The sequence below is a fragment of the Azolla caroliniana genome, unplaced genomic scaffold (assembly GCF_043228905.1).
Source record: "Azolla caroliniana isolate FFs.n. ecotype wild unplaced genomic scaffold, voAzoCaro1.0.p SCAF_7, whole genome shotgun sequence".
Taxonomy (NCBI): Eukaryota; Viridiplantae; Streptophyta; class Polypodiopsida; order Salviniales; family Salviniaceae; genus Azolla; species Azolla caroliniana.
Window position 1 is genome coordinate 2,250,697 of NW_028230442.1, and position 60,948 is coordinate 2,311,644.

The 60,948-nt window shown below is 40.3% G+C and overlaps 4 protein-coding genes across 5 annotated transcripts; 1 reads left to right on the plus strand and 3 right to left on the minus strand.

The window, feature by feature from the left end:
• Positions 1-33,640: 33,640 nt before the first annotated feature.
• On the minus strand, positions 33,641-37,606 carry LOC147861498 (putative WRKY transcription factor 26). Of its 2 annotated transcripts, XM_087322415.1 has the most exons (7): positions 37,483-37,562; positions 37,182-37,333; positions 35,976-36,440; positions 35,695-35,868; positions 34,972-35,600; positions 34,582-34,749; positions 33,641-34,110 (listed from the first exon to the last, which is right to left on the minus strand). In XM_087322415.1, exons 3-7 carry the CDS (start codon positions 36,417-36,419, stop codon positions 33,966-33,968), a joined length of 1,560 nt encoding a protein of 519 aa, XP_087178541.1. In that variant the 5' UTR covers positions 36,420-36,440; positions 37,182-37,333; positions 37,483-37,562; the 3' UTR covers positions 33,641-33,965. The 2 variants fall into 2 exon arrangements, with proteins under 2 accessions (XP_087178541.1, XP_087178540.1); XM_087322414.1 differs by lacking the exon at positions 37,182-37,333 and having other exon boundaries at positions 37,483-37,606.
• A 3,700-nt stretch (positions 37,607-41,306) lies between these two features.
• LOC147861499 (uncharacterized) lies at positions 41,307-43,489 on the minus strand. Its single transcript, XM_087322023.1, has one exon. The coding sequence runs from the start codon at positions 43,285-43,287 to the stop codon at positions 41,758-41,760; it is 1,530 nt and encodes a 509-aa protein (XP_087178149.1). The 5' UTR covers positions 43,288-43,489; the 3' UTR covers positions 41,307-41,757.
• Positions 43,490-45,821: 2,332 nt separating this feature from the next.
• Positions 45,822-50,403, plus strand: LOC147861500 (asparagine--tRNA ligase, cytoplasmic 1-like). Its single transcript, XM_087322297.1, has 9 exons — positions 45,822-46,032; positions 46,401-46,644; positions 47,520-47,756; positions 47,844-48,434; positions 48,548-48,733; positions 48,817-48,881; positions 49,153-49,282; positions 49,721-49,779; positions 49,873-50,403. The coding sequence occupies exons 2-9, from the start codon at positions 46,414-46,416 to the stop codon at positions 50,054-50,056; spliced, it is 1,683 nt and encodes a 560-aa protein (XP_087178423.1). The 5' UTR covers positions 45,822-46,032; positions 46,401-46,413; the 3' UTR covers positions 50,057-50,403.
• Positions 50,404-55,126: 4,723 nt separating this feature from the next.
• Positions 55,127-57,535, minus strand: LOC147861501 (uncharacterized). The gene is made up of 2 exons (XM_087322533.1): positions 56,845-57,535; positions 55,127-56,695 (listed from the first exon to the last, which is right to left on the minus strand). The coding sequence occupies exons 1-2, from the start codon at positions 57,472-57,474 to the stop codon at positions 55,592-55,594; spliced, it is 1,734 nt and encodes a 577-aa protein (XP_087178659.1). The 5' UTR covers positions 57,475-57,535; the 3' UTR covers positions 55,127-55,591.
• Positions 57,536-60,948: the final 3,413 nt, after the last annotated feature.

Here is a 60,948-nt window from a genome sequence, read left to right on the forward strand (position 1 = left end):
AACATTCTAGAACATTCTAGAAATCTCTAAGCTATTCTATAGGAACCTATAAATAAGGGCATACATGTATTCTCAAATCAATTCGAATCAACACCAGTCTTTAGCTCTCATTACATATCTTGTATCCATTCTCTTTCTTTCTGTATCTTATACATCCATTCTTCTCTTAGTATTTCATTCCTTTCTTCTCGTGTTCTCTAATATCCTTCTTCCATCACTCTATCTTTTATCCTTGGTTCTGACAGTTTGATTCGAATTCTCTCTCTCTCTTATCCTCCTTTGTAACCATCTTGAAACCATGGCTGCCATTAACTCAGAAGAATATCTCACCCTTGTTGCAGAAATGGAGAACCTTAAATCCAAGTTCGCATCTCTTGAAGTAGAGAATCAACGTCTACTTGGGGATCTACAAAAGGTTACTATAGAGAAGCAACAACAACAAGAGGAGTTCACGCGACGAGTGCAACAGTTAGAGTCGACAATCGTAGTGTTACAAAACCAAAGGGTTGAACGTCAGGGACTTATCAAGGAGCCCAAAATTAGCCTCCCAGCTAAATTTGATGGGTCGAGGGCGCATTTTCGAGGTTTCTTGAATCAAGTACGGTTGGTGATTCAAATGCATCCCGCGCGTTATCCAACAGATGCATCACGAGTCGGGCTAGTGGGCACCTTATTGACTGGCATAGCGTTGTCATGGTTTGCTCCATTGCTAGAGACCAATTCTCCTCTACTGAATAATTTTGAGGAATTTATCAAGGAATTTAAGGCTTGTTTCAGAGATACTGATGGGGCGAGAACAACTATCAACAAGATTCGTACACTTCGTCAAGGTGATCAACCAGCTTCGACATATGCTGCCAATTTCCGTCTCATCGCAAGCGATATTCCTTGGGATGAACAATCCCTAATGGAGCAATTCCGTTCAGGCCTTCGTAGTGATGTCAAAGACTTACTTCTTACCTTCCCCGAGGATCCAAGGTCACTTACAGAAGCTATTAGTCGAGCAATACGGTGTGATAATCGCCTTTTTGAGCGTCGATGTGAGCGACAACAACAAATAACAAGATCAAGATTCACACCAACTTATGCATCAGTAACGGCGCAATCATCCCCAAGGCAAATGTATAGCCCTGCTCCATCTCCAAGGCAAACACGTAGTCCAGTCCCAATGGATAGTCTTGCACCCATGGAGATCGATATGACTCAACGACGAGGACTGTTGTCAGACGAAGAGAAGCAACGTCGTCGAGCAAACCATCTATGCTTATATTGCGGAGGTCCAGGACATATAGCCCTTCATTGCTCCCGTAGGCCGAGACGTCAGGTAAATCAAATTCACTATGACAATAAAAATGAGTCCAACATTTTAGAAGTAGTTAGTGAATCTAATATTATGAATAATCCACCCTTGTCCAATAAATTTGAAGTCCTAAGCCAATTAGAAGAGGAGTCAAACGAATAAGTTCAGCCAAAATAGGAGCCATTTGGTTGGACAACCCTAGATATGTATAACCTAGTGTGGGTTCCATTTCTTCCAAGCATGTCAGTAGAGTCTTCTCAGCCCTAGTACAAGTTAGGACACCCAGTTGTCAACTTCAAGTCCAAGCCCTCTTAGATACTGGAGCCAATTCTTGTTTCATGGATAGAGATTTTGCCCAAAAACACCAAATATCCTTGCATACACTTCCTTGTCCAGTTTCCGTAGTAGTGATTGATGGACGCCCCATAGCTTCCGGGAAGATATTTGAAGAGTCTGAGCCAATACACATACTCTTGGGTGATTTAGGATGTGTAGTTTCCTTTAACATAATCCATAGTCCTGAGCATCCAATTGTCCTCGGTTTGCCATGGTTTGAGCTACATAACCCTAGAATCGATTGGAGGAAGCGAGAAATTAGGTGCCCTTTAGTGGAAAATATCGTTGTCAAGGATCGAACTCGGGATTATCCTCCTAAAGTATATAGTTCTACCGATGCACCATATCCTTCTCATCACATTTCAGCCATCACATTGTAACAATTGTGCCAAGTGGGAGGCAAGGAGGAGCTTTTCTTATTTGCAGTATCAGTGACACCTTCTAGTGTCACTCAAGGGAATTCAGACATCCAAATTCCCAAAAAATATCAAGACTATGCTGATGTTTTCGACAAAGTCAAAGCAAGTGTTCTTCCAAAGCATCGACCGTACGACTGTCCTATTGATCTCCAACCAGGAAAAGAGCCACCGTGGGGTCCGATTTACAATTTATCATCCACTGAGCTTGAGGTTCTTCGAGAATACATCGAGGAAAATCTTGCACATGGGTTTATTCGACATTCAAAGTCTCCAGCTGGTGCTCCTATCTTTTTTGTGATGAAAAAGGGCGGCTCCCTTCGTTTGGTCGTGGACTATCGAGGCTTAAATAAAGTCACCATAAGGAATAGGTATGCTTTACCTTTAATCTCCAATCTTTTAGAACGCATTGGTGGGGCAAAGCATTTTACCAAAATTGATCTAAGGGGTGCATATAATCTTGTTCGAATTCGGCCGGGAGATGAGTGGAAAACAACATTTCGTACTCGGTATGGTCATTTCGAGTATACAATCATGCCTTTCGGGCTCACAAATGCACCTGCAGTATTCCAACATATGGCAAATGAAATCTTCCGGGATTTCTTGGATATTTTTCTAATCATCTACCTAGATGATCTATTGATTTACTCTAAAACATAGGGGGAGCATGATATACATGTGCGGCAAGTACTTGAACGCCTAAGGAAGTATGGTCTTTATGCCAAACTTGAGAAATGCAGTTTTGATTGCAAACAAGTCGAATTTTTGGGATACACTATTTCATCGCAGGTTGTTTTCATGGACCCAGCAAAAGTCCAAACAATATTGGAATGGAAACCCCCATGCTCAGTTCGGGATGTCCGGTGTTTCCTCGGATTTGCGAACTTCTATCGCAAATTCATACATAATTATTCAAGCATTGTGTTGCCCCTTACTCAACTCACCAAGAAAAATCAAGCATTTTTTTTGGAGTATCGAAGCGAACAAGGCTTTTACGCAGCTGAAAGAGGCATTCACATCAGCACCCATCCTAGCACATATTGATCCTGAAAAGCCATTTACTATTGAGGCAGATGCATCGGACTTTGCATTGGGGAGTATCCTATCGCAACCAGGCGATGACGGGCAGACACATCCAGTCACGTTTCACTCGAGAAAATTTACTGTTTCGGAGATAAACTATGAGGTGCATGACAAGGAGTTACTAGCTATGGTCAACTCATTCGAGCAATGGCGTCATTTTCTAGAAGGATCACCTCATCAGATTATCATTTATAGTGATCACAAAAATCTCACATATTTTCAAACAGCTCGAGTATTAAATAGATGCCAAGCTCGGTGGGCCCAATTTCTAACACGTTTCGATTTCAAGATCATTTTTCGCCCCGGAAAACAACAAGGGAAAGCAGATGCTTTGTCTCGGCGTTCGTATCTAGCACTTTGACCTGGAGATCCGGCCTTTGACAATCAAAAGCAAATTCTCCTTGAGCCATCAAAGCTACAGGTAATAACAATTTATGCCACGCCACTTGATTCTACCCTTCTTGACACTATTCGGCAACAACCTCATTCAGATGATTTTGCTAAGGATGTCTTAGCCCACTGTGGTTCAAGTCATCCATCTTGCTCCACATTGCCAGGGTCATCTCAACATTATCAAGACTTCAAGTGGCAAGATGGCTTACTCTTCTACAAGAATCTCCTTTACGTCCCCGACGGATCACCCCGACTTCAAGTGTTGGAACATTGTCATGATGCCCCCATGGCTGGACATTTTGGTATTTCCAAGACCATTGAGTTGGTGAAACATTCGTTTTGGTGGCCTCACTTGCAAAAATTTGTCGAAGATTATGTTCGCACTTGTGACACTTGCTGTCGCGCCAAAATACCTCGGCATCACCCTTATGGCTTACTACAACCATTACCCCCTCCCAACAAGCCATGGCAGTCTATTTCTATGGATTTCATTACGGATCTGCCACCTTCCAAAGTCTTTGATACTATTTTAACAGTAGTGGATCGGTTCACCAAGATGGCACATTTTGTACCATGTGTAAAGACCATCAATAGTGAAGAAACTGCAGATCTCATTATGCGTGAAGTGTTTCGCCATCATGGTCTCCCGAATGATATTATTATCGATCGAGGTCCTCAATTTATCTCACAATTTTGGAAGCACCTATGGGCAGGCCTCAAAATCTCTTGCAAACTCTCTTCGGCTTATCATCCCCAAACTGACAGACAAACAGAGCGCACAAATCAAACGCTCGAGCAATATCTTCGATGTTACATTAGTTATCAACAAGATGATTGGAGTAATATTTTACATCTTGCCGAGTTTGCATACAACAACACGGTCCACTCTTCTACCAAAGTTACACCTTTCGTTGCCTACATTGGCAACCACCCTCGATGGTGTATACTGGATCTTCCCGAGGTGTCACGAAACCCTAGTGCGGTGCATCACCTCCACCGACTACAACAAATCCAGTTCAAGTTATCGTCACATCTTCAGAAAGCGCAAGCACACCATAAGACCAATGCCGCTCGACATCGTCTTAAGTCTCCGTTTAAGGTTGGTGACCGTGTATGGTTGCTTCGTCGTCACATCAAGACTACCCGACCGTGTGCTAAGCTTGACTATCAACGCTTAGGTCCTTTTGTCATCACGACGCAAATTAATGATGCAACATTTCGTCTTAACCTTCCTACACATATGCAGCTTCACCTTGTCTTTCATAGCTCTCTTTTGGAACCTTGCCGCACCTCTTTAATTCCTAATCGTGTCGTGCCACCACCGCCTTCTGTACAACTTGTGGACGGCCCCGAATACGAGGTAGTTGCTATTCTTGATTCTAAAATTGTGCGCAATAAGCTTTATTATCTAGTTGATTGGCTTGGCTATCCTCCGAGTGATCGCACTTGGGAACCCATTGATAACGTGATAACGTTTGTAATGTTGAAGCTCTGGTCAACGACTTCCATTGTCACTATCCAAACAAGCCCGGCCCAACAATGTTAACGCCGACTTCCACTCGGCGTTCTCGAAGGAGGGATAGTGTCATGAACACATGACCATTATGGCGTCACCCGGACTTGAACCTCGAACCTTGTAATCCATACTTGAAAACCTCAACCATTAAGATAGCTTATTGTTATATAAAACAATAAAAGCTACTTCTTGTATTACATTGATTATTGTAAAACCTCTAGATTATTCTAGAATGTTCTAGAATGTGCTAGAGCATTCTAGGTCTATAACATTCTAGAACATTCTAGAAATCTCTAAGCTATTCTATAGGAACCTATAAATAAGGGCATACATGTATTCTCAAATCAATTCGAATCAACACCAGTCTTTAGCTCTCATTACATATCTTGTATCCATTCTCTTTCTTTCTGTATCTTATACATCCATTCTTCTCTTAGTATTTCATTCCTTTCTTCTCGTGTTCTCTAATATCCTTCTTCCATCACTCTATCTTTTATCCTTGGTTCTGACAACTCGAAGATTATTTTACCTCTCACACAACTTACGAAGAAGGGACAAACATTTCTTTGGTCCAATGAAGCGGACATGGCTTTTCGGCATCTTAAGAAAGCCTTTACATCAGCACCTATTCTAGCTCATGTGGATACAAGCAAACCATTCATCATGGAGGCCGACGCATTAGATTTCGCCCTCGGTAGCATCCTTTCTCAACAAGGAGATAAAGAAGAGTTACATCATGTGGCTTTCCATTCGCGCAAATTTGATGCTGCGGAAATCAACTACGAAATACATGACAAGGAGTTATTAGCCATCATGGATTCATTTGTGCAATGGCAGCATTTTTTGGAGGGCTCTCCACATCAGGTCATCGTCTTCAGTGATCACAAGAATCTTTCTTATTTCCAGAACGCTCGTGTGCTAAATCGACGGCAAGCTAGGTGGGCTCAATTCCTCACACGTTTTGATTTCAAAATCGCATATCGACCGAGGAAGCAGCAAGGAAAGGAAGATGCACTATCATGACGTTCTTATCTTGCACCTCGTCCTGGTGATCCAGCATTCGACAATCAAAAGCTAGTAATCTTGAAACCAACACGATTACACACAACGCGGATTTTTCACACCCCAATGGATTCCCAAATTACCGACACCATACGTGCAAACTTGAAGACGGACAATTTTGCTCAATACATTCTAGCGCACATTGATACCTCTCGGACATCCTGTTCCCAGTCTCAACAACCAGGTATGGACTATCGACAGTTCGAATATCGTGATTGTTTGTTGTTCTTTAAAAAGCTTGTATATGTCCTCGATTGCTCCTGTCACCTTCAAATCGTCCAAACTTGTCACAACACCCATATGGCGGGACATTTCGGTAGCACTAAGACGTTGGATTTAGTTCAACGATCCTTTTGGTAGCCCCATATGCGACGTTTTGTCAACAACTACGTTCGGACCTGTGATGCTTGCTGCCGAGCAAAGATGCCACGACACCATCCATATGGCTTGTGGAACCCTTACCGATTCCAAGTAAGCCGTGGCAGTCTATTTGTCTTGACTTTATCATAGATGTGCCGGTCTCGAAGGGGTTCGATGCTATCTTATCCGTCATCAATCGATATACGAAGATGGCACATTTTGTGCCGTGTACTAAGGCCATCACTAGCGAGGAAACCGCCGCCCTTGTCATGTGTGAGGTGTTTCGGCATCATGACCTCCCAAACAGTATCATTAGTGACCAAGGACCGCAATTCGTCTCCAAATTTTGGCAGCATCTCTTCAAGATGCTCAAGGTCTCTTGCAACCTCTTCTCCGGCTACCATCCTCAAACCGATGGGCAGGCGGAACAAACAAACCAAACGCTGGAGCAATATCTCCGGTGTTTCCTGAGTTATCAATAGGACGATTGGGCCGAGATTCTCCACTTTGTGGAGTTTGCGTATAATAATGTTGTTCACTCCTCGACTCGAGTCTCCCCATTCTACGTTTATACCGGTTCTCATCCTCGCTGGTCGGTGATCAACACCCCGGAGCTACCTACCAATCCTCGTGCCGAGGATAATTTGGAGAGACTACACAAGATCCAGATGGATCTCTCTACTCATCTTCGTCATGGTCAACAGACATAGAAGACTTACGCGGATCTTCATAGGCTTCCCTCCTCTTTGGCCATCAGAGATCGAGTATGGCTTTTACGTTGTCACATCAAGACTACTCGATCGTGCGACAAGTTGGATTATCGACGATGTCACGTTCCGCCTTGATCTTCCTCCGCATCTTCAGGTACATCCGGTCTTCCATAGTTCTCTTCTTGAACCTTATAAAGCAAACACTATTCCCAATTGTGTTACACCACCACCGCCCCTGCTTGAGTTAGACGCCGACCCGGAGTATGAAGTTGCTGCCATCCTCAACTCCAAATTTGTTTGCAACAAACTTTATTATTTGGTCGATTGGCTCGACTATAGTCTGAGCGAACGTACTTGGGAGCCCGTCGAGCATGTCGGCAATTCTAAAGATCTTCTTGCTGATTTTCACTCACAGTATCCCAACAAACCAGGTCCTCAATCAGCATCGACTCGTTCCACTCGTTGTCTTAAAGGGGGGATAGTGTCATGATATGGCAAAACTCGACCCCATGACCTTATGGTATATGGGTCGAGCTCTTAACCATCACACCATCTATTGTAATTTGTAGGATATTATTTTCATTTATGCTTTATTATAAGAAATTAATGTATATTCCAAATTTCTCTGGAACATTCTAGAAGCTTCAGGACTACTCCTGAGAGCACTATAAAAGGAGGCACAAGGCATTGTTTTGAACCAAATTGGTTCAACGCCAATCTTAAGCCTCTTAGCCACTTTGTACTTACCCTTCACATAATATATTAGATGTTATCATCATTCCTCTCTCTCATCCTCGCTATATCTCTTTCCTCTTCTCTCTTTCTCTCTCGGGAATCTTATGCAGTCCCGTCCTCTTAGTACTAATAGTACTTCTCTTCTTTAGTACTAATTCTCTCTCTGCTTAGTACTATTCCTGACAGCTGATATTTCTTGATACATTCTAGAGTCTTCTTCGTCTTTGTCTTTGGACATTGTCTCCGTCACGGACACACCAACCACAGACTCAGATGGAGTACGAATGAAGGGGCTAAGAGCATGGAACTTAAGAAGCTGGGAATGACACAAGAGCATGAAGACAGAGATAAACATCAAGGAGACAAGATGGGGCGAAATGAGAATACTAGATTGATATGTCAATGACTGGTGTTGAATCCCTTAAAAGGGACCAAGGAGGTTACAAGTATTTATACAAGTTCCGAGATTAAATATCTCTAGAATATAAGTCTCGAGAAATATCTCAAGAATATACTCATCTAGAATATACTGTACAATATCTCTAGAATATACTAACGACTAGAATATTTTGATTCTGAAATGTACTATATGCTAGACTATAGAATACTACATTGTTATATATAAATGTATGGTCATGTCAAAATGGTTGAGCATGACATTTTGTTGATGTGAGGTTGAAGGTTCAATCCTTACCAAATATGTATTTGATGTCACTGTGTCATGACAATATCCTTCATTGAGAAAGATCTGTTCAAGGACTTTTTCAACATTCCGATTTTCATTTAGTCCCATCCGACAATCGACATGTTGTCCATGTCCAACAAGAGGACGAGAAAGTTTCCTTTGTTGAACTTCTTCACAAACAAGCAATGATCGTCCTGCGTTTTGTGATACCCTTGGTCAGTCATGAAGGATTTGAACTTCCGGTACCATTGTCGAGGAGCTTGATTGAGTCCGTAAAGGCTCTTCCTCAACCGGCATACCAAGTTCTCCTTCCCCTTCTCGACGAATCCTTGTGGTTGCTGCATATATATCTCCTCTTCAAGATCACCATGCAGAAAAGCCGTATTGACTTCCAACTACTCGACTTCAAGGTCCATATTGGTTGCTATGCTCAACACCGTCCGAATGGATGTCATCTTCATCACTGCGGAAAAGATCTCGTTGAAATCCACACCTTTCTTTGGTTAGCAGGCCTTCACCACAATGTGGGCCTTATCCCTTGGTGGATTTCCGCCATCTCCCGGTTTTAGTTTATACACCCACTTATTCCAGAGTGCCCTCTTTCCTTTCAACAACTCTGTTAGCTCGTATGTGTGGTTCTCATGTAGGGAACCAATCCATTTCGTCTTTCATGACACTTAGCCATTCTCTGCTACGGGTTTCCCTCCTTGCTTCCTTGAAGCTTTTTGGCTCCCCCTCGTCAGTTAGTAGCATGTACTCTTTATCTGGATATCTTTTGGGGGCCCTTCTTTTCGTCAGAGGGTATCTCCTTCCTCTATTCTCATAAGTCGTCTCACTAGGTCCTTCCTCTTCTCTTTTGGCTGGAACGTTGTCCGATTTAGAGTCGACTACTTCTTCCTCTTCGGATCCGACAAGATACCTTCCGATCAATTCGGCTCCATATTCGGATGCCGACTGGTTTTTGTCTGATCCGACTCCCTATCCGGATTTGGTCGGCTCACCTTGTTCTTCAATCGACATTCGACTTCTGACTGGTTGGGAGGATGTATTCGACTTCTCCATCTCCTAGTCAACAATAGTCTTCTCATGCATGAAGACTATGTCTTGGTTCAAGATCACTTTCTTCTTGGCTAAGTTCCATAGCCTATCGTATCCCAGGAATATGCACGACCAATTCTTTGGGTCCAAATTTCCCCTCTGGTACTTTGCTACATGAACATAGGCAAGAAAACCAAACACCCTCAGATGTCGGTACAACATTGTTGGGAAATTGGTCCCTCCGGATGGGATCCGGTGATGAATAAAGAGGACCCGGTGAGAACCGGAAGAGATCCGGAAACCGGAGGAGACCTAGTGAGAATCGGAAGAGAGCCGATGAGAACTGGAAGAGAGAACATATCTGTAAATATGATTTGAGTAAGCCTATTGAGGCTATATTTGTAAATAGCCCTAAACCCTAAACCCTAAATATGACTTAGGGCAATCACTTTGTGTGGTTATATTGTTGTTGTTGTCATATTGTTGTACAAAGAGAGAGAGAGAGAGAGCGCGATACTCTGTTGTAACCGCCATTTGGCGAAGATACAAAGCTCGAGGTCGTTGCCTCTGAGGTTCTGACTGTACCTTTCTCCTATAGTGATAGTTGGAGTCCGTGGGCTCCCGTGGTTTTTCCCATGTAGGTTTTTCCACGTAAACATCCTGTGTATTTCCTTTGTGTACTCTCCACTTCCCATTTCTGTGTTTCATTCTCAGTGAAGCGATTCAAGACTCGGTTGTGGCCGAGCAATATTCCAAGTTCTTCTCTTCAATATGGTATTAGAGCGAACGACATAGGAAATGGAAGAATCGTTCGGTGGCATGTTCAAGCTCATCGGCTCCAACTACTCAATGTGCAAGTTGAAGATGAGGGGCATGCTAGTGGTTAAAGATATTTGGTTTCTGGTTTAGTTCGGGGACCAGAGACTGGGTAAGATCAACGCCACAGTGTGGGAGGTGATGCACATGAAGACAACGGCCTACATCCGGTGCTTCATCGACATGAGCATGTACAACAACTTCAATGAAGAGAGCAAGGCTCATGCACTCTGGGAGAAGATCGACAACATGTTCCAGAACAAGAATGTTGTTAATCGGGTTTTGGCATTCCGGAAGCAAGTGAGGCTTCGGTACCAGGACGACTCCAGTATGGCAGAGCACATGAATGCCTTCCAGGGACTAATCCACCAGGCAACCTCGTTGGAAGTACCTCTTGCCGATGAGGTACTCGCATTACTCCTGCTCGGTTCCCTCCCAGATAGTTGGGAGATGCTAGTTGTCACGTTGGGCAACGCCGGACCGGAAGGAAAGTAGTTGTCCCTAGCAAGGGTAAAATAAAGCCCTGTAGATGAAGAAGCTTGCTGGAAGGACCAGGAGTTCGGAACCAATCCGAAGGCCTTGGTCACAAAAGATGACCACAACCGAGGAAGAGGCCGATATCGGAGTCCCCAAAACCGGGACAAGTCGGGGACGAGGTCGAAGTCAAGGGGAGGCCTACTTGCTTCTACTGTGGGAAGCCGGGGCATTTCTAGAAGAACTGTCAGCATTTCCGGAAAGAGAAAGAAACCAGCACCACCGATTCGAAGAAGAGTTCGGACCGGAACGGCGGCGATCGTGACAAGTGAAGAAGAACTGATGCTCATTACTGAAGCGAATGAGTTAAACCTTGTCGATGACGAGACAATGTGAGTTGTCGATTCCGGAGCGTCGTTCCACCTAAAACTGGACCAGAGATGCTTCTCATCCTACACAGCTGGTGATCATGGTTGTGTCCAAATGGGGAATGAAGGCACATGCCGAATTGTCGGCATAGGAGATGTGTTGTTGACGACATCAACCGTATGCAAGTTGTTGTTGAAGGATGTTCGACACGTTCCGGAGGTTCAATTGAACTTGATATTAGCTGGTCGGCTAGATGATGAAGGTTACACGGGTAGCATCCAGAACGGAGTCATGAAGTTCTACAAAGGGAGCCTAATAGTGGTTCAAGCCCGGAAGGTCAACACACTGTACTTGATGAATGCTCGGATATGCTGGGAAGAAGTGAACGTAGCATCCGACACTGCTGGTGAGCTATGGCACAAAAGACTGTGTCACATGAGTGAGAAGGGGATGAAGAGGCTTGCCAAAGACAATCTTATTCCGGTGAAGGACATGCAACTTGAGAAGTGCACCAACTGCTTGGCCGACAAGCAAAACCGAACCTCCTTCCAGTCAAGAACACCGATGAGACGGAATGCACCACTGGAGCTGGTGCATACCGATATGTGTCAAGTGGACACAAAGTCACATGCCGGATCACAATACTTCGTGACATTCATAGACAACCACAGTCGGAAGCTGTGGGTCTCACCGTTGAAGACGAAGGATCAGGTGTTATCCATCTTCAAGGAAATCCACGCAAGAGTGGAAAGAGAAACCGGTCGGAAGTTGAAGGCGTTTCGAGTGGACAATGGAGGAGAATACCGGGGGCAGTTTGAGGAGTACTGCTGGTCGAAGGGAATCTAGCTCGAATTTATCGTGCCAAAGACACCGGAATTGAACGGGCTGGCCAAAAGGATGAACTAGAGCATAATGGAGAGAGTCCGGAGCATGCTCACACATGACAAGTTACCCAAGACGTTTTGGGTTGAGGCGCTAACGACGGTGACCTATGTGATAAACAAATCACCCTCAATACCCTTGGGAGGAGACTCACATCAGAAGGTATGGACCGTTAAAGATGTATCTTATTGGCATCTGAAGGTGTTCGGTGTCTCGCATACACGCATGTGGCGAAGGACAAGAGAGCAAAGCTAGATCTGAAGTCCCAACCATGCATATTCCTTGGATACGGCAATGATGAGTTCGATTACCAGGTGTGGGATCTAGTCGACAAGAAGGTGTTCCGGAGTCAGGACATAATCTTCATGGAAGACATGACCATTGCTGACTGAGAGTCGGAGAAGAAGATGATCAACTCCGGATCATCCAATGAAAACCGGCTTGAGGACACAAGAACCTACCCGCTTGAAAACCGGATGTTAGTCGGTAACCGGATGACACTCGACGAACCGGCCAGATACGGACAGGAAATCGAACCGACCGAAGAAGAAGAAGAAGACACCGGAACTAGACAAGATCCCGAATCGGATTCAGATTCGGAACAAACGAAGGAGTCGGTAGTCAGAAACCAAGGACGAAGATATCCTCTTCGGGAGAGAAGAACCCCCCGGAGATTTCCGGATGTAGAGCATGTGTTGCTAACCGATGAGGGGGAGCCGGAAAGCTTCGAAGAAGCAAAGAGAGACAGCCACAGTCGTAGTGGTTGAGTGCCATGCAAGACGATATGGATTCCCTGCATGAGAACCACACGTATGAACTGACGGAGTTGCCGAAAGGGAAGAGAGCACTCCGGATCAAGTGGGTGTACAAGCTAAAACCGGGAGATGCCGGAAATCCACCAAGGTACAAAGCCCAGATCGTGGTGAAGGGCTTCCAACAGAAGAGAGGAGTGGACTTCGATGAGATCTCTGCCCCGGAAGTAAAGATGACATCCATCCGGACGGTATTGGGCATAGCGGCAAGCATGGACCTCGAGCTCGAGCAACTGGACGTCAAGACGACATTCCTGCATGGTGACTTCGAAGAAGAGATCTACATGCATCAACCGGAACGATTTGAGAAGAAAGGGAAGGAGCACCTGGTGTGCCGGCTGAAGAAGAGTTTATATGGACTGAAGCAAGCTCCCCGACAATGGTACCGGAAGTTCGACTCCCTCATGATCGACCAAGGGTACCACAAAACGCAAGTTGATCACTGTTTGACGGAGGAGATTTCTTGATACTCCTCCTGTATGTGGATGATATGTTGATCGTCAAATGAGACCAAGGCAAGATTCGGATGCTGAAGAAGGCTCTGAACCAAACCTTCTCAATTAAAGACTTGGGACCAGCAAGACAGATATTGGGAATGCACATCATCCGGGACCGGTCGAAGAAGTTGTTGTGGTTGTCACAGGATAAGTATGTGACGAAGGTGCTTCAACGGTTCAATATGTCGGAGGCAAAGCCGGTCGGATCGACACTTCCAGCAAACTGCAAGCCATCCGGAAAACAAATCTCGAGGATAAAGGCGGAGAAGACGGATATGATGAAGATTCCATATGCCTCTGGCGTCGGAAGCTTGATGTACGCGATGGTATGTACCCGGCCGGATATCGGATATGTAGTCGGAGTGGTGAGCCGGTTCATGTGCAATCCCGGAAGAGAACATTGGAACGCGGTCAAGTGGATACTCCGGTATCTGAAAGGCACCTCGAGTATGTGCCTCCAGTTTGGTTCCGGAAATCGCCAACTTGATGGATTCACGGATTCGGATATGTCGGCTGATGCGGATACCAACCGGTCTACATCCGGATATGTCATGACTTATGTAAGGGGAGTTGTTTCGTGGCAGTCGAGGGTGCAGAAGACGGTTGCGTTGTCAACCACGAAGGCAGAGTACATGGCAGTTGTTGAAGCCGGCAAGGAGATAATCTAGAATCTAGATGAAGGACTTCATCGGAGAGCTAGGGATCCAATAGGAGGAATATTGGCTCTACTGTGACCATCAAAGTGCCATCCACCTTGCAAAGAATGCGGCCTACCATTCCCGGACGAAACATATCCAACGGAGGTACCATTGGATCCGGGAGAGAGTAGAAGATCAAGAGGCCGTGTTGGCGAAGATCCACACGAAGGAGAACGGGTCGGACATGTTGACCAAGGTCCTGACAACTGACAAGTTGGACGTGTGCCAAAAGAGGATCAGGCTGACAAGACATCCCATGACGGAGTGAAGGGGGAGATTATTGGGAAATCGGTCCCTTCAGATGGGATCCGGTGATGAGTAAAGAGGACCCGGTGAGAATCGGAAGAGAGCCAGTGAGAATCGGAAGAGAGCCAGTGAGAATCGGTAGAGAAGACATATCTATAAATATGTTTTGAGTAAGCCTATTCAGGCTATATTTGTAAATAGCCCTAAGTTCATATAAGTATAAATATGACTTAGGGCAATCACTTTGTGTGGTTATATTGTTGTTGTTGTCATATTGTTGTACAGAGAGAGTGATAGAGAGAGCCATAGAGAGAGAGAGAGTGTGTGTGTGTGTGTGTGTGTGTGAGATACAGAGCGATACTCTGTTGTAATCCCCAGTTGGCGAAGATATAGAGCTCGAGGTCGTTGCCTCCGAGGCTCTAATTGTACCTTTCCCCTATAGTGATAGTTGGAGTCCGTGGGCTCCTGGGGTTTTTCCCATTTAATGTTTTCCACGTAAACATCCTGTGTATTTCCTTTGTGTACTCTCCACTTCCTATTTCTGTGTTTATTTCTCAGTGAAGCGATTCAAGACTCGGTTGTGGCCGAGCAATATTCTGCGTTCTTCTCTTCAGACATGTCTTCGTCAGTCCATACCGTTTGTGGAATATCTCCGTCCAAGGGTACTGAGGGTGATCTGTTTATCACGTTGACCACTATCATCAGCGCCTCAACCCAAAATGTCTTGGATAGCTTTGCATGTGCAAGCATGCTCTTGAGTCTGTCCATGATGGTCCAGTTCATTATCTTGACCAGTCCGTTAAGCTTTGGCGTTTTCAGCACAATGTATTTGAGCTGGATACCCTTTGATCGATAGTACTCTTTGAACCACCCTTGGTATTCTCCTCCGTTATCCACTGGAACAAATTTCAACTTCCGGTTAGTTTCTCTCTTTGCTCTTGCTTGGAACTCCTTGAAGATGGACAACACTTGGCCCTTCATCTTCAGTACGGAAGCCCACAACTTCTGGATGTAGTCATCAATTACGGTGACAAAGTATTGTGAGCCAGCATGTGACTTTGTATCCACGTAGTATGTTTGTATGCCTGCGATCTAATGGTGCCTTCTTTCTCATCGGGGGCCTGAGATGGAAAAAGGCCCTATTTTGCTTGCCAGCCAAGCAATCAATGCATTTGTCAAAATGCACATTCTTTATCTCCGGTATGAGATTATCCTCGGCAAGCTTATGCATCCCCTTCTCACTCATGTGGCATAGCCTCTTGTGCCACAACTCATTGGCTATGTCAGTTACCACGTTCATTTCGTCCCGGATCAGCCGAGCATGCATTAGGTATAGTGTGTTTGTATTCCGGACTTAGGCCACAATCAAGTTTCCCTTGCAAAACTTTAGAGTGTGGTTCTGGATGCTACTTGTGTAGCCTTCATCATCTAACCAACCGGTTGATATTAGATTCACTCTGACCTCCGGAACGTGACACACATCTTTCAACACAAGTTTACACCCAGTTGAAGTTAACAAGCACATGTCTCCTATACCAACAATTCAACATGCTCCTTCATTTCCCATCTTCACAAAACCATGGTCTTCGGCCTTGTATGATGAGAAACATTTCCGGTTGGGGTTCACGTGGAACGATGTTCCGGAATTGATCACCCACATCATTTTGTCGTTGACAAGGTTCACTTCGTTTTGCTCGCTAATCAACAACTCCTCCTCACTTATCTCGATCGTTGAGGTGCCTTTTCTGTCTGGAATCTTCTTCAGCTCTACACCATCACCTATCCGTTTCTCTTTCCGGAAGTGCCGACAATTCTTTTGGAAGTGCCTTGGCTTTCCACAGTAGAAGCAGGTGGGCCTCCCCCTTGACTTCGACCTCGTCCCCGACTTCTCCCGATTCTAGGTTTTGTTGACCATACGGTCGTCGACAAGGAGTGTGAATGGTGTGTCATCGGTGCATGGCTTGGAGAAAATGAGGGAGAGAGAGAGAGATAGATTAAGACTTTATAACTTAAATTACTATATGGATTAAAACTTAAATATACCTAAAAAACCTAAAAACATAATAAGAAAGAGAGAGAGGGCTAGTCATTAAGTATTAATTAAAAACACTTAAAGCAAACATTACTAACATGTTAAATGGGAGAGAGAGAGAGAGAGAGAGAGAGAGAGAGAGATGGTTAAGTGCAAATCTATATCTAATTATCATTAAGATTGGAAAAAAAGTACATGGGGATATGGTCATGAGCAAACTAGTTTTGTCCCTAAAGGGGCTCATCAGTGCTAAATGACCATATAGGGAGTGGGATGGATTATATAGGGTGGGAGAGAGGATTAGACAAAGAGATGGAGAGATAGGGGGCGAAAGAGAGGTTTTGATAGGAGTTAGTGGGGTCATGGATAGTGGTGGAGAGTGGCTTCTTAAGGTTAACTATGAAAAGTAGGGGGAATAAAAGCTAGAGGGTGTGAGGTCCCTCATCTTCGACTTCCAGATAGAGTAGTTGGAGCCGATTAGCTTGAACATTCCACCAAATGAGTCGTCCAGATTCCTTTGCTTTGATACCAGTTTGTTAGATCAATGGATTCGGCCACCACTGAACTTCAAGCACAAGAGGGAATAACAGAGGACTAAATGCAGAGACACACGATTCGACGCGCTATTGTCCGCCAGAATTGTAACCGCGTGACATAACACATGGGGAATAGAGTATTATATTAGGAGCGTTAAAGTAACACATGTAACGGTTGTATGCAAGGAGCGTAACCGATGAGAGGCCATGTATATATAAAGGGCGAGAGACTATTGTAAAAAGCCAGCGTATTCTAAGAGTGTTGTTTTAATATAGTTTATCTTCTTTGATCTTGGTGTCCTGTCCATTGGCCTATTGGTGTCTCGTTCTCTGTACAAGACTGTGTTACAGTAAACACAAGGTAAGGACGCGTTGGGTGCTACGCCCTAAGGAGGCTAGGTTGTAGTTGTCTCCTCCTTACGCCCTACCGATCACGCACTATGCATCTCTATTCCCTTGCACCACGATCACCTTGTAAGCTACCTCGAAGGACTGAGGGTGGCCTGTGTTCCTAACCGATAACACATGTGCACCTCCATCCAGTTTTGACTCCTTATCCATGGATGGTTCTCCGAACTCCAATCCTGTTTGTGCTTACTTCCCATCCGGAGGGTCCTATTTCCTAACACTGAATAAGGTGATTGGATATCGTATCCAAGGTTCGTTGGTGCAGAAGAACACGCCATGCTAAAGTTCAACAAGTGCATCTGGGTTGGTGACGTGGAGCAGAAACAGTGACATGGTGTTGGTCTGTATAACCCTTTGTGTAATAGCCATGGAAACAAAGACTCAGATTCAACATCCTATGGATATTTGCACCTTCTGTTGATCAGCACTAGACACACCTGTTTGCCTTGGGAGATCATTTGGTGAGGGTTTTTGCACGTTATGGGCACTTGTTAGAGGCTTCTTTAATCTTCTGCAATGTGAAGAAGCCTAGTTGTTTCACGTTGCACAGTGTGCTAGGATAGAGCAAGAATGTGCTTGAGTTGTTTCACCGAACGCAAAAGGAGAATTTACAGCCCAACAAATTTGTCTACTCATGCATCGCAAAGACATGTATATAAAACTCCAAATATGAGTATTATAGGTTGTAATACGTCGATCTTTGGCCTTCTTGAGCAAGATCAATGCTTTTCTGCTTTGAATATTTTCAACAGAGTGATTTCCACATAGAATTGATGTATTCATGATAATAACATCTTTCTCATAAACATTTCTCATACTCATAATAAAAATATTTGCATTCTCCTTAAATACATTCTTCGTCATTAATCAATGCACATGAGTACCTCCCAAAACCATTACATAACACTAGTAACCACGTTCTTGTGTAGCATGAAAGAGGACCTTGAAGACTAGAAAGGTATTGCATCTATGAAGACAATAAAAGATAACATACTACTATAATACTATTCTAAAATCCACATGACAAACTTAACTTTGTGCTTAATACCCTAATTTATTTATGTAAAAACACCATATTCAACAGTTATCAAAGAATATATATTACACAACTTTTAGATGCTACCCCTTTATGGAAAACATAATATTCAAGAGCTAGCAAGAATATATATAAAAAAGTAACTTTTAGATACTAACCCTAAACCCTAGAGAGAGAGGGAGGGAGGGAGAGAGAGAAACAAATTTCAAATTGCCCCCAAGAAGATTGGAAATTGAGTATGAAAAGATTTAAATTTTGTAAGGTGTATTGGAACATGATTACACGTGTACACGTGCACATGGAACGTCTAATCATCTAATTATATGAGGCAGCACACACATGATCCCTTTGGAGAATAGTCATAAAGAAAAAAGAAAAAAATGGAAAGGATGTGTGTTGGGAGATTGAGAGGATGGCCTTTGAAGTTCTATATGTATAATGCATGTATTATATGTAGTCCTATGAAAGTCAAAAGTTTTAGAACAGAAAAAACTAAAACCTTTTAACAAGCCTTGCTTGTCTTGTTCTCTTTTATCGAAGTCTTATTTTATTTTATTTTTATTTTCATTTGGTTATAAACCAATTGTGTGATTGACCAGTTTTTGTTCTTAGAAGACGTTTATACATGTTTCGTCCTTTCTGAAAAACTCTTTCAATTTCATGCTTTTGTTAATACGTCTTCGGATTCGGACTCGATGAAGCGATGAAGTTGACATACTTTTGCTTTCATGCACATTCGTTGTGAAAAATAATGTTGGACATTCGTTGTGAAAAATAATAATTAAAATCATTTTTTCATAATTTAAGTTGCCCCTCGCCCTTGCCCTTGGGCCCTATTTAAGTTCCTCCCAGTTTCAAAGAAAGGAGTCGCTTCTAAACAAATGCTCCCCACATCTCAACAAATGCTCCCCACGAATATGATGGGGCTGATCTCTTCCGCCATAGTCTTGATGCTGGTACGTAATTCCTACACAATATCCATTTTTATTATCTAATCCTGTGATTAATTAATCATGATGATCATATGCGTGCATGTATATATACATAATTTACCAGAATCTGTCAAATCATACATGTTTATATATGTACAGATTGTATAGTGCAAATCTAAATCCTAAATCTTCGATCATGTCTTTATGGATTGTGATAGAGTTCCATTGTAATGATGGCTCTCAATGTCTGCTCGTTCTACGCCGTGTTGATCCTGCACAGCGCAACATTCAGAGACCCGGGAACTCCTTCTACCATAATGATTTTGCTATCTTGTGCCTTGTCATGGAATGTTCAGTCCTTTGTCTTCAATTCTAAGGTCGCATACTATTGTTTGTATGTAATCTTTGTCGTGAACAGCATACGTGGTGGTGGTTCGGATGCGATCGAGAATTACCGTCAATCCGATGTGAACATTGCCATGTCCAGAGCTTCGCAGAACCAGTCCTGTGGCTTCAGAGCCTACTTTTATGTCTCATGGCCTATGTATTTGTGGTTCTTAGTTGGTCCTATTGCGGCCATATTGTTTTTGAGCCCATTAATCATCAGGTCTCTGTGGCTCCATTTCATTGGCACCCAGAGATACTCAAATACGATGATGATTCCGAGTGGTAGTATCCTAGAGGTCCATCAAGACAACCAATATAATAATTACCCTCCACAATCCGAATTGATCACTGATGTAGTCTGATTCACATATTATATATTTGCCATTATTCATGTATATAAATTTGAAATGTTCAAATTGATATACAGAGTGGGTAATGCTGACTTCTTTTGTGTTTGTCGATGATGTATGTACTCTAAGTTATATTCGTTCCAAGAAAGCATTAATACGAACAGAAAATCTGTGGTTGAGATCCAAAGATACATACGTGCGAGAGTGTGCCGGGGATAGAAGAAGAGCAGCTCATCAGAGATACTTGGGGGAATCTTCTATCCCATCTTCTCAGCATTGATTGATCTTTGAGTTCACCTTAATCCATTGCTGTACTGTATTGATTTGATTTGTCCGGCCGCCCAAGTGTGAAACGGACATGCCTCCCGCTCTTGCGCTCTCTCTAGTCTCTACTCTTTGGAATGACACACAATTAGGCTTCCTTTCCTTTCCATTTCTATGCATAATATTTCTCATTAATGAGGAAAGTGTCGGACCAAAACCCGGGCATGAGTATTTGGCACCGAACACGGTTATAGTGAGAGGAATTTACCCGATTCATGGGCATTGCAGGCAATCCGTCCGTCCAAGATAAAAGTGTATGGAAAGACCCATTTCTGATCGGGGACGATACATAGTTGCTAGACATTTGACTAGAAAGAATACTCTCCACGTCCAAAAGGTCAAGTTGTGAAAGTACTCCCAGATGATCCAACACAGTGGTTAGACCTTATCATTTGTAAATTGTACGCTTAAGCCAAAGATCAAGCAATGAGGGAGGCTCGAGATGGGTAGACTCCCTTCCTTCGTACGTGGAACTTCATGCACGGTGACTACCAACTACCCACATCGCCAAGTCCTTGCACACACATATGCACAACAATTAACATTCAAAGCAATGGGCATGCACATAAGATAGAACTATCAAGCCCCTTCTAGGGTTTGTATATAACATTCACAAGTATAAAATTTTATAACTAATAGAAAGAGTTTTTTGTTGTCGAAAAAAAACATTCAAAGGAAATGAGCACTCACACATCCACAATTATTAGAGCTACGCGTAGGGTTAGTATTAGACTTTAGTGTTAATTGACTATAAAAGTGCACAAACATTAGGAATCACATACCTATACACACTAGTTAACGGTTCAATGAAAGTAACATTCATACACATACACATACACATACACATACACATACACATACACATACACATACACATACACATACACATACACATACACACACACATACACATACACATACACACATAGACACACATCCACATGCACAATTTTTATTTATTTGTTATTATTATTTGAAAGAAGATATCCTGTCATTAGTGTAAACATTTTACAAGATTTTAAAATCTATGTAATTGGTGGGGGGAAACAACCAAATACACAAATTTACAATCAAATACACAAATTAACAATCACATCCACATGCACATCTAGCACATACATGATATACATACACCGAGGATAGGCCGATGATACACATACACCATGACACAGGGATTGGAGATTTTGGATGTAGTTCTTGGGAGGATTGAAATAGAAATCAAATGAAAATGGTATTAGATTCTGGCATCTCGGGCGCCTAGACAAATCAAATTATTAGTACAAACATCGAAAGCATTAAGAATGTTGAGAGTATGGCTATGGCAGGGGGAAACCATTCTTCATTCCCTCTTACCTTGTAACATGTCTCTGCTTCAATTCGTCTCGAATGAGAGACAAGCTTGATTGCTATAGTTTGGAAGTCCTGACTCTACAGTTTGATGATTATTAAATTTACGCGGAGATATGAATTTAGTTTAAACAAAGTTTCACAACCAAAATATTAACTACACCCTTACTAATACGACATGAAGAGACAGTAGTACACTTCAAGTAAACTTTTGTAACCGATTCAAAATCACAACATTTGTAGCTTTGCCATTATCGTAATATAATTAGGGAAGTGAACATATGCACGAATACATTGGAACAAATACACAAAAGTTATATAAAACATTTGAATATGAGGAGGCACGTTCCAACGAAGGTACCATGTCCTTCTCGGTTTTGTCCAACAAGTTCTCATTAATGACAAATATTATGCGTAGAAATGAAACGAAAATGAAGCCTGATTGTCAGTCATTTGGAAGAGTAGAGAGAGGACGAGAGACATGTCCCATTTCACACTTGGGCAGCCGGACAAATCAAATCAATACAAAAGAAGAAGAAGGAAGGAAACGGTCAACAAAAGAGGTGGTTACCTTTTGATCAGAAGAAGATATCAAGATGCTTCATACCACTGATTTATTTCTGTTGCACCTGTTGATGAGAAGATGGGATACTTTCCTTCAATCCTCGACGCTGGCAAGGACCTTGAATCTAAGCATAGATCCCCCATTACAGAAACTGTCTCTTTGTATGATTTCTGTTTGTAGATGGGATGCTTTTTCTAAGGGTATACGCACACAGTTCCCAAATTTAATGAGCTATTCATATGAATCCTCACCCAAATATGGAATATCGAGAGTGCCATTGCAGAGACAATTTGATTCCAAGCAGATGGAGCGACAGACCACTCCATATCTTGTCCTTGCACTAGTCTAGATGATTATTATAGGCACACCTGGTGCGTAGTATCCTAAATTCCCCCAAATTATTCTACCCCAATCAATAGTAACCTACGATTCAAAAAGGATCATGCGATCGTTGTTGATGAAGACAGAGGTATCTGCATGCATAGCTATCATGGTCTAAACATTACACAGATACTTATGGTCGATGGAATACTCCACAGATTTGGGTTTCATACACGAGTACCCGTTCATTATTTGTTCCATCGTCGTATCAAGTACTGATCAAAGTGGCAGATTTTTTGTTGTTTTGTGATAAGAATATGTATACATGTCGGTAAGCAATGAAAGAAACAGAGCTTTGAGACACTTAAGTTATATATTATGTTTACAAACCCATATGTATATATCACTAGTTCTGTTAGTTTCATAGTTCAATGTAGAACATGCAGGCATTGAAAGCGCCCATTATAATTGAGCTCTATCATGATCAATAATAAGAACACCAAAGATTTAGGATTTATATTACCTAAAATCAGTATTTAGATGATGCATCCGCTCATCATATTAAAAATAATTGAACTTACCCCTATGTTCATCATGATTAATGACGCTATTAAAGTATGATTTTGAATATATTAGTGAAGTGAAACCAAGGGATTACCAACAGCATGAAACCAAGGCAAATCCAAACATAACCACAAGTACAAACACAAGCACGAGCACGAGCTTTTGATGGCCATCATGTCTATATGGCCCACAAATGCATAAAAACCATATAGATCTAGCCTTACAATTTAATTTAATTGTAAATACATTGTATATAATGTGTCGAGTGATCAACATACGGTGGTGATGTATCGACCAAGCATATCCTTCCTCCAATTTTGAAGTTGTACTTCCATCAGACATACCATCTAAATAAAGCATGCATACCTGTGAGTTTTGTATAATGTTGGAATTCTTATAATGTTTCATCTCGGATGATGACATATTAGTGCTCTCCCAAGATCATGCCATGAGCCGCTTACATTAAGATGTTCCCTCAATTCTATACAAACTTGATAGTTTTTTTCATGTTTGACCTTATACTAAAGTAACAAGCAAAGTTGGTCATGTTTGACCTTATACTCAAGTAACAAGCTAAGTTGACATACAAGAATTCATAAATTCTTTATTGTTTTGGTAATATAATTTCCAAAGGCAAGTGAGTATAGCGTGTTCATAACCAGTCGATTGTAGCCCACATGGGGCGATCTCCACAGTCACCATAGTCACACTCGATTCGATTCATACATGTATCACTTGGATAGGATCTCCCTAAGCGACGCAACCACACTACCCTTCCCTAACCACAAGACCTTGAGTCGGATACATACGTATGAGTATCCGACATCGTGTTTCCTTAAGCCGGCAACAATGGAGGTGTGAAGAAAAGAGAATGATTAGAAGAGCGATGAAGTGGCCGCTACTGCCTACACAATGCACTTCCCTTTTGTTCGATAGTAGGTTTTAAAATTGAAACTTACAAAGTTCATAAAATAGGTATGTGAATTGTTAATTTCATTGAATGTTAACTAGAGTGTATAGGTATGTGAATTCCTAATATTTGTGAGTTTCTATGGTCAATTAGCCTTAATACTAATCCTAAACCAATCTCTAATAATTGTGGATATGTGACTGCTAATTTATTTATAACAATGTTTTCTTTCCCAAAACAAAAAACTCCTATTACCTATAAAATTTTATAGTTGTGAATGTTCTATACAAACCCCACAAGGGGCTCGATGATTCCATCTAATGTGGAACCTCATTTATTTGAATGTTAATTTTTGTGTGTGCGTGTGTGTGCATTTTTATGTGTAAAAGGTAAATAACCCTAACCGTTGATGGGTAACGACAAAAGCTCGATGTTGGTGTGTTGCTCTCGATGTCACTTTGTTGCTCTTCATCAATGCCGAGAGGAATGTTCGATATGTGGAAAGGGGGATTATGCGTCCCCTTTCTCTTATATTTTTAAAATAAATAATAAATTGAAAAAAAAAACGCATCACTATACGATGCCTTTGTTAGGCATGTCACCATGTTGACGCATCACAATATACATCATTATGCAATGCATTTCTTGTGCATGTCCCTTTCTACTACCTTCATTAGCTATTACGACCTAATGTTGTTAATTTTCTTTTTGTACATAGCCAAGATAAGGTTCGAGGTGAATTTTCGCCAATTTCGACCAATCAACCTTTCATTTAATGGTGCATCAACAATGTGATGTGTTGTTAATGATCCCTCTCGAAGGCTTCTAGTAGGTGTAAGAACTTGACGGCGAGGAAGCTAGTTGTCGTAGTGCATGAAGGCCTTGGCAAGAACTATAAAAGTTGACCTCTATCAACCCACCATCTTTACCCAAACACTTGTATCTCGGGTAGAGGGATTGCTTTTAATGCCCATGAAGCAATCAATGTGTAATTTATTGTGGTGAGCCCTGAGTAATCTTGTAAAAGAGTCTAAATTCCATACACTTGTAATCTAGGAGAAAGGGATTGCTCACATTGCCCACGAATCTGCCACTTGTACCATGTGTTTCTCCGTTTTGTCCGCCACTTTCTCATTGATGACAAATATTATGGGTAGAAATGAATTTAAAGGAGACGAAGGAAGCCTAATTGACAGTCATTCGGAAGAGCAAAGGAAGCGTGAGGCATCTCATCTTGGTTTCAGACATGGGCGGCCGAACAATACACCAATGGATAAGGCTAACTCTAACTGTGAGTGACTATGTTGAGTGGCATTATACCTCCGCCATTCATTACATCTAAAGGGTTGTTTCTTCTATCTATGATTGTTTATGATTTGTTCCACTAGCAAGGTACTTGATATGCCAATGTCGTATCAAGCACTCTGATATGAACTATCTGCGAGCCAGTAGCCAACGGGTGAGTGATTGCAACACCTATTCAAATGGCATTTTTTTTTGTAGTGAAAGAAGTGATTCTTGCAACTTGAAATTTGAAGTGATTTCTAAACTTTTTGGCTTTTTATCTTGAGACATACATAACATAAATACAATACATACATAAATACAATACATAAACATAACATACTACACATACTAATCATCTTCTTAGGCAACTAGTAGTTACTAAGCATATAGCCTTTATACAACTACTGCCACAACAAACTAGTTGATCAAATGTAAAGCCCCAACTCAACCAAATCTAAACCCCTTAAGTTCTATAAATGACAAGAACAAGCTTAAACCACTTATACATTGTAAAGAGAATAGCGTGCGGAAGCAATAGAAAACCGAACACAGAAACGCAGGTTTAATGGAGAGCTTCAATATACACAGTACGTGGGAGAGAGAGAGAGAGAGAGAGAATTCACACAAACTCAATTCAAAAAATAATACTCAGTCTATACATAGGATGTGCTCAATGAGCACTTTTATACAAGTCCATACGGACTGATAGAAGTACTGACACGTACTTCAATGCTCATAAGTGAGCTCTACGCTAACTCCCAAAATATATTCCTACGCGGAATATCTTTCCAACGGCCTCGCAGTTTACGCACCGCTACGGCTTCTCGTTGCGCACCGGTCTACACACCAATTTACGCACCGGTCCGGCCTAACCAATCGATCCCAACCGATCCGATTCTCGGCTTGCACAACCGATCCGGCCAATGTTGAGCTTGTATCTCAACACTCCCCCTCAAGCTCAACTTGAGGTTCCATCCGCTCTTCCGGATCTACGCTCCGGTTCCTTCTGGCTTCACGCCTTGCTCGCGCTCCTCGACCTGTTCGATTCCGCGCACCTCAACCCTTCCGGTCGGCTTGCGTGCTCGTGCGGCCCTTCTCAGCTCCATTGTTGTCGCGGTGTTGGCGCTTCTTCTGCTGCCTTCTCTTCCACTTGGCTCTTAGTTGATTCGGCGTATCCGAATCAAACATCCGAACAGACTCGGCTTCCTCCGATCGGTTTTAGCTTTCGTCCAAGTTGGCTATCTCCAACTCGTCTTCAGTCTTCTCGCCCTTGATGGCTTCGTCTCCCACATGCTTGGTTGGCTTCGACTCTTTCTTTCAGCTGCTGCCCTCACGTTCGCTTTTGGACTCTTCTGCGGATCCGCCCTCGGTTTCTTCAACCGATCCAAAGTCGAATTCATCATTCGACTCGGTGTCATGGTCTTTTCCACTCTTTTCATGCTCCCTTCCGTGGTCATCTGGGACGTCTCTCCCCCTCAAGTTCGGCACGTCGAGGTGACGCAACCCAAGCGCACCCAAGAATTGCAGTAACTTGTCCAGACCAAGAGGCTTGGTGAAGATGTCGGCGGACTGCTGAACCGTCGGAACATACTGAAGTTCGACTTCACCGGAGAGGACACGCTCACGAAAGAAATGGTAGTGCACCTCAATGTGCTTAGTCCGGGCATGGAAGACGGGGTTCTTTGCTAGCTGGATGTTGCGGAGGTTGTCCTAGTAGATTGTCGTTGGATCGGATACCTCCACCTGTAGATCCTTAAGTAGCTACTTCAACCATATGGCTTCGCATGTCGTGACAGCCGCTCCTCTATACTCGGCTTCGATGCTCGACAACGCAACTGTCGGCAGCTTCTTGCTACTCCACGCAATCGCGGCACTCCCAAGAGAGAACGCGAAGCCGTACGTGGATCGTCGATCGGCGACGTTGCCGGCCCAATCGGCATCAGTGTAGCCGACCAACTAGATGGTTGTACTGGTTCGATATAGTAGTTCCCGGTCCTTAGTGCCGCTTACATACCGCAATACGCGTTGCGCACACTGAAGGTGCTCCTCAATAGGTCGCACCATGAACTGACTAATCACCCCGACCGGGTAATTGAGATCTGGTCGGGTGATGGTCAAGTATATAAGGCATCCGACTATCTGTCGGAACCTCATCGGTCACATACCTTTCCAGAATCGGGGCGAAGCTTGACGGTTCTATTGAGAGTCGAGACGGACTTACACTCAGCCATCCCGAATTTGAAGAGCATACTCAGCACATAATGTCGTTGGCTGATCAGAATGCCTTCGGGGGTACGGATCACTTCGATCCCGAGGAAGTAATGAAGGTTCCCCAAATCGTTCATGTCAAATGATAGTGCGAGCTGGAGCTTTACGCAGTTAATTTCACCTAGGTCGGCGTCGGTGATGACCAAGTCATCAACATAAAGTGAAATACTAACCGGCCCGAGTCGACCTTTCCAGATGAATAGTGCGGAGTCCGATTTTGATGTTGCAAAACCCATCCGACACAATTGTTGTGTGACCTTCTTCAACCGGCACACCGCCGAAGTGTTCGTTCCGGAGTGAAATCCGGGGGGTTGTACCATGTACACCTGTTCCTCAAGCTCACCTTGCAAGAACGCATTCTTTACATCCATCTGATGTAAGTGCCACCCCTTCGCTGCAACTATTGCGAGCAAAGCGCAGACGGTCGTCATCTTCGCGACCGGTGCAAACATCTCATCGTCGTCGATGTCGTGTTGTTGTGCGTAGTCTTTCGCTACTAACCGGGCCTTGTATCAGTTGACCGAATTGTCGGTGTTGTACTTGACCTTGTACACCCACCTACATCCGATCAGCTTCACACCTTTCGGTGCATCAACCAGGTCCCAGGTTTCATTTTCCGCCAATGCACGCACCTCTTCCTCCATTACGGCACACCAATTCGCGTCCTTCACTGCTTCTGCGTAGCTCTCTGGCCCACGCACTTCTGTTACACGGGTCATGTACGCATAGTGATGCGCCATGTACTCATTGTATCTGAACCGCACAACAGGGTTCTTCTAGCAGGTAGATCGGCGTAATTGCTCATTAGCCGATGTTGAGGCTTTCTTGGCCGACACAAACTTCGCTCTTGAAGACCCGTCATCACTTCCCTTGGAGTCGGACTCACGTCGATCCGACTCGTTCCTATCCGTGTCGTAATCCGACACCTTCTTCTTCCCTTTTTCCTTGCGCGTAAGCCATCTCCTCGGCTTCCTGCGCGAGGAATGCACGACCGAGTCTCCACTACTCGCCGGCTCTTCTTTGGATTGGGCAAACCGACTCAGTCGTCCATTTGGTCCACTTAACCGAAACGAGATCGGACTCTCTTCGAGGGTCCCGATTTCACCCTCATCTGGAGGCACTTCAGCCTCGTTGACCTCATTGTCAGAACTCGGATTGAAGTTGAGGTTCGGAGTCGGAGGCAAGTACCAGGACGCGGACTCGTCAAACACAACGTCGCGGCTCACACAAGCTTGTTTGGTTCGGGGGTATAGCACTTCTAACCCTTATGTTCGTCCGAATAGCCGACTAGGATACACTTCTTAGTTTTCGTGTCCAGCTTCCTTCACTTCTCCTTCGATACATACACATACGCAATGCTACTGAAAACTCTCAAGTGTCGTAGATTCGGCTTCCTTCCAACATACAGCTCATGCACCGAAACTTTTTCTCCGATCCGATTCCGGATGTACACCACGGTCCGTACCGCCTCGACCCAATAGAACTTGGACAAGCTCTTTTCTTCCAACATTACCCGCGCCGCTTCTACAATCGACCGATTCTTCCTTTCAGCCACGCCGTTTTGGTCCGGCGTATATCTACAACTGAATTCGCGTCGAATTCCCCGATGTTGCAAATACCCGTTGAATTGACCGGAAAAGTACTCTTTTCCGCCATCCGACCATAGGCACTTGATCTTTCTTCCTATTTCCCTTTCGACGAAACTCTTGAGGTCCCAGAAACAGTCGAAGACTTCACTCTTCTTCTCAATGAGGTAGATCCACGTGTGCCGCGTATAGTCATCGATGAAGGAGACGAAATATCGACTCCCGCCAATACTAACGTTCTGTGCCGGCCCCCATAAATCGGAATGTATCAAGTCGAGCTTGTTCCGGCTCCGGTTACGCTCGTTAGGGAAAGGAAGTCGGTGTTGCTTCCCTAGTTGGCAGGCTTCACAAATTTGTGCCTTTCGGCCACTAAATTTGGGCAATCCGAACACCATCTGTTTCGATTGCAGGTCCTAAAGCCGTTGATAGTTGACGTGGCCTATCCGCTTGTGCCATAAGTCGATATCCAACTCAACTTTTTGTCCTTTCGTGAACATTGCGGTGCCACCATCACTAGAGTCAAGGATAAACATCCTCCCGTCTCTACGCCCTTGCGCAATAACTCGGCCTTCTTCCTCGATGAAGCACCCGAGATGCGTAAACCGAACCTGCATCCCCTGGTCAACAATCTATCCGACCGACACCAGGTTATTCGTGATTGTTGGAACGTGTAACACGTTCATGAGTTTCCCTTTCTGCCCGACATGGCTCAGGGGAACTTCATATACTTTCGTGATGGGATGCGGAGTGTCGTCTCCGGTTGCGATTACTCCCGATTGCATCAGTTTCTCAAGGTATGAGAACCACTCCTTGTGGCACGTCATGTGGTTTGATGCGCCGGAGTCGACGTACCACACCTCGTCTAATTTCGGGGTGGACTTCTTCATTGAGTTCGCTCGTGTTTTGTCACGAAGGCTGACCCTTTTTCGGCTTTTCCGAATCCTTCAACGTAGTGCGATCGTTGCCGATTACCTTTGTCGGTTTGTCCGGAACCTGATCCGGATCCGGTCCTCTCCGAATCGGCGCGCTTCTTCCAGCACTCGCTCTCCTTGTGGCCTTTCTTGGCACAGTACCAACATTCCGCGGCGGATTTCCCTTGTCGGTTCTCGTCGCCTCCATTACCCCTATTTCCGGAGGGTCCGGAATTGCTGTCGGCATCACTTCGGTGCCTTCTTCCTTGATCCCGTCGGCCGCCTCCATTGCGCACCAACTCGCCTCATCCACCACGACCACGGGGCCTCTCTCCCTCTGTGTACAACATCTTGTTGTGGGCATGCGTGCTCGTCGACGCACCCGCGTGGTTCTCCTCTATAAGGAGCATCAATTGTATGCTAGTTGGAAAGAGGAGGTTGACGACCTCCTAAAAGCTTGACACAATCACGTTACATCAAAGAGAGGACTTTCTCATCCTGTAGGTTGTCATCTTAGCTAAATCTTAAGCCTTGATTTCGTTAAGTTGTTATGCCTTAATCTTAGTACTATTCACACATGTGGATAATTCAAACTGAGGTTTGGATCCTTTCTTACTTATTTGTACTTCCTTTTAAGTATTCATTAAAGGAAAAGTAGGGTAAAGTGTGGAACGACCTCAATAGATTACCTTGGTCAAACAATACCTTTAAGATGGTTTGTGGTGATTAATTCAATCAAGTTATTTATTAGCAGATAACTCAAACCAAACAACCACTTGTATACGTAGAAGACTTGAGCTCTTTACAATGTAGAGAGGGTAGTGCTATTATTTTGGTTTTAGTGCATTAAGGTGTATAACCTTCTTGTCATTGAATGTTCTAACTAGGGAATTGATTACATGCCTTTATGTTGTGTGCATCTAGGCTTTAGGTTTGATCTCTTGGTGACAAAATTATTTGGGTTCTTTGGCATCAATTGACTAATATCAAATGGGAGTTCCATATGAGAGATCCAAATGGGAAAGTTGTATTCTTGAACAAGATGGTGGAGTTCTGAAGCATCGCATCATGATTTCACAAGTGTGATGAGGAGTCAATTGGTCTTGCATGGGAAGTAGTTGGTATTGGAGACAACTATAAATGGCAATAGCTACTTGCTTTAGTCACCCTAAGGGTATGGCTTCAATCCCGCGCATTAAATGTTTTTCCATGGAGTGGATACACGCCACATGATTATACACACACACATATATTCATACAAGGAGTTATGGAATCTAAGAAACCAATGGCAAGTGGGGTACGATCAATTTATCTACATGACAACCAAAATTTAATATTGTGAGCTTGTGGCATGAAGTGAATAGCTTAATGCTTTTTAAGTGACTTTACCTTATTCACCCATTCATATTATAGGTATGGAAGCAATGAGTTATTCAATTCATGGAAAGCATTTTTATGATACATTGATGAGTATAATGGAATATAGAATCAACATGCACTTAACAACCAATCGTCTTACCATTACATCATGCCCATTGTACATGTTTTGGTAAGATGTTTCTAATAAAAGTTTTGATTTCGTATACATTTATATTTCTTTTCTTTCTTTCCAAAAAATAGCTTTATATTTCTTATGTTTTCTGGAATAAGAATGGGAAAATGAATGGGAAATTTTGCACTTAAATTAAAAGGCATTGGAAGTTGAAAAGTTGTTGAAAAAAATTACAAAGGGCAATTGTGACCAATAAAACCTTGGTTGTGAGTCCTATCCATATATATTTGTGTGCTACCATGACTTATCTATCTATCTACTCATGCCAAACGTTGTAAATATAAGGTGTGGACACGAAGACGTTGATAATTAGCAACGTCTTGAATTTACATTGAAATGTAATAATATATTTATTAGTACTAAAATTATAACTTAAAATATATTATGATTAAAAAAATGAAGTAGTTCCAATTAGCAACAATTATTTATCGATTTAACTATGCATTTAACTAACCAAACATCGAAAAGAGTAATTTATTTTATTAAGTTATGTACTTCTTTATTTATCAAATAAATTGTTTTTTTCCAAAAATCAAATAAAATGTTAGATTTTATGTACTATAAATCTTAGATCTTTGATGCAGTTGTTAATCATGAGAGGGGTCAGTCAATCATAATGGGTGCCCTCAATGCCATCACCACATTGTTGTTCTACATCATTATTGACAATTTAGTGGTCACTATCCTATTTCTCGAAGATGAGAGAATGGGGACCACTTTTATCAAGGTCCTATGTGGGTTGATATGTTTCCAAGCAGCATTCATATGCAGTTGCCAATCCATAAGGTATTATTGGTATGCAAGCTTCCTCCTTAAAAACCCATTGGTCCCAACAACACACGACCTTGAAAGTTGATCTTCCATATCTTAGCAATATCATGTCAAGGGTGAGCAGTATTTTTTGGTTGAGTTAAGGGCATTTTATTTCTCATTTCCTATGTTGCAACATCAGGAAATAATAGAGATGGCAATGTGTTCACAACATTATATATGTATCTCCATGGGGAACATTACCTAAGCTCATCATGGCCATGGGACATCCTAAAGTTTAATCTACAACATACTCAATTATCACAATGTTTTCTTGGACGTGTCATGTGCTCCATGCTTCACATTTATGTTGTGGCGAACATATGTGAATCTTAATAATCCACCAAAATACAAGTTCATTATAACGTGTATTGGTTGAATGTATTCCAACTTTTTTCTTGGGATTGTATGGGTTCACAAACTGTCTCGTCACACCTTTTCCTCTCTTATGTAAGTCATAAGTGTTTTACTTTATGCCATTTGTGGTTTCTCCTCAAAGTCAATATTTATTTCACAAAATCGTTTATCATCCTTCCATAGGGAATTCCCCTCCAAATTAGTAAGCACATTCTCCGCATACCATTGATTTTCTTTAGCACTGAAAAAAATGCAAACACAAGATCCCAAAGCAAGTAAAAGTAATTCAAAAAGGATACAAACGCAAGTAAATAACAAGACAGTTAAAAAGTTACTCACTCGAGAAAACAAGTGAAAAAATAGCAATTAGGTCACATCATAGGTGTCTATTCTGAAATTCTCCATATCATAGTCTTCTTTTCTGAAATTCACGACTTCATAGGCTGCTCTCATGGAGTGCACAACTGGTAGCAACAATGTTCAAGAAGATTACTTATCTTATCAACAACATGTATTTTGTGCACTTAGACTGGTGATTAAGGACCAAGGAGAGAAACTAATTGTCAATAATACTTCAAATTACACATTCATTTCTTATTCATTTGCTCAGAATAAGTAAGGAACAATTATCCATAAGTCGGGATTGCCAACATTGCTAATAAAAGCTTGATCATACCCTCATTATACTTCACTTTATTTTGCTTGGAATGAAGAAAGAATGCCAATTGGTTTTCTGAATTATGTTATTATTGATTCATTAGTATTTGTCAAGCCTCCCCCCTGAAGGCGGAAAACATGAAAGGTCAAGTGAGGGTCTTGAGATAATTAACAATTTTCAAATCCTCTCATTCATGCCATTTGAATAGGTTAGACATCTTTTGCTTAAACTGTACATGTCAATGTCTCTTCTTCTCATTAGTGGTAGCTTACCTAGCCTTGCATGTGCATTTGAAAGTCTTTTGAGTTTAAAGCACATCTTTACATGAATCTAATCATTACACTAGGAACTTCCAAGATATGGCTTCTTTGAAACTACACCCAATTGTGCACAATCTCAAGCACTGCCTCGACCCCTTATCAAAGGAACATCATGATTGTGCTTTCCTTCGTATGTTGTCTTAACCGACCTTGGATCAGATGATGATCTCTCAATATGCTTCCTGACTCCACATCCAGCATTTGTACATTTGTAGTAGTTTCTGTAGGTCATATCATTTCAATGGATTAAAATAGTTTTTTTCTTCTAGCATCAGAAGTATTATAATCATTTTTAGGGCCAAAAAATGTCAAAATGTGACTCTTTGTTCCCAAAATGCCACTCCTGGTTTGAATCATAACTATTTAGTAGAGCTTGATTACTGCATAAGTAAATCCTAATAATATGTAATGATCAAAAGCAACAAATGGGTTAGATAGCAAACGGAAAGAGGAGGTCACTAGACATGGATTCAATAGTGCATGGAGAATAAAGCCAGTATCTATGAGTTGTGGCATTCTGGGAGTGGCATCAACCTGAATAGTATTTTGGGAATTTTCATAACATATGTGGGGCATTTTGAGAATTACAGAAACATTGAAAAAGCTTTCCCTTAAACATAACTCAACTATAAACAATGATATGCATAACGGGAAGGCTGTTCTACAACACTGATGGAGATTTGTTGTCATACCTGGGATAGGTATGGCCTTTAACCACCTTCTGGCCATATTTGCGCCATCTATATCCATCATCAAGAATATCGACTTGGCTTACTGTTTGTACCACCACTCGTGGCTCACGGATAGTCCTGATCGGTGGTGGATATGATGGTGGCATCTCCCCACCATTCTCCATTCTCCTGATACATGTATACACATACGTGAACAAATCATGAATGATGAATAGAAACAAGAGCCCTAACATGTTGGGTATTTATGAGAATACCCAATTTTCCATAGTACAAAAGTTTTACTACTGTAGAGGAGCACTCAGGTAACCTTTGAAAATTTAGGGTTTTTCTGGCAAGTTTTTGAAAACTTAATGGTATTGTTGTTGCTTCTTGAGCTAGAAGATGGCATACCTTCGTTTTGACTCTTGCTCATCGTCACAGTTATCCTCGTCACTAGGGGAACAGAAGGATTGCTCTGGAGTGGCAATCATGCCTGTATGAGAAATAACTACTGATGAGGATGGCATGTCAGCCTGATGCCTATCAGACTCCACTTTTTCGAGACCATCTTCATTGGATTGCAAATGTGATCCTCGTTCCGACCGATCCACCATTATCTGAGCAGCATTTCTAGATGCTCTTCTCGTGGTTTGTGGCTTGAGATGATTGTGCTCCCCTTTGTATGTAATTTCCGTTATTTCTCCTTCATCTGAATATTCGACATGTTTCTTCACAGTACAATTTGGGTGTGTACACTTGTAGTAACTACGAGGCCGCTCAGTACCTTTTAACTGCTTTTGTCCATACTTCTTCCAGTTGTACCCATCTGAAGATGGCTTCCCATTCATAGAAACTCCATGGTGAGATAGAATTGCTTCAGTTTCTGTGTGTTTTTTATTAGGTTCAGCAATCTGTGTCCTCTCTCTCTCATTTGTTTCATGTAGGTCTTCAGTCTTCACGTACATAAATGATGGCTCTGAGTTCAATATGGGTCTATTTTCAGTTTCAGACTCTGCCTTACTGGAAATTCCTAACGACCCCTATCAACAATACAATAGATATTTTTAAGAATACATCATCATCATAGCATATAATAAATTGTTCAAAATAAGATAAAGAGGCTAACACTCGCACCACGCCAGTTGTAGGAGAGCACCCACTTTGTGCAGGTATTGAGTGTGGTCTGAAGAGGAAATTATCATCATTTTGTGGAGCTTGATTCTCACTATTTTTGCCAGAACCCATCACAAGTCTACTTCCAAGATTGTTAAGCGATGCCAAAAATGAAGTTGTGGGAGATGGATCAGCCTGCATTATTCCAGTATATATTCAAAGGGGAAAAAAAAAACCAGAGAACATGAACAACACATCAATAAGACATCGTAAGGCCCACAATAAATGTAGAAAAAACATACCAAACCAGGGCAAAAGAGAATAGGGGACTCCAATAGCATTGTTGGGCTAAGTCCAGGAGGGATGGTAAGACACGCTGATGGAATCGGTAGCCTCGATGGCATCATAGACTTGTATCTTGCAATTTTATTGGATGGAATATGTGGGATAGCATCATTACCGTTCGTTGATAGATTTTCTTCAGAATGTTCATCACGATGGTCTGAGTTAGTAGTACCCTTGTTGCTAGTATTACGCATCAAACCTTGCTCGCCACCTAGGAGAGGAAAGGCAGGAGGCCCAAAATTCTTTACATCTGGATAAGGATCATTTTCTGCAAAGAGGCTAGAAACAAAAGTTGTCGGACTTGGTGTGACGTCATCGCTAACACCTTGAAGGAAAGCTTCTTTGCTTGTATTCTTTGGAGGAACAACTAGCATAGCAGTCACAACACCACCTTCTCCCATTCTGATGCAGGTATGTTCCCTCTGCATTTGCAAATCCGTTATTAACAAAGAAAGAAATCACCTCATTTGCTTGCAAACCAACTTAAAACAGGGGCTAGTTGATCATTTAAAACGAGGTCATATTTTAAGTTGGAAACACCCAGCTCAATGGATTATTAGCACACATTTTTTAGATTATGAATGACGGGCTTAACATCCGCCAATCTATCACATAACCATGTAAGATGTCATTCACATCATCCAACTATTATCCCTCTATTTATGTATGTTTTGTACAAAGATGATCTTCTCATGTGTTATACATATGTGATTCACATAATCCACATATCATCTAGCCCTGTGAGATTTTAAACATATAATACAGCTATCATGCAACTAGTTGTAATGATCCAAATATTTCTTGCGTGGATACTATTCATATCATCGAATCAGCATCTAACTATGAGTCTTTACATAAACCATCTATAATCCCACATATCACGTCATTCCCACAATTGTTATTCACATCATCATCCAACCATCATCTAATTTAATGTGGGATGTCATTGAATTATCATCTAACACCAAATAAAAACATACATACACATGTATATAGACATGCATGTGCATATATATACGTACATAACACATGCAAAACAAATATAGGTACATACTTGCATATATAGATACTTACGTGTATACATACACATATCTATAAACACAGACACACACATATGTTTCTATTTGGCATGAGTCAACAATCAAAAACACAGAATATGTTACCTTTAACTATGGTGTCTCCCTTAACTGAAGCTTCTTCTACTATTGACCCTTTTGATATTGATGCTACAGATTCTTTCTGCCAAATCAAAGCCAAAATTGACAAGAAGTCCATGCCAAAAAAAAAAAAAAGCCATAGCTCCATTAAGAGGTAGCTGAAGTACAAATCCACTGTTAAAAAGCTTCAAAACTGTCTCATTTTCTGGTAACAATATTTCACTTAAAAATAAACAGCAGAGAAAGCACAGGAACACAAATCTCCACGAAATGAAGCTAAAACAAGTGATTTCATGAAGTGGGTTACCTTCAAACTGTAGCGAAATCGGGTGAAATTTGCGGAATTTCTGTGTGTTTTCTGAATACTTAAAACATAAAAGAAAGACAGACAGGGAAGATAAAAGCCTTAGTGTGTTATGGATAGATATCTAGAAAGAGGAGTCATTTCATTTATTTACATATTTATTCATTCATTCATTTATTCATTTATTCATTTATTTAATGGTGGAAAAGTGCCCCTATTTGAGAATTTGAGCTGGGGACCTCACATGGGCCTTTACTAGAAGGATGTCCTGAGGAGTGAGTGTTCCTTACAAGATTTGCTCCTACAAGATCGTCCAAAACCTGGCGGCACATATCTTTTCATCTTTTCATTACAAGAATTCTTCTCCTACCTAGAACACTCACAAATCTTCTAAGCCAGATAGTGCCCCCCACCCCCCTCGCTGCAAAGAACACTCGCTAGCTAGTGTCGTCCTTTTGTAGTACAACATTCGCCAATTGTGCCTGATGTAGTCGTACCTAGGGCAACAATCACAATGGTTGATACCCCACAACTACAAGCCTAGCTTTGCCTTTCCTTCTTAACAAGGGTGTCCCCAAGCTGGAAGAATGTCGATAGTTTCTCATGATAGTTCCTTACAAGAGCAAATGCGTAGTATGACAATTAGCCTTTCCAACAAGGGAACCTACAACCTATCATGGACTACCCCGTAAAAGTATCCGCAAAGCTTATGCTAACGTACATGGCCTTTCTTGCTAGAAAGTCCATTAAATTGTCTCTTTCTACAAATATGTCTTGTGCTTGACAAATTGTCCCTATGGAATCTAATTAATAATTCCCACATTCTTATTCTCATATAAGGAAGGCATTCCTAAAGTATCACAAAAGGCACTTCTTTTATTCGACTCCATAAGTTTCCTTTATTTTCGAAAAACGAATTTGTTTTATTCTGTCGATTTCATTTTATGGTCACTTTTCTTCTAGAATCCCATATTCACATTAGATAATTGATTTGTGTCCAACATTAAATCATTGTTGCTCTTGCCTTCACCTGTGAACCAGTCAACAATTCTTTTCTAGAAATTGGACTTTTGTTTTCTGCCCTTCTCCACACTGCAAGGCCTTGCTTGTTTCATATTCAAGGACTTCCGACCCCCTTTTTCCTCATAACTTTCGAATGCTCAACCGTTAAGCCTCTCCATTTATCTTCCTCATGATCAAAACCCAACTTTTCTATTACTTTGTTTGTCAATTGGTGTATTTTCTCAAGAATAATAATGATTTGAATGGGAGAGTCAACAAATATGCAAATTTATCAACCCCCAATTCACATTTGTTTTCAAGTATCATTTAGATGTCAACGTGGCAAAAATGATTTGTGCTTTCAAATGTCCATCTCAAAGGAAATTCATTCAAGAAAATTTATCCAAGGCACTTCATTTTGTATCCAGCTACCAATAAACCTCTCTCCTTATTTCCGCCCTCTCGTGTCAGGCATGTGTACATGCTCATGCTCATAACAATGCACATAAGTAATCAACAATAGACTTGTCCATTAGTTTGTAATCTCATGTACGGACAACATTAAGGCCAAGTAAAATATTACAAATAATAAGAACATCTGAAGTTTAGATATCATAGAGAGTTTACAAAATGAGTCCTTAGTACTTATTCTCATTTCATTGATAAGAAGGGGGGCATACATAGTCTATGTGTGCAATTTCTAGAAATTAGGCTATTGTTTGATGTGTTACTAGTTTCCCAAGTGTATCTTGAGTCTTAGGCAATATAAAATGCAATTTATTGATAAATGATATTTCAAGTCATTAAAGTTACATAGCGCATTATGTATTTTAAGACTTAGTCTATTAGTGGCCATGAACAATGTGGAGTCCCAACAACATTTTAGCTTAAAATAATAACATATCCAATACAAAATTATTGCAACAATAGAGGTGAATAGGAATAATTACAACATATCAAGTCACGGATCATGATGACAACCAACCTCCAAGTCAAAAAACATTGTAAACAAGCTACTTGTCAAAGAATGAATGACACCTTGAATTAACTAAACACAAAAAGAAGAGACCAGTCAAATGTGACCATCGATAGCAATGAAGATTGTATTTAGAATTAGGATTTGAGTAACAAGGAAGACATGTAAATTTGTCATTAGTGTTCACGGGGATAATTTAAACAAAGGCACATGTCTCCACAACTTTTAAGCTCATTCTTATGATTTTGCTCTTCACTTGAAATTCTTCAAGACAAGTACTAAACAAGCTTTCACATATTATTGAAACAATTGGAAGATGAATATGAAGTGTAGTGGATCGATATTAATTGTACATTAACGGCTACTTACTTTATAGGTAGTTGCAATAGTTGAAGAAATAATGTGACTCAAAATTTTGGTCGCCACCAAAACACCAATTTATGAATGTTCGCTTAAATATTTACTATAATTGAAAACAACCTTCAAGATTCATTCCACAAGCACAAAATATTGGAAACTAGTGTAATGAAATCGTTATCCCAAAGTGAGAACTTTTTTTTACATTTGTAGTCCTTAAATTATGTAAATTGTTGCTTAGAGATCACGATTAAAAAGTCAATGATATTTAAGACCTATTAATCTACTATTTGTCGGATATAAACTCCTTAATACAACTGTGGTAGTCCTAACATGATGATCGTAGATGTGTATGAGAACTTACGATGTAAATGTATAGCCTCTATGCATAAAACCTAGGGCATGGTAGGAACAATATCGTAGTAGGTTAACCTCTTTCACATTACGATGATTAAATTGCAAAGTCATCCTATGTGGCTTTAGAGTTGGTTTTTCTTTTTTGAGAAATGGCCATATTTTATTTTTGTCTTTAATGAGACCTTAACATGGGATGGTCTAACACTCTTCATCACATGAAAGCAAAACAAGTCTTTCTCTTCTCTTCAGTGAGCATCTAACTTCTATCATTGTCAGATGCTAACCACGCACCAACATTGTTGCTCACCTCGCCACCATTGTCATTTACCTTGCCTTACCTTAGAGCTAGAGGTGCAATGGATACTATGATTCCTTGAAGGATCGTGGACATATGTATATCACATGGGCTTTACTAGGACACGGAAAAAATGTTTTAGGCATGGACATTTCCATCATTGTACACATACATTCAAGGTATGACCCAAATAACCATTTATGGAGATGACAAACGTTCTTGATTAACTATTGTAGTACCTTGTAGCTTACTACTTGTGACTTACAAAGTGACAAAGATAACACAATATACATTTGGCTCATCCAAGTAGCCATGATCTAATCAACAACGTAGGGAAGTTTGTTTCATAGCATACCATCAATTGAATCTCTTTGTTCCAACATTTAGTCTTCACTCATACCTCTTTGTTCACATGGCATTTTGGAAGGCAATGCTATTTCCCCACTCTATGCAAAAATATGCCAATGTCAATGTTATGACAACCTTTAATTACGAGTCAATTGGTAGCGCTCCTAATCTCAAATGAATTTGTCGTAAAGCACATCTCACTTCATGGAATGTGTAATGCCATGCCATCACGATTCAAAACTAATGGATATATCATTATGGAACCAAGATACATATATTGTCTCAAATTATACTCCCAATGACAGCAAATGAAAAAACTTCAAATTTTGGCAAATCAAGAGAATGACAGGTTCAAGAAACCTAAATGTGTGAAGGAGCTACCCTACTGTCTCACCTACATTCTTCAATAGTTTCAATAAATATAGATCAAAATATTGAAAGAAGAGATCTTGAAGATCACCAAACATTTCAAAGGATCCATGGTTTTTGAGGTTTAAGGAGTTATATGATATCTCAAATTAAAATACATGTAGTCTCGAACTTACATCAAAACAAAATAAAAAGAATTCAAAAAATATAATGAGCAAGGAGATCATGGCAAATATTGGAATGGATCCATAGCTTTAGGGTGGTTTAGGGATAAAGGCATATGTAAAGACAAGTCAACCATGTTTAATTTGGATCCATTGGTAAGATTTGAGAGACGAAGCATAGTGGAGTCGATAAACATTTGATCAATTCCTTCTTGTTTGATGTTTGTCGTTGATCAGAGAAGTTGCTTCAGTACATATTTGTTTCAAATTGCATGACAACCAAAAAGAACTTCACAAACTACAATTTTAAAATAATGGAGGGGCAAGACTATGAAGACCAACCCATATGTGAAGGGATCAATGGGTTTAGGGTGCAAGGTTAAAGGAGATAAGTGAATTTTGATAGATAATCAACTCTTTTTGGTTGTGTTGACACTCCATGTGTTCGTATATTGCTTCTTTGCCTCTCTTAACTTTCCAAAGAGGCATAGGATGAAGAAAGAGATCATGTAAACCGCATAGGATTTCCAGCTTGTCCGGGGGGGCTTTATGGCGATGGCAGGATGGAACACGGTCACATAGTAATGAAGACCAACGGATAGAGCCACGATCCATTGAGCCACTGCGGCGAGCTTTATGGTCAACAACTTGTCCAATGTGAAAGAGTAGAGAACATTAGATCCTTGTAAGAGAAGGTAGACACCATATCCGAGGGCTTGTAGAATTTGAAGGGAGATATAGCTCGACAACGTGTTATGGAAGAAGAAGGACATCGGCTCGAGACCTAGGACTAAAGAAGCAATCCACAAGGTCGCGAAATACGAGGTCAAGTAGATGTTGGCAAAAAGGATGACTTTTTGCAAGGAGAAGAGGGCCTTTATGTGCTCGAAGAGCAAAATGACTACGATCAAAGGGAGAAGAAGGATGGCATAGGAGACCATTGTGGCAACGAAGGGCGCGTATTGCCTCCCGATGAGGGGCAAGAAGCTCTCCGCAATTTGTTGGTTCGCGATGTCAAAATACTCTTTCGAGGTGCCCGTCCATTTCAAGACGTCGGGCCGGAGATGATCCGCCACTCGTCCCGCAGTCTCTTGGAACTTGCTAGGGAATTCGGCTAGCTCTTGCAATATGTCGTAGTCCTCATCCTCTCGTGTTTGCCCCACAGTATCGGTGTCACTACTCCGAAGTTCCCCTAGTCGAGCCTCTATGTCATTCGAAGCCTTTCGAAATTCCCCGAGAACTCCAGTTTCTTGTTCCTTGTACTTCACATCCCGATGCAGGTCAATCTCTTCGACATTCTCATCATTTGAATCCTTTCTTTCTTCGGCCTCTTCTTCATCATCGTGTTCTTTGGACCTCTCTTCGGTCACATTATCAAGCTTCTCGTCTTTGGCCCCCCCCTTTCCACCATAATCCTTGTCTTCGTGTTTTTCGCCATATTTTTTGGTTGGATTTCCAGCACCATAATTGTGTCTTTCCTTAACGAATTCGGCCGGCTTTCGATCGTCCTCGGAATCTCTCGGATCAATAGAAGTATCTCTACGGCTCGGACCATCATCGTAGGGCATTTTGATTTCGGCGCCCGGCATGTGGACTTGTCTTATGGCTTCTGCCCCTGGGAATTTTTTGATTTCCATGCCAGAGTCTGGCATTTTGATCGCAGTCTCCATGAACTGGAATGTAGAGGCAGTTCCCGGAGCAGGCTCGAGTGATATACCGCCAGTTTTCGGCCCAGCATTTTCCTTTTCCTCGTCCGATAAGAGCTTTCGAAGAACCAGAGTTTCCGGAAATGGTTTCGAGACAACCAGAGAATCATCACATGATGCTACTAACATAGATCCCCACACAAAGATAGATTGCATACATATAGTCAAGCAAACACAAGCAATTACAAGAACCCATGATGCCTTTGTTCTCAGGCAAGGACCTGGGCAATCCATATATATATATCTTATTCCTCTGCCTCTCTAGAGTTCCTTCACTTCAATGGATTTGTGGGTGATCAATGCAGACTTGAAAAGATGAGATGAGAATCCATGGAATGCAGGTGTGTTTAATAATGGGGGAGGCTTACCTTCAGCAAAAATATCTTCTGATTGATGAATTTCTGAGATCTAGACTTGTGCCACGGACTATTGAAACAGAGGAAGGAAAAGGAGAAGAAGATGGTGATGGTGATGGTGGTGGCCATGGCCATGGAATTCGCCCACAACCTTGCACGTTCATTCATGTGAACAAGCTGGGACCACATGGACTTTGCTTAGTTACTAGTGACAATGGACATGAGAATTTGGACACCCATTCATCGCGGCCATCCAACAACACTTGACAAAAAGATTACTTACTCCTGCTACTTTTAACTGAGACACAGGTGCCCAAATATATATCCACAGAGCCCCCATAATCCATCCCCATTGCACTATACTACTACTGAAAACATTCTTTGAACTCGATCCACAACCCAAAGGCGAATGTATTCATTGCAAATGTTGCTTAAGACAAACATACCCCTCCTAATGCATCATGCCCCCTCCATTAGAGAAAGAACAATGGAGTCACATGTTGATTATTACTTGAACTACATAGATTGAGGATATGTGGACACATTGTCATACTTAGGCTTGATTCTCATCTGACAATAAACATTCAATGCACGTCTAAAGACAATGCAATTATCACATTAGGATTGCAAATGCTCCCCTCATTGGAAAGCAACTAATACTTAAAAACATATTTGCACATTGAAAAGTGAGTGACACTAAACAATGTTTTCTTCATGCTATCATGAATTCAATGACATAGCTTGGAATATCACTAAGTTTCTTTGGTTATCATTCTCGGTTAAACAATGGGCAATGGGCATATATTGGAAATATACTCCTAGGAAGATTTAGCAAACTTTGAGACTCCTTACTTCTTTAAACAATACCTTTTTCATTGAGTTTGCAGTTTTAGCAATATAAAAATAAAAGTTTACAACATGATCCAAGCAAAATTCAATGTTCAAATCCATCATGTTCATTAATGGATTCTTTTTATTTGAAGTTGTTCTTGCAATAATATACATGTAAATAATGAGAGTAAAAGGCAAAGGTAAAAGCTACAGTAATATGTATTGATAGTGAATGAAATATGATGGAGACTCACTTCTATAAATCCCTTTGTTTGGAGGTACGAGAGTCTTCCCCCCACCCTTTCTGAAAGCTGGGATGGAAAGAGCACTTTAAGACCCTAATCTACTAACATTAAAGTGAGTCATCTTGCCTCTAGATAACAATTAGATGGACCTCACTATGGATAATTTGGTTATTTCACCATTATATACCTCTTCTTCATGCGTAGTGTAATGATATCATCAAACTTTATTGCAAATAAATCTTGGTTTGTCAAGGTCATGATGTATGGCACGTTGCTTAGACTTGCTTAGTAACGGTAGAGAGTTCTCGATGCAACTTGTCATTCCCATTCTTTGTTTTGAGGGATAGTATTTATTTTGGGGGATCACGTTGGGTGGCTTGCTTGCCATTGGTCAATTCATCAAGCACAGGCTTATGCAATGCTTAATTGCAAGAGTGGATTAAATTCCTAACTTGGATTTTGATTAGTGATATGCAATGATCCTATCTGAGGCTAGCTACGAGAGGGAGTGATATTAAGCCTTGTTCAAGCACATGCTTTTCTAAAATGAACGTAGCCGCTTCAAATAAATCAATTGTTGTAGTCCAAAACATGATCAAACCAATGTTATAATGATCGTGTCCCGATGGGGGGATCATGTCATGTTGATAATAAATTGCCATTGCGCTTTCATGAGTTGACTTCTTTTTTTCTTTCTTTTTTTGCATATTAGGGAATGTGATATAATTGGCAACTCTAGATCGCTTCTTATTTCATGGACAAAGTAGAGTGCTCTATCTTGTTCACCAATTTAGCAAATTGAGGCACTCTTTTATGCACGTTCTTTATACCCCCCAACAAAGTGGGATTGTTTCAAATGGTGTTTTGGAGTACTTTTAAAGTCCAGACACTTTAGGAGGTGAATCCTGGACAAGGAAAGGTATATCATATTTTTGTATGGTAGTGTAGTGTAGTATTATAATAAGTGAGACCTTTTACTCTCAGAACCACTATGGTTCTGGCTTTTTTGCAGTGCCAGAATGGTGCTAATTTAATACAGGGAGATGCCAACTTCCATATATTCTCAATTGACATACTACGAGTCATTTCTCATGGAGAGAGTTCATACTTCGCGACATATACTGCTTGTATATAGAAGAATCATCTCTCCCATTCTTTAGTTGTCCAGCTCACCGATTTGCACTACACATATATATTATGTATTGCAAGATTCCACTCTGTTTTATAATTACTATCTTATGGCATTAAATAATTCACGACTCAGTTCAATTGATTCGTACTGCGCACGCAACAGAATTATATTGGTATGGTCAAATTTTTGTGATCACATTTTGGATGGTGGAGGCCCATATCTGTAATTTCAGAGGAATTAGAGGCCTAATTCTGGGTTTCCCTAACACACTATTCACAACCCGCGAAGAATTAAGCTCCTAGTTTAGGGTTTCCCAAAATCCTCCTCTGTGTGGCAGAATTAGGGTTTCGTCTGGGAAACAGAGCCCCTCCATCCCCCCCTCTGTTGCTGAAATAAGACAACACAAACAGCAGAGGTATGAATCCTGAATCATTTTTTTGCAGAATTTAATCTCTCTGTCTCCTTCTTCCTCCTTTACACTTCATCTCTGCAAATGATTTGTTATTTAATCCCATGTACGCATCTGCAACAGAATCTTTTATTTTTTCTTCCAAGAATTTTTTGGTATCCATTTGCGAAGATTGTGCAAAGAAAATCTTTATTTTCTACTGCAAAGAAGTTTCCGAAAGAATCCTTCATTTTCTGCAAAAGAATCTTAAAAATCTGCTCAATTAATCTCTTTTTTATTGTGCGAAAAATCTTTCACTTTGTATATGAAGAAGCTGCAAAAAATCTCTCATTTCTGCAATGGTTTATTTCATTAGTTGTTTTTTATGTTGATAGGTTTTTTACGGCAATGGGAGATGATCATAGTGTCGTTTTTCCATCTTCATCCTCTTCTGTGGAGAAGGCAAAATATTCAAAGAGAGTAATCATCAAATCTATTCTAGAGCGTGAGGATGGAGGACTTGGTCTTGTGGGTCAAGTCTTGGTCATTGGAGGATGGGTCAAGACAGGGCGTGAGCAAGGGAAAGGAAGCTTTGCTTTTCTGGAGGTCAATGATGGATCCTGCATTGCAAATCTGCAGGTGAGATCTTTTTTCTTGTGAATGATCATCAGAATCATCATGTATGGTGTAAAGTCCCATGAATTTTCTGAGTCAATGATGGGTCATCATCATCATTGTTATTGTCATCGTATATGGTGTTAAGTTGCAGTAATTTGTTGAATCAATGATGGGTCATCATCATCATCATCATCATCATCATCATATATAATAATGTGTTCCATCAATTTGTTGAGCGAATGATGGATCATCAGCTATGGCATTAAGCTTCATTAATTTGTTGAACCAGTAAGGAATCACCGTCATCTTTAGTGTGAAATTACATAAGTTTGTTGATCAGAAATGAAGTTTTCACTTTGATCTACACACATGATTCAGCTTTGATATAATTTTTAGGTAAATTATGGATTTCTCTTTGCTTGCTTCAGCTTCTTTCTATTAAAGCTTCGTCATTATAGTGCAAAATCCATGAACTGTCTGTTTCAAACAAGATATGAGGTTATTTTGAATGCATATTTCTATGGAGCTTCTAGAAAAAGGGAAATCTTTTAAGTCAATTTGTGATCCTACTTCACCAATTGTTAGGATATTGGATCCTCCTTTCTGAAATGTGTTTTGAGTCGCTAATCTTCAGGTTAATAATATATTCTTCTCTTGAAGATTCATCATCATCTATGGTGTTGTTGTATTTCATGCATTTTACATTGTCCGAAATGAAAAGTCTCAACTGTGAATATGCCAAAAGTACCAACATTTTGTGCATGAATCAGAAACAGTTTATTAAATGCCCAATGACGTGTCTTTTCCTATGTTCTCCTAAGGCTTCTTGGAAGAGCTTTTCTAGTTGGTAAACACATAAAATGAATCGAGATAAAATAATGCAATGCGTTATGCAGGTTATAGTTGATGCAACTACTGCCTCCCTTCAGCAACTTACCCCAACGGGAACAAGCGTTCTTGTTGAAGGTGAGCTTAAAAAGCCACCTGAAGGAACAAAGCAAAAGGTGGAATTCAAGGTTTCCAAGATTTTGGAAATAGGACCTTGCCATCCTTCGACATATCCAATTGCGAAAACTAAACTCCCATTAGAGTATCTCCGCAATCATTTGCATTTGCGTTCCCGAACAAACACAGTAAGTCTATGTGTAGAAATATATTCCTCATACAAAGCTTCCAAGCTAATCATTGTTTGTAATGTCATTTATCTTCATGATATCCAGATAGCTGCAGTTGCAAGAATTCGAAATGCCCTTGCCTATGCAATCCATACATTTTTCCAACGTAACGACTTTTTATATGTGCACACACCAATAATAACTACAAGCGACTGCGAAGGTGCAGGGGAGATGTTTCAGGTGACAACATTGTTTGGTGAGGCAGAGAGAAGAGATAAGGAAGCAAAGGCCAATCCTCCACCGTCAGATACTGAGCTTGAATCAGCCAAGAATGATGTTTCCTCTAAAGGAGAGGCTGTAAAGGAAGCGAAGAATGCTGGTGACAAGGATGCTTTAACCATATGTCTACAAGAGCTCAATCAAGCAAAAGCGCTGTTGGCACAACTAGAAGCTAGAGCAAAGTTTAAACCTGGCATGCCAAAGAAGGATGATGGGTCTATTGATTATTCAGCTGATTTTTTCGCTAGACAAGCTTTTTTGACAGTCTCTGGGCAACTTCAGGTGGAAACTTATGCATGTGGACTTAGCAATGTTTACACATTTGGGCCTACATTCAGGGCAGAGAATTCTCATACAACTCGACATTTAGCAGAGTTTTGGATGGTAGAACCTGAAATTGCTTTTGCTGATCTTGAGGTGAAATAAAAGGATCTTTTGGTTCTTTTAAATTTCTTTTTAAGCTTGAGGTGGATACTTTGAAAGCTTGAGTTAGAACCATTTGTATGTTGATTGATCTGGTACTCTTTCAGGATGATATGAATTGTGCAGAGGACTGTATAAAGTTCTTATGTACTTGGCTGCTTGAGAACTGTGCTGCTGACATGGAATTCATGTCCAAAACATTTGATAAAACAGCCATTGACCGACTTCGTCTTGTAGCTACAACCCCATTTGCAAGGATCACGTACACCGAGGCAATAGAAATATTGGAAAAGGTTCAATATCAAATATCACTTTTTCTTTCTATTATTTCATGAAATAGGGGGGACAATGTTTAGAAGTTTTGATCCACCAACAGGTGACAGATAAAACATTCGACAATGAAGTTAAGTGGGGTATAGACTTGGCATCTGAACATGAAAGGTACTGTACACGTACCCCTGTGCTATATCACATGCATTTTAGATAATTAATACAAATATTTCTGGTTACTGAAGGAAAATCCATGTTACCCTTATTATATTGATAGGTTTTCTTTTCATTTGTGGTTGTTCTTGATGCACTGCATATGAAAACTATAATAATACTATAGGTTAAGCACATTTAATCCAATATGTTTTAGAGCTCCAGAATTTTTAACTTGATTGCTTCAGATGGTCTTGATGACTAGATAATAAGAATCATCTTCTTGCAGATATTTGACTGAAGAGGTATATAAAAAACCTGTGATAGTATACAATTATCCCAAGGATATTAAAGCTTTCTACATGCGCCTTAATGATGATGGAAAAACAGTTGCTGCTATGGATGTGCTCGTGCCCAAGGTATGTACTCTAACCATAGAAGGTAGGTCACAAGTCTAGTTTTTGTTGCGTATTTAACTATAGAATGATCATTCAGTAAATGACATCTAGGAGAGTGTATTTAAAATGAATCCTGAATCACATAGAACCATTTCATATGACACAAGTTGGGTTTAGTTGCTGGATATTGTGAGTCCCAAGTGCTCAATGGTAGTACATTTAAAGCTTTGCGATGGTTTTGGTTAGAGAAGTGGATTGATTTTAAGTGTTGAATCTCTTGGATATCACTTTATTTGAAGTGAACTGAACTTTCATGATGATTTAGGTTAGACAAGACATCCCTGGTGTTTTATGAGGATTTGACGATGCATCCAAGAGTTATGTAATGATTCTAAGGATTATATCCTTGGGCCTCAAATGATTAGTAACTTAACTCATATTGTCTTGGTTTGTCAAAAGGTTGGTGAATTAGTAGGGGGAAGTCAGAGAGAGGATCGTGTCGAAGTCTTGGAAAGGAGGTAAATGAAAAGCAGTGTTTGTGTTTTAAGATTTGTACCTCTAGCAATTGTTCAATACTAACATTTGCAATATAAAATATTCTTCTTTGCAAGATTGGGCGAGATGGGATTACCATTAGAACCTTATGATTGGTATCTAGATTTACGCAATTATGGATCGGTTAAACATGCTGGATTTGGACTTGGCTTTGAGAGAATGATCCTCTTTGCCACGGGACTAGAGAACATCCGTGATAGCATTCCATTCCCTCGTTATCCTGGCAAAGCGGATTTCTAGTTCTAAGACTAAGATTACAGCTACATCAGCAAGGCAGAAGGTAGCACAAAATTCTTGTGTAATTTATGTATCATTGAAAGATCTCCTTTCAGATATTAAGCCAATTTTCTTTTGTAATTTTATGTATCATTGAAAGAGCTCCTACATATATTGAATTTCATTGAAAGAGGTTGAATTCATCTGAATCCTTGTGCAACACCGTCAAATACACATATAAGACTTTGACATTCTAAGTTTGTCTCCTCATCTCCTTTTCTGAAGCTTTATTTACTAAATATTTTTGTGGTTGAGAATGTTAGAGAACAGCCTTCAAGAACTTATAATTGATAAATGATCAGCTTTGTATACATCTTTTCTGATTGCTGCTTGTTTTATGAACTTCCATTTGCAACATGAACTTGGTTCCTTTCTATGAGCTATCTTATATCTAAGAGATGCTGTTGAAACTGAGGTAAGGTTTAAATGACGTGATATTGAGAAGCCAAATTGTGTCTTCAGGATGGATGGTTTAGGCTTTTTTTTGTCTGTTGATTCTTTAACTAGTGGAAATAAAAGATTTGAGGTTGAAGCATCAAGTCCATGAAGGATTATAAACTCTTTCCGTTAGGGTATTAGAAATTGCTTTGGTTCCTTTGAATGGCTATCAACCAAGGGTTCCCATATTTCGTATTTTTGTTCGTTCATGATCATGAATTGACCTGTCATTCCAAGCAATTGGTCAATAAAATCATCCGTTTTTGAAATATGGTATAATTATAAACTCTTTTCGTTAGGGTATTAGAAATTGCTTTGGCTCCTTCGAATGGCTATCAACAAAGGGTTCCTGTATATCGTATTTTTGTTTGTTCATGATCATGAATTGACCTGTCATACCAAGAAATTGGTTAACAAAATCACCGGTTTTTGAAATATGGTATAATTATAAAATCTTTTCGTTAGGGTATTAGAAATTGCTTTGGCTCCTTCAAATAGCTATCAATAAAGGGTTCCTGTATATCGTATTTTTGTTTGTTCATGATCATGAATTGACCTGTCGTACCAACCAATTGGTCAACCAAATCACCCGTTTTTGAAATATGGTTGTATCTCCAATCATTTTTGCTCTTCATGATCATGAAATGGCCATGGTAATTGAGTAAGTAGATTTAGTTGTTTCTCAATCTTCTACATTGTTTGCAAAAAACCTCAAATCTATACTTCCTCTTTTCACATATCCATGTGTTCCATATGCTTTAGCAATGTCCCTTTTAATCCATTTATCTTTCTAATATGTAGATAGGTATATTATGGTGAACAAAGCAAATAACACGGCACCCATTGCTTTCCCATCATCTTTGAATGGGGTTGGTTTAGCACTTAGTGAAAGAGTGTTTGTTGTATGAAACTTGTTCATAATATGAAACCTTCCTCTATGCATGTCCTAAAGAGGTCTAGCGTGGCATCATGAATCTGAATTGTCACAAACATGATAATCTGTATTTTATTTTAATTGAAAGTGGGGTTGGCTTAGCACTTAGTGAAAGAGTGTTTGTTGTATGAAACTTGTTCATAATATGAAACCTTCCTCTATGCATGTCCTAAAGAGGTCTAGCGTGACATCATGAATCTGAATTGTCACAAACATGATAATCTGTATTTTATTTTAATTGAAAGTGGGGTTGGCTTAGCACTTAGTGAAAGAGTGTTTGTTGTATGAAACTTGTTCATAATATGAAACCTTCCTCTATGCATGTCCTAAAAAGGTCTAGCGTGACATCATGAATCTGAATTGTCACAAACATGATAATCTGTATTTTATCTTAATTGAAAGCTAAGTTAAGATTCTTCAAAATAGAAATCCCTCATCACTTCTATTTTGAAAATCTATATGTTGAGTTGGTTTCTATCATAATAGTAATATGTAGGGAGCCGTTTACACACTATCCATGTGCAAAATATTGCATCTACTTGTTCTTTTATTGGGTTTGGAAATATGAGTTGTATTAAAAGGCGAGATCAAGTTATAGTGCACTCAATGTCATCCTTTATTACAGTAGATACATAATTAATCCCTACCCGAATCATAGATAAAGAAAGGGTACTAGATGCATGAGAATGTGAAATTGACATTAACTACTACAATATGCAACAATGGCACATAGTAGGTAATGTATGCCCCTTTTCCCATGTTTGCATGATGCATCTAATCATGGGAAATTATTTTGAAATTTGAAATCAAATATTCTTTCCATGATGTAATTGTGCTCTAGCGCACATGGTGTCGCATCGTGAACTTCTCACCTTTGACACTAAAAGACAAAAGAAGTATGGTTATAAGAGCATACATACGCTTTCACGTTTGATTCTAGAGAGGGAGGAAATTCTCAAAAGAAGAGAAAAGGCATAAAATAAGAGAAAATGAAAGAAACTTGCTAAAATATAATCCAAATTTGAAAGTAGATAAGATAACGAGGGTTTGTGGTTAATTAAGGGAGTTCACAACAAAATGCGATGGGACATGTAACATTTGACGTTCAATCTTTATGTAGATATATATATTACGTAACACCATTATTGAAGGATGACTAACTAATCATATTTAGGAAGTTTGTGCAATTGATATGATAAGTGTCAATTTTCTTATCGCGGGTACATATATAAGTCCAAACCTACAATAGATTGCTCATATCTTATGTACAAGTCAAACCCACACCAAATGAGAATTGATCACCTTTGCAATTGTTAATAGTAACACAATCCAAGATATGTTAGGCTCATCTTGTATAATTCATGTTAGGATCTTTGATTAGGTTTGACACTCCCCCATCATCACCTTGGGGTACTGAAAATCCTATTATTGATTGACCATGTGGATGTTACTCTATTACACCAATTTGATTATCCTATAACATAGTAAATGAACACTCGATGTTATGTCTATGTTGTATTATGGCACCATGCATGCCCATAGGCACTTGCATACTCACACCAACATGAAAAAAAATCTTTTAAGACTTTAAATGAGGAACCTCATTGCAACCATTCTAGGATTTGAATCTTGACATCATCACTAACCAAATATCACACAATGACTTTTGTTTAGGTAGAAAGAACGCAAAGGCATTAAATATATCTCCATTCCATAACGATTGTGGATTGACATCTTACCACATGGGTGTATGTGGAACCACCAATCGAAACATGAAAGGGGTATTCTAGTAGCTCTTTGACGTCAAAGTCACATCATATGACAAGGCTGGTAGAGTGTCTCAATTGAAGCAATAAGTTGTCTTCTTGAATCCACTTCATCTTGGGATTTTGAAAAGGACTGAGGAACTAGTGCATTTAAATAAGCTACTCGATGCAATATACTTATTTTTTTCAAGGTATTCTTATTCACCCATGTATATCAAAGTATTTATTATTTAATGCAAGGAAAACGACAAGGGACATATTTAACATTTCATTGGTTTGTTTATGAGGATTTGGTCTGGGGTAATTAAGTCATATTGTTGTTATACATATTTCCTTCCATTATGTTACCATTTTCAAAATGAGCGTCAACCAAATGTAGAACACTTTCAAATATAGTACATATCTCATCCAAAGCACAAATTCTAGGTAGAAGAGAAGGTTTTAAATGTTTTTGGAGCAACCTGTCGAGTTACATTTGTTGAATAAGTTTGGGATATTACAATATCAATGTAAACATGAACAAATGGAAGGCATGTCCATTCTACTAGTCAATGTGAAGATATTGCATGTGTACAGTCAAGATGATTACAAGATATACATGATTGCACCGTGGCATATAGGATTTTACATTCATGTGCTTTACAAAGATTCTACTAAGAATGCCCTTGTCACAAACAATGGGGATACTCATGTCATAAACAATGCGATGTCCCTTGACCTAGGAAACAAGTTTCGCACATGGCATGTCACCATGATGTCAAGTGTGGCATCATGACATTGAATTTTGTTCATTCATATTCCATGTAGAGATATGGTATCATGGACAAAGTAGAGACTTATAATAAATCAAATAAATGTTGCACATGTTGATGTTATGTTGTTGGGTGATGATATCATGACCTAGATTTATCCATAGAGAAACCTAATCTTTAATATTGAAGATACTAATAAAAACTTTTGCTCAAGATTTTGGGCAAAAAACGATCGTAATAACCAAGAGTAATAACTACATGCAACAATCATTTTCATTGCAAATGTCTTATTAATGGCCACATTGATTGTGGTGACTATTTTAATAGTTTGTTAGAGGTTTTATAACTGTAAAGATTTTCAATTTGTACACTACAGACCTACAAATTAGTGCTCATAATCAAAAGCTTGTGAGAGTATAAAAAGTGGTAACTTGAATGAATTGATCATTGACATATATCATCAAGAGAAGAGAATTCAATAGTAACTTAATTATATTTAATTTTACTTTAAGCATGTTTGTATATATTGTCTATATAAAGTTTTGAAAGTATCAATAATATCATTGAACTATTAACAATTCTAAAGATGTCCATAAGTTGAGTAGAGTTTGTTCACTACAAGCAGGCTTCATAGGGTTATAATCCTTCATTTAATCCACATTCTGGCAACACATCGGGTAATCTTAGCAAGTTCACAAGCTATAAGAAGGCATTTACACATTGCCACTACAAAACCACTTGAAATATAAGAAAACGCGCCGAAAAAGTTGCTCTTCTAACTTTTAAAGTTTTGAGCCCACAAGTTCCAAGTACATATATCAAGATGATTGTTGTTGGCAAAGTAGCAAAGATACAAAGTTGGCTAGAAAAAGGCTGATTTTTAGCTAACCTATAATTAGTCTCCTTTTTGTCGAAAAGGGGACCAAAAGATGCAACACGAATGGCAATGAGTTTGAGAAAGAGGAAGAAGATTGTATTGTAAGTTCTAACACTCTTGGGAGGAACTAACTTTGAAAACTTAAGTAGCATATATATGAAAATGCCATAAATTTTTAGACAATTTGTTATGATACATTTAAGAACCCTAATGATATCATTGGCATACATTATTATAACACTAGAATAAGCATAACAAAGCAAAATGTAAAGAAACTTAAGTTTCCAGTTGAATAAGAATAGAATAAAATTTCATAAATTGCAATCTATTTCCTACTAGAGGCCACATTCTCCTCGCTAGCTTCAAACAAATTGTCCCTAACATGTTCTCTTTGCTACAATTCACAATTCTCCTTAGATCTTAAATGTAAAATCCAACTTAAGCTTCTAGTACATGAGCATTACCCTAAACAAGGTAAGCCATATATTGATCACGATCACTGCATCTACATTCTCTAATCACTACTTGACACATAGACCCTAGTTGTCATCATCGTTGCTTCGACATCACTATTGTGATGTTAGTCCGTTGATCGATCAACACCTTTTTCTACACTTTTTTCATTATCTGATCAATAATGGAGCCATAAAGTAATGTCATGTACATTGTCGTCGCTATTAATGCTGTTGCTGACATTCAAGTCCAAGGCTCCTTTTGGTGTGCATCAATGATTTAGGCTAGAGGGTTCATATTAGAGATTGGGACCCCTTTTTGTCTCCTCATTTCAACAACTTTTCTATGAGAATTGGAGTGGACGGTCTCAATGAATGTGGGGCTTGACGCAGGTCGGTACTCGGGGCATAACCTTCCTGACTTATATCGGACCCCGCATGCGTTGCACAATGTTTTCGGACCCAAAGGGCCAGCCCTCCATTGGGGTGTCTTCTGGGTGGCACAGTGGAGACACTTACGGGCCGCAATTGCTTGACCAAGATCACTACGATGAGTAGACGAGTCATTCTCCTCGTGCAACACTTTGGGCGATTTCTTGGGCCTAATGATGCGAGGGTCCACATGAGGCAAAGTGTGGAAAGGCCTAGTGTCCAACTTCTTAGGCTTCTTTCCTTTGTGGACAGTGGAATTAGTAGTAGGAGCTTTCTTGGGCCACAACTTGTCATCATCATCATCATCATCATTATCATCATAATCCTCGTCCTCATCATTTGTGTCACACCCATCTTGATCATAAGAGAACACATTGGGAGAGTCACGATGGTGGGGGTGATCATTTGATGTGGCGGAGGAGGAGTTGGGGCTCTCTAAGATGCTCTCGGAAGCTTCCGGACACAAGATCCGAGTGTTCCAGAAGCAGACCGCGGCCGCCGGGTCGGCATTGTCGGGCCCAGTGGCATTCGGCCGGCGCCGCTTGCTCCGAGCCGCCCGGCCGCCCAAAGGTACATTCTCCAAGCGGACAAAAGCCGGTGAGCCGGGCTGTGCCAATCTCGGGTCCTTGAATACGCATGCTGCCGGAGGAGCATCGGTGGGAGGGGTAGTGTGTTCCAAGACAGAGATAGGGCTAGTGCTTTGAAATGATGGGTCATAATTGTAATGAATAGCAATGCCACGATCATGTTGATGATTAGTAATAGCATTGGCATTAATATTAGTGATAATTGTATTGGTATTAGCATTGGCATTGGCATTAGTATTAGTATTAGTGTTAGTATTAGTATTAGTATAAGTATTAGTATTAGTATTTTGATGATGATGCCCACAAGAAGAAAAGGATTCCTCTACAAAGTTGGACAGCCATTCAAGCTCAGCCATGTCTTCACACTACATGATTAAGAAAAACAGAGAGGCATTCAGCAATATAGCTACCATAAATTTAACATGGGTTTACCATAGAATCGAGAAATTTAATCGTTAAAAAACCGCAAAATTCATACTAATCCAATCAATTAATTTCTCAAAAAAATCATTACCGGGACGCAAAGCTCATCGACCCCGCTGCCACCACCACCCATACCGATACCGACTCCCATGGTTTGATGATGATTGTTGAAGGGATGTTTGTCCGAGATAAGTGAAGAGACACTAGGATTGATAATATAATCGGCATTAATGGAGTCACTAATGATGGGAGGGTTAATGCTAGAGCTAGAGCTAGTAGGACTAGTGCGAGGGTTAGGAAGCTTATTTGTAGTAGTAGTAGAGGTAGAGTTATGGGTGCTAGCACAAGTATTAATGTGGGTGTAACTAGGATTTGTGAAATTAGTGGTAGTGGTCAATATGTTGTGGCATGTGGGATCATTAGTTATGCTCGAGCATGTATCCATCACATTGACATCTAATTCGATATTGGCCGAGAAATCGAGGAGGTCGTCGATTGCTAGGTCGAACATGACGTCTCCACCATGGGTTGTGCCACCCATATCTATTATGAGCTCATTCCCGTCCGATATTGTGGCCGAGGGGCTTGGAGCACGGCTAGCCACGGGAAGCCGGTGAGGCGAGGAATGAGAGGAGGTTAAGGTATTGGTGGGTGTGATGAATGAGTGAGTGTTAAGGTGGATGAAGAGAGAGGAGGTGTCAATGTGATGAAATTTGTCCATAGTGTTGGACCTTAGCTTGGTATGTATATATATAGCTAGATAGATAGATAGAAAGATAGGGAGTGCAAATTTGCCAAAGGCTTTGGTGTTCTAGGTCATTGGTAATGAGGCCTCCCCTTCCCCCTCCCCTAATACCAATGTAAATAATGTAATGGTCTCCAACACCCTTCCCTTCTCTTTACCTTTTCCTTAGCACATGTCCACCATTGGTGGGGTGGGGTGGGTTCCCTTTTCCTCTTTTCACATTACTCGCTTCACTAGCCCCTCCCCTCCCCTCCCTCCCCCCCCCCCCATGTGAGCCCATATGCCTTTTGTCAGTCCCTCGCTCGACAACGTGTTTTCGAAAGCCTTAACACACACAAACCTTTATCGATGTTTAGCGTGGGCCCTCTCACCCTTGACCCACTCCCCCCCATCTCCTTTCTCCTTTCCTTAGGTAATCCGCATTCCTCGGACTACACCTTAATAACTTATAATGCCTTGTCTTTGCCATGACCTATTTGCATCCAAATTATCCCCTCCCCCACCTCCACACATGCCTTTACAACAAACCATATTCCTCTCCCTAGGCATCGGATGTCTTAATTATATTACTATCTTTCCTCCACATTTCACACATTACCCCACCGATATTTTATGTTTTCATAGCCAATTCTTAACAAAAACACTACGTTGCATACTCGTCCTTTAGACAGCCATCATTTCCAAATGTATGTGCCCCCAAACATATTTTAATTGGAATCATAAATTCAATCGGCAAGTCAAGAAAGAGATAATTAATTTGGTGTGCTTGGCATATTATGATTATGCATATATTATCAAATGAGATCATGCAACGCATTTACCATGCTACATGTATTGTTTTGGCAGGTTGCCTTTATAAGGGTTTAATTGCTATCATTCTTGATCCTTTGAGGGTTGTGGAAATAATGATCATATCAATTTTACAAAATTATGTTTTAAGAGCCCATTGTTTTTTAGCATGATCTCAAACTAAACTTGATGATGAAGTTTTCCTATGTGTAAAGTATGGCGAACTAATGACATGTGAAGTTCTTGTAATGAATGTGCTATCTAACCCATTGGCCGAGATAAATGTAGAACCTTAGCATCACAAAGCACAAGCTTTGTTGCTACACCCTCATGTCCATGTATTTGAAATTTTCAATAATCTAATCCGTGAACCAATAAAGCTTGATCACTACATGATCATCATGCACATGTATTTCAAATTTAGAAATTTAACAAAGTAATATATGAATCTATATGCTTTACGACTACACCATCGTGCTCAGATATGATGTGTAAAGGTGTTGCTTTCACATCTTGTTCTTAATTGTATATATTTAAAAAGGGTGAATTTGAAACACCATTTAGTTAGAATGTCCCACTCACCCAAAGAAAGTTTAAACTTTCAAAAGACATAGACTTTTATATGGATTGTTTGGAGAAAAAATATAAGGTGTATTAAAGTGGCAATATTTTCATTAATAAGAAGATGGTTTCTCACCAACAATTCTTAAATTTACATTCACTGAGCATAAAAGTGTGCAATCTTCATGACCTAATTGTGTAGTTTGGTAACCTTTATTTGCTACATGCCATGCATACAAATTTCACATGATATGTTTGTGTTATTGGCACTTTGGCACTAGGAATATGCATTATCAACCCTCCTCCTTGGATAGAGGTGCAACATAAGGAGAATGATTATGATTTGGGGTCAAAACATCAATACTATTGGCTCATAAACTTTTCCTTGTTTATAGAAGGTGTTAAACATTTTTATGATCTTTTTTGTGGTTTTGTTGAGCAATAGTCTTGTCCTAGTCGCACCATGATTTTACTGGCGGACTAGGCGTCCAGAGTTTGGATTGAGATTAACTTATGTTTTCATGAGGAGTCTTTGTATCATTAAATTGGGACTCTATTGTGCCACTCATAGACATGTGTTTAATATGATCTTAATTTGGTTATTATTTTATTTCTTCATGAAAACAAATAATGTCTATCAGTTCATGTACGTGAGAGTTTCATTTAATCTGTTTAATCATATCCATGGGCGTCACACACATAATTGTTGTGTAGATCAATACAAATATGGCCCTTACCACCATGGTGGGTTCTCCATGAAAAAAGCAATACTCTTCAACTCTTTGTGCAAAGATTTACATAACATTCCCACATGTCTACAATTTGTCAATTATGATGAACTTTTAAGAGCAGATTCTAGCTTGCCTACATGAAAAAAGAGCATTCTATCCTCCAAGGTCTGTTGGAGTGCATAGTTATGCAAATGTACTTGAAAACAATTCGTAACACATACCTTGCACTAGCAAGCTTTGACAATGACACACATTTCTCATCAAGATGAGGATAGACGAGAAATTGGAATGTTTCTTGAATATTTGATTCCAAATAGGATTTGTCCATCATTATTGAGCCAATATGTCGTGCATATTGGACCCAAAATGAAACCCTTAGGGGTACATCATAATTACAATGTTACAAATATTTGCACGCACGGGTTCAAAGTTAAGGCAATGGTCCCAGCTTGGGGCTAGGTCTCAATTCATTAAAAGAGATTCCTATAGTGATATCAAAGCATGAGATTTGAGGATACGTTATGGTGGTGGTGGTGCATGCATTTGGGCACCATCAAAATGTGGTGAAGGTGGTAGTATAATTTGTTGTCAATTATGATGGGAATGTAATGACAATGGTCATAAAAATGAGACACGGGTCCTATCCAAGAAAATGAAACAAGTTGAAGAAGTAAGGTCGTGTATCTTGTAGTTTGCACCCTTGAGCCTTCAAGCTCCAACAATGAGACATGGAGAATGGTTATAACCAACTGGGGGGAATAGAGCACATCGTTTACTTTTGTTAAAAACATTCACATAACGTGTAGAGTATGGAAGGGCCAAAACAAATTGTTGTAAGTTCATCTCACATCGTTTGAGAAGGATAAATATAGTGTCATCATAAGATATTTCATAAAATATTGAGCTACATTAATAATATCTTGATAACTTTTGCCATTTATAGATGTTACCAACATCTAGCTCAACATCTGCAACGTGACATTAATCAAGAACTCCAAAAGAATATCTCTATTACAACTTATCATGAGATTATATTCTCCCCAAAATGCTTGGTCACTCATGACACCTTTCCTTGGCTCAAGTCTCATCTCTACCTAGTCAATATAAACAAACATTCATACATATATAACTTGTTTTTGTCGTAAGCATTACAAATGGAAATTAATGTGCATATGTAAAACGAAATATGGGTTGCTACAATTTGAGGTTGAAAGTATGTACATAAGAGATTACCAGGAATATGTGCAATTAAGAACGGCTTGGCGACCACAACTTCTATTTGAAATAAAATTTTTACTTCAAAATGGCATTTGATTCTATATTAATAAACATCATGACAAAGGACGCATATAAATATAGTAAAAATGTG

Coding starts and splice junctions, on each gene's coding strand:
- LOC147861500 (XM_087322297.1), top strand. CDS start 46,414: ATGGGAGATGATCATAGTGTCGTTTTTCCATCTTCATCCTCTTCTGTG. Junction 46,645..47,519: donor CCTGCATTGCAAATCTGCAG/GTGAGATCTTTT, acceptor TGCGTTATGCAG/GTTATAGTTGATGCAACTAC. Junction 49,780..49,872: donor GTCGAAGTCTTGGAAAGGAG/GTAAATGAAAAG, acceptor CTTCTTTGCAAG/ATTGGGCGAGATGGGATTAC.
- LOC147861498 (XM_087322414.1), bottom strand. CDS start 36,419: ATGGGAGAAGGTGGTGTTGTGACTGCTATGCTAGTTGTTCCTCCAAAG. Junction 34,750..34,971: donor GAGCAAGAGTCAAAACGAAG/GTATGCCATCTT, acceptor TACATGTATCAG/GAGAATGGAGAATGGTGGGG. Junction 34,111..34,581: donor AAAGGCCATACCTATCCCAG/GTATGACAACAA, acceptor TATGACCTACAG/AAACTACTACAAATGTACAA.
- LOC147861499 (XM_087322023.1), bottom strand. CDS start 43,287: ATGGATTGCCCAGGTCCTTGCCTGAGAACAAAGGCATCATGGGTTCTT.
- LOC147861501 (XM_087322533.1), bottom strand. CDS start 57,474: ATGGACAAATTTCATCACATTGACACCTCCTCTCTCTTCATCCACCTT. Junction 56,696..56,844: donor TCGATGAGCTTTGCGTCCCG/GTAATGATTTTT, acceptor TTAATCATGTAG/TGTGAAGACATGGCTGAGCT.